This window comes from Vidua macroura, chromosome Z (assembly GCF_024509145.1).
Source record: "Vidua macroura isolate BioBank_ID:100142 chromosome Z, ASM2450914v1, whole genome shotgun sequence".
In the NCBI taxonomy this organism is placed as follows: Eukaryota; Metazoa; Chordata; class Aves; order Passeriformes; family Viduidae; genus Vidua; species Vidua macroura.
In genome coordinates this window covers 75118000-75185344 of record NC_071611.1, presented here as the reverse complement: position 1 = coordinate 75185344, position 67345 = coordinate 75118000, and the positions used below count along the sequence as shown (strand labels likewise).

The 67345-nt window shown below is 54.8% G+C and overlaps 1 protein-coding gene across 1 annotated transcript; it reads left to right on the top strand.

The window, feature by feature from the left end:
• The first annotated feature begins 30009 nt into the window (after positions 1-30009).
• Positions 30010-62943, top strand: LOC128822374 (serine/threonine-protein kinase PAK 3-like). Its single transcript, XM_054004071.1, has 5 exons — positions 30010-30071; positions 31684-31815; positions 36915-37046; positions 49120-49227; positions 62908-62943. The coding sequence occupies exons 2-5, from the start codon at positions 31684-31686 to the stop codon at positions 62941-62943; spliced, it is 408 nt and encodes a 135-aa protein (XP_053860046.1). The 5' UTR covers positions 30010-30071.
• Positions 62944-67345: the final 4402 nt, after the last annotated feature.

Here is a 67345-nt window from a genome sequence, read left to right as displayed (position 1 = left end):
GCAAAGGCCTTGCTGGCTATTTCCTACTTTTCCATTTCACAGCTTTCAAGAGCTAAAAACTCCCTTGTGCAGAGGCACTGTGCCTTGCAGATAGCAGCCATGGAGGACTATCAAATTCCTAGGCAAACAGAGTTCTCTTGAATTAGCCCATTTTAATCTGGCCGGAGTGACTTAGAATGCCATTGCTAAGAATGCTGATGATTTCTCCTTCAAAGAGGTGGTTGTAGATGCCAGGAGAAAGGAGGTGCTAAACGATAGGTAACGGCCTGTCCCTCATGTTTCTCTCTTGCCACAGATGACAGAAGCAGCAGCAGTCTCTGCCCTGGCTCCCTCTGCTCCTGGAGAAGAAGCCAAGGAGGAGCAAAAGGAGCAAGACGACCACAAGCCTGCAGCTGTGGTCACAGCAGAGCCTGATGCTTCCAAGAGAGTAAGTGCCAGTTGTGGGTGCTGCTGTCTTTAGTGCAAGGCAGAGCTGCAAGTTTCTGAGCAGCCAGCACTTGCTGTTGCTGGCTGAGGATGCTGAGTGCTGGAATCCCGCAGGACGCGGCCATTTCCTGCAGGCAGGGACAGCTAGAAATTGCCCTTTGGCCTGTCACCTTGAGGCACCCAAGAGCTGGGGGCTGCGGCTCAGCTTCTGCCTGCTTGGCTCAGTGAAGCTCTGTCTCTGGGCTTCTGCAGGGCCGTGGCCAAGGGCACAGGTGCTCGTGCTGGAGGTCACGGGGCTTTCTTTAGTTGTTTTCCCTTTGTGCAAAGGTGTGTTTGGCTTGTGGAAGTGTTCTGCAGTTTTCTGGAACAGTTCTTCGCTTGTACAGTCTCTTTTGGCTTTTGATAAGCTGCAAGGAGATGATTGCGTTGTCCATGAAGCTGGGGCAGGCCATTCTTGTGGGGTGAGGCCAAAGGAAGCAAGTGCCTTGTAGGGAAGGCTTCTTGCCTGGCAAAAAGCAGAAGGGGCAAGTTGCTGTGGGTGCGTTTTGGGATGAAGCCTGCAGCTTTGGAAATGGCATTAGTGCCTCGGGTGGGGGTGAAGCTGCAAGTCCTTGACTGCTGTCTTGTGTTGCTGAGAAGAGGAAGGACATCTTGGAATTGTGGCTGCTGTATTTGACGTCAAAGGGGCAAGTTTGTGCTGGGGGAGCTGCATGGGCCCAAAGGACCCAGGGGTGCCGGTCAAGAGCAGCTGAAGGTGGGCCAGCACGTGGCCAGGGAGCCAGGAAGGCCAAGGGCGTCCTGGCCTGTGTCAGCAAGAGTGGGGCAGCAGGAGCAGGGCAGTGAGCGTCCCCGTGGGCTGGGCAGCGCTGCAGGCACAGCTGGGAGTGCTGTGCCCAGTTGTGGGCCCCTGTGAAGCAGAAAGTCCTTGAGGGGCTGGAGCGTGTGCAGAGGAGGACACGGGAGCTGGGGAAGGCTGTGGAGCGCAAGGCCAAGGAGGAGGTGCTGAGGGAGCTTTAGCCTGGACAACGGGAGGCTCGTCAGGGCCCTTCAGGCACACTTCCATAGATCCATAGAGGACAGCGCTCACCCCAAGGCCTGCTTCCCTGCCAAACCTCCCCGCTCTGCATCCAAGTGCTTTAGCCATCTGAGGAGGTGACACTTCCAATTTGTGGTTTCTTGGCTTGCTAGGAGGAGAAGCCCTGCTGATTTTCTCTCTTCCCAGCAAGCAAAGATGCTTCTGCACAAGCTTTCCTGCCCTTTTCCTGCACCGAATGGGATTCTGATCCACTTTTAGTTTTCCATGTCTGCCGCAGCAAGAGCAAAGGCCTTGCTGGCTATTTCCTACTTTTCCATTTCACAGCTTTCAAGAGCTAAAAGCTCCCTTGTGCAGAGGCACTGTGCCTTGCAGATAGCAGCCATGGAGGACTATCAAATTCCTAGGCAAACAGAGTTCTCTTGAATTAGCCCATTTTAATCTGGCCGGAGTGACTTAGAATGCCATTGCTAAGAATGCTGATGATTTCTCCTTCAAAGAGGTGGTTGTAGATGCCAGGAGAAAGGAGGTGCTAAACCATAGGTAACGGCCTGTCCCTCATGTTTCTCTCTTGCCACAGATGACAGAAGCAGCAGCAGTCTCTGCCCTGGCTCCCTCTGCTCCTGGAGAAGAAGCCAAGGAGGAGCAAAAGGAGCAAGACGACCACAAGCCTGCAGCTGTGGTCACAGCAGAGCCTGATGCTTCCAAGAGAGTAAGTGCCAGTTGTGGGTGCTGCTGTCTTTAGTGCAAGGCAGAGCTGCAAGTTTCTGAGCAGCCAGCACTTGCTGTTGCTGGCTGAGGATGCTGAGTGCTGGAATCCCGCAGGACGCGGCCATTTCCTGCAGGCAGGGACAGCTAGAAATTGGCCTTTGGCCTGTCACCTTGAGGCACCCAAGAGCTGGGGGCTGCGGCTCAGCTTCTGCCTGCTTGGCTCAGTGAAGCTCTGTCTCTGGGCTTCTGCAGGGCCGTGGCCAAGGGCACAGGTGCTCGTGCTGGAGGTCACGGGGCTTTCTTTAGTTGTTTTCCCTTTGTGCAAAGGTGTGTTTGGCTTGTGGAAGTGTTCTGCAGTTTTCTGGAACAGTTCTTCGCTTGTACAGTCTCTTTTGGCTTTTGATAAGCTGCAAGGAGATGATTGCATTGTCCATGAAGCTGGGGCAGGCCATTCTTGTGGGGTGAGGCCAAAGGAAGCAAGTGCCTTGTAGGGAAGGCTTCTTGCCTGGCAAAAAGCAGAAGGGGCAAGTTGCTGTGGGTGCGTTTTGGGATGAAGCCTGCAGCTTTGGAAATGGCATTAGTGCCTCGGGTGGGGGTGAAGCTGCAAGTCCTTGACTGCTGTCTTGTGTTGCTGAGAAGAGGAAAGACATCTTGGAATTGTGGCTGCTGTATTTGACGTCAAAGGGGCAAGTTTGTGCTGGGGGAGCTGCATGGGCCCAAAGGACCCAGGGGTGCCGGTCAAGAGCAGCTGAAGGTGGGCCAGCACGTGGCCAGGGAGCCAGGAAGGCCAAGGGCGTCCTGGCCTGTGTCAGCAAGAGTGGGGCAGCAGGAGCAGGGCAGTGAGCGTCCCCCTGGGCTGGGCAGCGCTGCAGGCACAGCTGGGAGTGCTGTGCCCAGTTGTGGGCCCCTGTGAAGCAGAAAGTCCTTGAGGGGCTGGAGCGTGTGCAGAGGAGGACACGGGAGCTGGGGAAGGCTGTGGAGCGCAAGGCCAAGGAGGAGGTGCTGAGGGAGCTTTAGCCTGGACAACGGGAGGCTCGTCAGGGCCCTTCAGGCACACTTCCATAGATCCATAGAGGACAGCGCTCACCCCAAGGCCTGCTTCCCTGCCAAACCTCCCCGCTCTGCATCCAAGTGCTTTAGCCATCTGAGGAGGTGACACTTCCAATTTGTGGTTTCTTGGCTTGCTAGGAGGAGAAGCCCTGCTGATTTTCTCTCTTCCCAGCAAGCAAAGATGCTTCTGCACAAGCTTTCCTGCCCTTTTCCTGCACCGAATGGGATTCTGATCCACTTTTAGTTTTCCATGTCTGCCGCAGCAATAGCAAAGGCCTTGCTGGCTATTTCCTACTTTTCCATTTCACAGCTTTCAAGAGCTAAAAACTCCCTTGTGCAGAGGCACTGTGCCTTGCAGATAGCAGCCATGGAGGACTATCAAATTCCTAGGCAAACAGAGTTCTCTTGAATTAGCCCATTTTAATCTGGCCGGAGTGACTTAGAATGCCATTGCTAAGAATGCTGATGATTTCTCCTTCAAAGAGGTGGTTGTAGATGCCAGGAGAAAGGAGGTGCTAAACGATAGGTAACGGCCTGTCCCTCATGTTTCTCTCTTGCCACAGATGACAGAAGCAGCAGCAGTCTCTGCCCTGGCTCCCTCTGCTCCTGGAGAAGAAGCCAAAGAGGAGCAAAAGGAGCAAGATGACCACAAGCCTGCAGCTGTGGTCACAGCAGAGCGTGATGGTTCCAAGAGAGTAAGTGCCAGTTGTGGGTGGTGCTGTCTTTAGTGCAAGGCAGAGCTGCAAGTTTCTGAGCAGCCAGCACTTGCTGTTGCTGGCTGAGGATGCTGAGTGCTGGACTCCTGCAGGACGTGGCCATTTCCTGCAGGCAGGGACAGCTAGAAATTGGCCTTTGGCCTGTCACCTTGAGGCACCCAAGAGCTGGGGCTGCGGCTCAGCTTCTGCCTGCTTGGCTCAGTGAAGCTCTGTCTCTGGGCTTCTGCAGGGCCGTGGCCAAGGGCACAGGTGCTCGTGCTGGAGGTCACGGGGCTTTCTTTAGTTGTTTTCCCTTTGTGCAAAGGTGTGTTTGGCTTGTGGAAGTGTTCTGCAGTTTTCTGGAACAGTTCTTCGCTTGTACAGTCTCTTTTGGCTTTTGATAAGCTGCAAGGAGATGATTGCGTTGTCCATGAAGCTGGGGCAGGCCATTCTTGTGGGGTGAGGCCAAAGGAAGCAAGTGCCTTGTAGGGAAGGCTTCTTGCCTGGCAAAAAGCAGAAGGGGCAAGTTGCTATGGGTGCGTTTTGGGATGAAGCCTGCAGCTTTGGAAATGGCATTAGTGGCTCGGGTGGGGGTGAAGCTGCAAGTCCTTGACTGCTGTCTTGTGTTGCTGAGAAGAGGAAGGACATCTTGGAATTGTGGCTGCTGTCTTTGACGTCAAAGGGGCAAGTTTGTGCTGGGGGAGCTGCGTGGGCCCAAAGGACCCAGGGGTGCCGGTCAAGAGCAGCTGAAGGTGGGCCAGCGCGTGGCCAGGGAGCCAAGAAGGCCAAGGGCGTCCTGGCCTGTGTCAGCAAGAGTGGGGCAGCAGGAGCAGGGCAGGGAGCGTCCCCCTGGGCTGGGCAGCACTGCGGCCACAGCTGGGAGTGCTGTGCCCAGTTGTGGGCCCTTGTGAAGCAGAAAGTCCTTGAGGGGCTGGAGCATGTGCAGAGGAGGACACGGGAGCTGGGGAAGGCTGTGGAGTGCAAGGCCAAGGAGGAGGTGCTGAGGGAGCTTTAGCCTGGACAACGGGAGGCTCATCAGGGCCCTTCAGGCACACTTCCATAGATCCATAGAGGACAGCGCTCACCCCAAGGCCTGCTTCCCTGCCAAACCTCCCCGCTCTGCATCCAAGGGCTTTAGCCATCTGAGCAGGTGACACTTCCAATTTGTGGTTTCTTGGCTTGCTAGGAGGAGAAGCCCTGCTGATTTTCTCTCTTCCCAGCAAGCAAAGATGCTTCTGCACAAGCTTTCCTGCCCTTTTCCTGCACCGAATGGGATTCTGATCCACTTTTAGTTTTCCATGTCTGCCGCAGCAATAGCAAAGGCCTTGCTGGCTATTTCCTACTTTTCCATTTCACAGCTTTCAAGAGCTAAAAGCTCCCTTGTGCAGAGGCACTGTGCCTTGCAGATAGCAGCCATGGAGGACTATCAAATTCCTAGGCAAACAGAGTTCTCTTGAATTAGCCCATTTTAATCTGGCCGGAGTGACTTAGAATGCCATTGCTAAGAATGCTGATGATTTCTCCTTCAAAGAGGTGGTTGTAGATGCCAGGAGAAAGGAGGTGCTAAACGATAGGTAACGGCCTGTCCCTCATGTTTCTCTCTTGCCACAGATGACAGAAGCAGCAGCAGTCTCTGCCCCGGCTCCCTCTGCTCCTGGAGAAGAAGCCAAAGAGGAGCAAAAGGAGCAAGACGACCACGAGCCTGCAGCTGTGGTCACAGCAGAGCCTGATGCTTCCAAGAGAGTAAGTGCCAGTTGTGGGTGGTGCTGTCTTTAGTGCAAGGCAGAGCTGCAAGTTTCTGAGCAGCCAGCACTTGCTGTTGCTGGCTGAGGATGCTGAGTGCTGGAATCCCGCAGGACGCGGCCATTTCCTGCAGGCAGGGACAGCTAGAAATTGGCCTTTGGCCTGTCACCTTGAGGCACCCAAGAGCTGGGGGCTGCGGCTCAGCTTCTGCCTGCTTGGCTCAGTGAAGCTCTGTCTCTGGGCTTCTGCAGGGCCGTGGCCAAGGGCACAGGTGCTCGTGCTGGAGGTCACGAGGCTTTCTTTAGTTGTTTTCCCTTTGTGCAAAGGTGTGTTTGGCTTGTGGAAGTGTTCTGCAGTTTTCTGGAGCAGTTCTTCGCTTGTACAGTCTCTTTTGGCTTTTGATAAGCTGCAAGGAGATGATTGCATTGTCCATGAAGCTGGGGCAGGCCATTCTTGTAGGGTGAGGCCAAAGGAAGCAAGTGCCTTGTAGGGAAGGCTTCTTGTCAGGCAAAAAGCAGAAGGGGCAAGTTGCTGTGGGTGCGTTTTGGGATGAAGCCTGCAGCTTTGGAAATGGCATTAGTGGCTCGGGTGGGGGTGAAGCTGCAAGTCCTTGACTGCTGTCTTGTGTTGCTGAGAAGAGGAAGGACATCTTGGAATTGTGGCTGCTGTCTTTGACGTCAAAGGGGCAAGTTTGTGCTGGGGGAGCTGCGTGGGCCCAAAGGACCCAGGGGTGCCGGTCAAGAGCAGCTGAAGGTGGGCCAGCGCGTGGCCAGGGAGCCAGGAAGGCCAAGGGCGTCCTGGCCTGTGTCAGCAAGAGTGGGGCAGCAGGAGCAGGGCAGGGAGCGTCCCCCTGGGCTGGGCAGCGCTGTGGCCACAGCTGGGAGTGCTGTGCCCAGTTGTGGGCCCTTGTGAAGCAGAAAGTCCTTGAGGGGCTGGAGCGTGTGCAGAGGAGGACACGGGAGCTGGGGAAGGCTGTGGAGCGCAAGGCCAAGGAGGAGGTGCTGAGGGAGCTTTAGCCTGGACAACGGGAGGCTCGTCAGGGCCCTTCAGGCACACTTCCATAGATCCATAGAGGACAGCGCTCACCCCAAGGCCTGCTTCCCTGCCAAACATCCCCGCTCTGCATGCAAGGGCTTTAGCCACCTGAGCAGGTGACACTTCCAATTTGTGGTTTCTTGGCTTGCTAGGAGGAGAAGCCCTGCTGATTTTCTCTCTTCCCAGCAAGCAAAGATGCTTCTGCACAAGCTTTCCTGCCCTTTTCCTGCACCGAATGGGATTCTGATCCACTTTTAGTTTTCCATGTCTGCCGCAGCAATAGCAAAGGCCTTGCTGGCTATTTCCTACTTTTCCATTTCACAGCTTTCAAGAGCTAAAAACTCCCTTGTGCAGAGGCACTGTGCCTTGCAGATAGCAGCCATGGAGGACTATCAAATTCCTAGGCAAACAGAGTTCTCTTGAATTAGCCCATTTTAATCTGGCCGGAGTGACTTAGAATGCCATTGCTAAGAATGCTGATGATTTCTCCTTCAAAGAGGTGGTTGTAGATGCCAGGAGAAAGGAGGTGCTAAACGATAGGTAACGGCCTGTCCCTCATGTTTCTCTCTTGCCACAGATGACAGAAGCAGCAGCAGTCTCTGCCCTGGCTCCCTCTGCTCCTGGAGAAGAAGCCAAGGAGGAGCAAAAGGAGCAAGACGACCACAAGCCTGCAGCTGTGGTCACAGCAGAGCCTGATGCTTCCAAGAGAGTAAGTGCCAGTTGTGGGTGCTGCTGTCTTTAGTGCAAGGCAGAGCTGCAAGTTTCTGAGCAGCCAGCACTTGCTGTTGCTGGCTGAGGATGCTGAGTGCTGGAATCCCGCAGGACGCGGCCATTTCCTGCAGGCAGGGACAGCTAGAAATTGCCCTTTGGCCTGTCACCTTGAGGCACCCAAGAGCTGGGGGCTGCGGCTCAGCTTCTGCCTGCTTGGCTCAGTGAAGCTCTGTCTCTGGGCTTCTGCAGGGCCGTGGCCAAGGGCACAGGTGCTCGTGCTGGAGGTCACGGGGCTTTCTTTAGTTGTTTTCCCTTTGTGCAAAGGTGTGTTTGGCTTGTGGAAGTGTTCTGCAGTTTTCTGGAACAGTTCTTCGCTTGTACAGTCTCTTTTGGCTTTTGATAAGCTGCAAGGAGATGATTGCGTTGTCCATGAAGCTGGGGCAGGCCATTCTTGTGGGGTGAGGCCAAAGGAAGCAAGTGCCTTGTAGGGAAGGCTTCTTGCCTGGCAAAAAGCAGAAGGGGCAAGTTGCTGTGGGTGCGTTTTGGGATGAAGCCTGCAGCTTTGGAAATGGCATTAGTGCCTCGGGTGGGGGTGAAGCTGCAAGTCCTTGACTGCTGTCTTGTGTTGCTGAGAAGAGGAAGGACATCTTGGAATTGTGGCTGCTGTATTTGACGTCAAAGGGGCAAGTTTGTGCTGGGGGAGCTGCATGGGCCCAAAGGACCCAGGGGTGCCGGTCAAGAGCAGCTGAAGGTGGGCCAGCACGTGGCCAGGGAGCCAGGAAGGCCAAGGGCGTCCTGGCCTGTGTCAGCAAGAGTGGGGCAGCAGGAGCAGGGCAGTGAGCGTCCCCGTGGGCTGGGCAGCGCTGCAGGCACAGCTGGGAGTGCTGTGCCCAGTTGTGGGCCCCTGTGAAGCAGAAAGTCCTTGAGGGGCTGGAGCGTGTGCAGAGGAGGACACGGGAGCTGGGGAAGGCTGTGGAGCGCAAGGCCAAGGAGGAGGTGCTGAGGGAGCTTTAGCCTGGACAACGGGAGGCTCGTCAGGGCCCTTCAGGCACACTTCCATAGATCCATAGAGGACAGCGCTCACCCCAAGGCCTGCTTCCCTGCCAAACCTCCCCGCTCTGCATCCAAGTGCTTTAGCCATCTGAGGAGGTGACACTTCCAATTTGTGGTTTCTTGGCTTGCTAGGAGGAGAAGCCCTGCTGATTTTCTCTCTTCCCAGCAAGCAAAGATGCTTCTGCACAAGCTTTCCTGCCCTTTTCCTGCACCGAATGGGATTCTGATCCACTTTTAGTTTTCCATGTCTGCCGCAGCAAGAGCAAAGGCCTTGCTGGCTATTTCCTACTTTTCCATTTCACAGCTTTCAAGAGCTAAAAGCTCCCTTGTGCAGAGGCACTGTGCCTTGCAGATAGCAGCCATGGAGGACTATCAAATTCCTAGGCAAACAGAGTTCTCTTGAATTAGCCCATTTTAATCTGGCCGGAGTGACTTAGAATGCCATTGCTAAGAATGCTGATGATTTCTCCTTCAAAGAGGTGGTTGTAGATGCCAGGAGAAAGGAGGTGCTAAACCATAGGTAACGGCCTGTCCCTCATGTTTCTCTCTTGCCACAGATGACAGAAGCAGCAGCAGTCTCTGCCCTGGCTCCCTCTGCTCCTGGAGAAGAAGCCAAGGAGGAGCAAAAGGAGCAAGACGACCACAAGCCTGCAGCTGTGGTCACAGCAGAGCCTGATGCTTCCAAGAGAGTAAGTGCCAGTTGTGGGTGCTGCTGTCTTTAGTGCAAGGCAGAGCTGCAAGTTTCTGAGCAGCCAGCACTTGCTGTTGCTGGCTGAGGATGCTGAGTGCTGGAATCCCGCAGGACGCGGCCATTTCCTGCAGGCAGGGACAGCTAGAAATTGGCCTTTGGCCTGTCACCTTGAGGCACCCAAGAGCTGGGGGCTGCGGCTCAGCTTCTGCCTGCTTGGCTCAGTGAAGCTCTGTCTCTGGGCTTCTGCAGGGCCGTGGCCAAGGGCACAGGTGCTCGTGCTGGAGGTCACGGGGCTTTCTTTAGTTGTTTTCCCTTTGTGCAAAGGTGTGTTTGGCTTGTGGAAGTGTTCTGCAGTTTTCTGGAACAGTTCTTCGCTTGTACAGTCTCTTTTGGCTTTTGATAAGCTGCAAGGAGATGATTGCATTGTCCATGAAGCTGGGGCAGGCCATTCTTGTGGGGTGAGGCCAAAGGAAGCAAGTGCCTTGTAGGGAAGGCTTCTTGCCTGGCAAAAAGCAGAAGGGGCAAGTTGCTGTGGATGCGTTTTGGGATGAAGCCTGCAGCTTTGGAAATGGCATTAGTGCCTCGGGTGGGGGTGAAGCTGCAAGTCCTTGACTGCTGTCTTGTGTTGCTGAGAAGAGGAAGGACATCTTGGAATTGTGGCTGCTGTATTTGACGTCAAAGGGGCAAGTTTGTGGTGGGGGAGCTGCGTGGGCCCAAAGGACCCAGGGGTGCCGGTCAAGAGCAGCTGAAGGTGGGCCAGCGCGTGGCCAGGGAGCCAGGAAGGCCAAGGGCGTCCTGGCCTGTGTCAGCAAGAGTGGGGCAGCAGGAGCAGGGCAGGGAGCGTCCCCCTGGGCTGGGCAGCGCTTCGGCCACAGCTGGGAGTGCTGTGCCCAGTTGTGGGCCCCTGTGAAGCAGAAAGTCCTTGAGGGGCTGGAGCGTGTGCAGAGGAGGACACGGGAGCTGGGGAAGGCTGTGGAGCGCAAGGCCAAGGAGGAGGTGCTGAGGGAGCTTTAGCCTGGACAACGGGAGGCTCGTCAGGGCCCTTCAGGCACACTTCCATAGATCCATAGAGGACAGCGCTCACCCCAAGGCCTGCTTCCCTGCCAAACCTCCCCGCTCTGCATCCAAGGGCTTTAGCCATCTGAGCAGGTGACACTTCCAATTTGTGGTTTCTTGGCTTGCTAGGAGGAGAAGCCCTGCTGATTTTCTCTCTTCCCAGCAAGCAAAGATGCTTCTGCACAAGCTTTCCTGCCCTTTTCCTGCACCGAATGGGATTCTGATCCACTTTTAGTTTTCCATGTCTGCCGCAGCAATAGCAAAGGCCTTGCTGGCTATTTCCTACTTTTCCATTTCACAGCTTTCAAGAGCTAAAAGCTCCCTTGTGCAGAGGCACTGTGCCTTGCAGATAGCAGCCATGGAGGACTATCAAATTCCTAGGCAAACAGAGTTCTCTTGAATTAGCCCATTTTAATCTGGCCGGAGTGACTTAGAATGCCATTGCTAAGAATGCTGATGATTTCTCCTTCAAAGAGGTGGTTGTAGATGCCAGGAGAAAGGAGGTGCTAAACGATAGGTAACGGCCTGTCCCTCATGTTTCTCTCTTGCCACAGATGACAGAAGCAGCAGCAGTCTCTGCCCCGGCTCCCTCTGCTCCTGGAGAAGAAGCCAAAGAGGAGCAAAAGGAGCAAGACGACCACGAGCCTGCAGCTGTGGTCACAGCAGAGCCTGATGCTTCCAAGAGAGTAAGTGCCAGTTGTGGGTGGTGCTGTCTTTAGTGCAAGGCAGAGCTGCAAGTTTCTGAGCAGCCAGCACTTGCTGTTGCTGGCTGAGGATGCTGAGTGCTGGAATCCCGCAGGACGCGGCCATTTCCTGCAGGCAGGGACAGCTAGAAATTGGCCTTTGGCCTGTCACCTTGAGGCACCCAAGAGCTGGGGGCTGCGGCTCAGCTTCTGCCTGCTTGGCTCAGTGAAGCTCTGTCTCTGGGCTTCTGCAGGGCCGTGGCCAAGGGCACAGGTGCTCGTGCTGGCGGTCACAGGGCTTTCTTTAGTTGTTTTCCCTTTGTGCAAAGGTGTGTTTGGCTTGTGGAAGTGTTCTGCAGTTTTCTGGAACAGTTCTTCGCTTGTACAGTCTCTTTTGGCTTTTGATAAGCTGCAAGGAGATGATTGCGTTGTCCATGAAGCTGGGGCAGGCCATTCTTGTGGGGTGAGGCCAAAGGAAGCAAGTGCCTTGTAGGGAAGGCTTCTTGCCTGGCAAAAAGCAGAAGGGGCAAGTTGCTGTGGGTGCGTTTTGGGATGAAGCCTGCAGCTTTGGAAATGGCATTAGTGCCTCGGGTGGGGGTGAAGCTGCAAGTCCTTGACTGCTGTCTTGTGTTGCTGAGAAGAGGAAGGACATCTTGGAATTGTGGCTGCTGTATTTGACGTCAAAGGGGCAAGTTTGTGCTGGGGGAGCTGCGTGGGCCCAAAGGACCCAGGGGTGCCGGTCAAGAGCAGCTGAAGGTGGGCCAGCGCGTGGCCAGGGAGCCAAGAAGGCCAAGGGCGTCCTGGCCTGTGTCAGCAAGAGTGGGGCAGCAGGAGCAGGGCAGTGAGCGTCCCCCTGGGCTGGGCAGTGCTGCGGCCACAGCTGGGAGTGCTGTGCCCAGTTGTGGGCCCTTGTGAAGCAGAAAGTCCTTGAGGGGCTGGAGCATGTGCAGAGGAGGACACGGGAGCTGGGGAAGGCTGTGGAGCGCAAGGCCAAGGAGGAGGTGCTGAGGGAGCTTTAGCCTGGACAACGGGAGGCTCGTCAGGGCCCTTCAGGCACACTTCCATAGATCCATAGAGGACAGCGCTCACCCCAAGGCCTGCTTCCCTGCCATACATCCCCGCTCTGCATCCAAGTGCTTTAGCCATCTGAGGAGGTGACACTTCCAATTTGTGGTTTCTTGGCTTGCTAGGAGGAGAAGCCCTGCTGATTTTCTCTCTTCCCAGCAAGCAAAGATGCTTCTGCACAAGCTTTCCTGCCCTTTTCCTGCACCGAATGGGATTCTGATCCACTTTTAGTTTTCCATGTCTGCCGCAGCAATAGCAAAGGCCTTGCTGGCTATTTCCTACTTTTCCATTTCACAGCTTTCAAGAGCTAAAAGCTCCCTTGTGCAGAGGCACTGTGCCTTGCAGATAGCAGCCATGGAGGACTATCAAATTCCTAGGCAAACAGAGTTCTCTTGAATTAGCCCATTTTAATCTGGCCGGAGTGACTTAGAATGCCATTGCTAAGAATGCTGATGATTTCTCCTTCAAAGAGGTGGTTGTAGATGCCAGGAGAAAGGAGGTGCTAAACGATAGGTAACGGCCTGTCCCTCATGTTTCTCTCTTGCCACAGATGACAGAAGCAGCAGCAGTCTCTGCCCTGGCTCCCTCTGCTCCTGGAGAAGAAGCCAAAGAGGAGCAAAAGGAGCAAGATGACCACAAGCCTGCAGCTGTGGTCACAGCAGAGCGTGATGGTTCCAAGAGAGTAAGTGCCAGTTGTGGCTGGTGCTGTCTTTAGTGCAAGGCAGAGCTGCAAGTTTCTGAGCAGCCAGCACTTGCTGTTGCTGGCTGAGGATGCTGAGTGCTGGACTCCTGCAGGACGTGGCCATTTCCTGCAGGCAGGGACAGCTAGAAATTGGCCTTTGGCCTGTCACCTTCAGGCACCCAAGAGCTGGGGGCTGCGGCTCAGCTTCTGCCTGCTTGGCTCAGTGAAGCTCTGTCTCTGGGCTTCTGCAGGGCCGTGGCCAAGGGCACAGGTGCTCGTGCTGGAGGTCACGGGGCTTTCTTTAGTTGTTTTCCCTTTGTGCAAAGGTGTGTTTGGCTTGTGGAAGTGTTCTGCAGTTTTCTGGAACAGTTCTTCGCTTGTACAGTCTCTTTTGGCTTTTGATAAGCTGCAAGGAGATGATTGCGTTGTCCATGAAGCTGGGGCAGGCCATTCTTGTGGGGTGAGGCCAAAGGAAGCAAGTGCCTTGTAGGGAAGGCTTCTTGCCTGGCAAAAAGCAGAAGGGGCAAGTTGCTGTGGGTGCGTTTTGGGATGAAGCCTGCAGCTTTGGAAATGGCATTAGTGGCTCGGGTGGGGGTGAAGCTGCAAGTCCTTGACTGCTGTCTTGTGTTGCTGAGAAGAGGAAGGACATCTTGGAATTGTGGCTGCTGTCTTTGACGTCAAAGGGGCAAGTTTGTGGTGGGGGAGCTGCGTGGGCCCAAAGGACCCAGGGGTGCCGGTCAAGAGCAGCTGAAGGTGGGCCAGCGCGTGGCCAGGGAGCCAAGAAGGCCAAGGGCGTCCTGGCCTGTGTCAGCAAGAGTGGGGCAGCAGGAGCAGGGCAGGGAGCGTCCCCCTGGGCTGGGCAGCGCTGCGGCCACAGCTGGGAGTGCTGTGCCCAGTTGTGGGCCCTTGTGAAGCAGAAAGTCCTTGAGGGGCTGGAGCATGTGCAGAGGAGGACACGGGAGCTGGGGAAGGCTGTGGAGTGCAAGGCCAAGGAGGAGGTGCTGAGGGAGCTTTAGCCTGGACAACGGGAGGCTCATCAGGGCCCTTCAGGCACACTTCCATAGATCCATAGAGGACAGCGCTCACCCCAAGGCCTGCTTCCCTGCCAAACCTCCCCGCTCTGCATCCAAGGGCTTTAGCCATCTGAGCAGGTGACACTTCCAATTTGTGGTTTCTTGGCTTGCTAGGAGGAGAAGCCCTGCTGATTTTCTCTCTTCCCAGCAAGCAAAGATGCTTCTGCACAAGCTTTCCTGCCCTTTTCCTGCACCGAATGGGATTCTGATCCACTTTTAGTTTTCCATGTCTGCCGCAGCAATAGCAAAGGCCTTGCTGGCTATTTCCTACTTTTCCATTTCACAGCTTTCAAGAGCTAAAAGCTCCCTTGTGCAGAGGCACTGTGCCTTGCAGATAGCAGCCATGGAGGACTATCAAATTCCTAGGCAAACAGAGTTCTCTTGAATTAGCCCATTTTAATCTGGCCGGAGTGACTTAGAATGCCATTGCTAAGAATGCTGATGATTTCTCCTTCAAAGAGGTGGTTGTAGATGCCAGGAGAAAGGAGGTGCTAAACGATAGGTAACGGCCTGTCCCTCATGTTTCTCTCTTGCCACAGATGACAGAAGCAGCAGCAGTCTCTGCCCCGGCTCCCTCTGCTCCTGGAGAAGAAGCCAAAGAGGAGCAAAAGGAGCAAGACGACCACGAGCCTGCAGCTGTGGTCACAGCAGAGCCTGATGCTTCCAAGAGAGTAAGTGCCAGTTGTGGGTGGTGCTGTCTTTAGTGCAAGGCAGAGCTGCAAGTTTCTGAGCAGCCAGCACTTGCTGTTGCTGGCTGAGGATGCTGAGTGCTGGAATCCCGCAGGACGCGGCCATTTCCTGCAGGCAGGGACAGCTAGAAATTGGCCTTTGGCCTGTCACGTTGAGGCACCCAAGAGCTGGGGGCTGCGGCTCAGCTTCTGCCTGCTTGGCTCAGTGAAGCTCTGTCTCTGGGCTTCTGCAGGGCCGTGGCCAAGGGCACAGGTGCTCGTGCTGGAGGTCACGAGGCTTTCTTTAGTTGTTTTCCCTTTGTGCAAAGGTGTGTTTGGCTTGTGGAAGTGTTCTGCAGTTTTCTGGAGCAGTTCTTCGCTTGTACAGTCTCTTTTGGCTTTTGATAAGCTGCAAGGAGATGATTGCATTGTCCATGAAGCTGGGGCAGGCCATTCTTGTAGGGTGAGGCCAAAGGAAGCAAGTGCCTTGTAGGGAAGGCTTCTTGTCAGGCAAAAAGCAGAAGGGGCAAGTTGCTGTGGGTGCGTTTTGGGATGAAGCCTGCAGCTTTGGAAATGGCATTAGTGGCTCGGGTGGGGGTGAAGCTGCAAGTCCTTGACTGCTGTCTTGTGTTGCTGAGAAGAGGAAGGACATCTTGGAATTGTGGCTGCTGTCTTTGACGTCAAAGGGGCAAGTTTGTGCTGGGGGAGCTGCGTGGGCCCAAAGGACCCAGGGGTGCCGGTCAAGAGCAGCTGAAGGTGGGCCAGCGCGTGGCCAGGGAGCCAGGAAGGCCAAGGGCGTCCTGGCCTGTGTCAGCAAGAGTGGGGCAGCAGGAGCAGGGCAGGGAGCGTCCCCCTGGGCTGGGCAGCGCTGTGGCCACAGCTGGGAGTGCTGTGCCCAGTTGTGGGCCCTTGTGAAGCAGAAAGTCCTTGAGGGGCTGGAGCGTGTGCAGAGGAGGACACGGGAGCTGGGGAAGGCTGTGGAGCGCAAGGCCAAGGAGGAGGTGCTGAGGGAGCTTTAGCCTGGACAACGGGAGGCTCGTCAGGGCCCTTCAGGCACACTTCCATAGATCCATAGAGGACAGCGCTCACCCCAAGGCCTGCTTCCCTGCCAAACATCCCCGCTCTGCATGCAAGGGCTTTAGCCACCTGAGCAGGTGACACTTCCAATTTGTGGTTTCTTGGCTTGCTAGGAGGAGAAGCCCTGCTGATTTTCTCTCTTCCCAGCAAGCAAAGATGCTTCTGCACAAGCTTTCCTGCCCTTTTCCTGCACCGAATGGGATTCTGATCCACTTTTAGTTTTCCATGTCTGCCGCAGCAATAGCAAAGGCCTTGCTGGCTATTTCCTACTTTTCCATTTCACAGCTTTCAAGAGCTAAAAGCTCCCTTGTGCAGAGGCACTGTGCCTTGCAGATAGCAGCCATGGAGGACTATCAAATTCCTAGGCAAACAGAGTTCTCTTGAATTAGCCCATTTTAATCTGGCCGGAGTGACTTAGAATGCCATTGCTAAGAATGCTGATGATTTCTCCTTCAAAGAGGTGGTTGTAGATGCCAGGAGAAAGGAGGTGCTAAACGATAGGTAACGGCCTGTCCCTCATGTTTCTCTCTTGCCACAGATGACAGAAGCAGCAGCAGTCTCTGCCCTGGCTCCCTCTGCTCCTGGAGAAGAAGCCAAGGAGGAGCAAAAGGAGCAAGACGACCACAAGCCTGCAGCTGTGGTCACAGCAGAGCCTGATGCTTCCAAGAGAGTAAGTGCCAGTTGTGGGTGCTGCTGTCTTTAGTGCAAGGCAGAGCTGCAAGTTTCTGAGCAGCCAGCACTTGCTGTTGCTGGCTGAGGATGCTGAGTGCTGGAATCCCGCAGGACGCGGCCATTTCCTGCAGGCAGGGACAGCTAGAAATTGGCCTTTGGCCTGTCACCTTGAGGCACCCAAGAGCTGGGGGCTGCGGCTCAGCTTCTGCCTGCTTGGCTCAGTGAAGCTCTGTCTCTGGGCTTCTGCAGGGCCGTGGCCAAGGGCACAGGTGCTCGTGCTGGAGGTCACGGGGCTTTCTTTAGTTGTTTTCCCTTTGTGCAAAGGTGTGTTTGGCTTGTGGAAGTGTTCTGCAGTTTTCTGGAACAGTTCTTCGCTTGTACAGTCTCTTTTGGCTTTTGATAAGCTGCAAGGAGATGATTGCGTTGTCCATGAAGCTGGGGCAGGCCATTCTTGTGGGGTGAGGCCAAAGGAAGCAAGTGCCTTGTAGGGAAGGCTTCTTGCCTGGCAAAAAGCAGAAGGGGCAAGTTGCTGTGGGTGCGTTTTGGGATGAAGCCTGCAGCTTTGGAAATGGCATTAGTGCCTCGGGTGGGGGTGAAGCTGCAAGTCCTTGACTGCTGTCTTGTGTTGCTGAGAAGAGGAAGGACATCTTGGAATTGTGGCTGCTGTATTTGACGTCAAAGGGGCAAGTTTGTGCTGGGGGAGCTGCATGGGCCCAAAGGACCCAGGGGTGCCGGTCAAGAGCAGCTGAAGGTGGGCCAGCACGTGGCCAGGGAGCCAGGAAGGCCAAGGGCGTCCTGGCCTGTGTCAGCAAGAGTGGGGCAGCAGGAGCAGGGCAGTGAGCGTCCCCGTGGGCTGGGCAGCGCTGCAGGCACAGCTGGGAGTGCTGTGCCCAGTTGTGGGCCCCTGTGAAGCAGAAAGTCCTTGAGGGGCTGGAGCGTGTGCAGAGGAGGACACGGGAGCTGGGGAAGGCTGTGGAGCGCAAGGCCAAGGAGGAGGTGCTGAGGGAGCTTTAGCCTGGACAACGGGAGGCTCGTCAGGGCCCTTCAGGCACACTTCCATAGATCCATAGAGGACAGCGCTCACCCCAAGGCCTGCTTCCCTGCCAAACCTCCCCGCTCTGCATCCAAGTGCTTTAGCCATCTGAGGAGGTGACACTTCCAATTTGTGGTTTCTTGGCTTGCTAGGAGGAGAAGCCCTGCTGATTTTCTCTCTTCCCAGCAAGCAAAGATGCTTCTGCACAAGCTTTCCTGCCCTTTTCCTGCACCGAATGGGATTCTGATCCACTTTTAGTTTTCCATGTCTGCCGCAGCAAGAGCAAAGGCCTTGCTGGCTATTTCCTACTTTTCCATTTCACAGCTTTCAAGAGCTAAAAGCTCCCTTGTGCAGAGGCACTGTGCCTTGCAGATAGCAGCCATGGAGGACTATCAAATTCCTAGGCAAACAGAGTTCTCTTGAATTAGCCCATTTTAATCTGGCCGGAGTGACTTAGAATGCCATTGCTAAGAATGCTGATGATTTCTCCTTCAAAGAGGTGGTTGTAGATGCCAGGAGAAAGGAGGTGCTAAACGATAGGTAACGGCCTGTCCCTCATGTTTCTCTCTTGCCACAGATGACAGAAGCAGCAGCAGTCTCTGCCCTGGCTCCCTCTGCTCCTGGAGAAGAAGCCAAGGAGGAGCAAAAGGAGCAAGACGACCACAAGCCTGCAGCTGTGGTCACAGCAGAGCCTGATGCTTCCAAGAGAGTAAGTGCCAGTTGTGGGTGCTGCTGTCTTTAGTGCAAGGCAGAGCTGCAAGTTTCTGAGCAGCCAGCACTTGCTGTTGCTGGCTGAGGATGCTGAGTGCTGGAATCCCGCAGGACGCGGCCATTTCCTGCAGGCAGGGACAGCTAGAAATTGGCCTTTGGCCTGTCACCTTGAGGCACCCAAGAGCTGGGGGCTGCGGCTCAGCTTCTGCCTGCTTGGCTCAGTGAAGCTCTGTCTCTGGGCTTCTGCAGGGCCGTGGCCAAGGGCACAGGTGCTCGTGCTGGAGGTCACGGGGCTTTCTTTAGTTGTTTTCCCTTTGTGCAAAGGTGTGTTTGGCTTGTGGAAGTGTTCTGCAGTTTTCTGGAACAGTTCTTCGCTTGTACAGTCTCTTTTGGCTTTTGATAAGCTGCAAGGAGATGATTGCGTTGTCCATGAAGCTGGGGCAGGCCATTCTTGTGGGGTGAGGCCAAAGGAAGCAAGTGCCTTGTAGGGAAGGCTTCTTGCCTGGCAAAAAGCAGAAGGGGCAAGTTGCTGTGGGTGCGTTTTGGGATGAAGCCTGCAGCTTTGGAAATGGCATTAGTGGCTCGGGTGGGGGTGAAGCTGCAAGTCCTTGACTGCTGTCTTGTGTTGCTGAGAAGAGGAAGGACATCTTGGAATTGTGGCTGCTGTATTTGACGTCAAAGGGGCAAGTTTGTGCTGGGGGAGCTGCGTGGGCCCAAAGGACCCAGGGGTGCCGGTCAAGAGCAGCTGAAGGTGGGCCAGCGCGTGGCCAGGGAGCCAAGAAGGCCAAGGGCGTCCTGGCCTGTGTCAGCAAGAGTGGGGCAGCAGGAGCAGGGCAGTGAGCGTCCCCCTGGGCTGGGCAGCGCTGCGGCCACAGCTGGGAGTGCTGTGCCCAGTTGTGGGCCCCTGTGAGCTGAAAGTCCTTGAGGGGCTGGAGCGTGTGCAGAGGAGGACACGGGAGCTGGGGAAGGCTGTGGAGCGCAAGGCCAAGGAGGAGGTGCTGAGGGAGCTTTAGCCTGGACAACGGGAGGCTCGTCAGGGCCCTTCAGGCACACTTCCATAGATCCATAGAGGACAGCGCTCACCCCAAGGCCTGCTTCCCTGCCAAACATCCCCGCTCTGCATGCAAGGGCTTTAGCCACCTGAGCAGGTGACACTTCCAATTTGTGGTTTCTTGGCTTGCTAGGAGGAGAAGCCCTGCTGATTTTCTCTCTTCCCAGCAAGCAAAGATGCTTCTGCACAAGCTTTCCTGCCCTTTTCCTGCACCGAATGGGATTCTGATCCACTTTTACTTTTCCATGTCTGCCGCAGCAATAGCAAAGGCCTTGCTGGCTATTTCCTACTTTTCCATTTCACAGCTTTCAAGAGCTAAAAGCTCCCTTGTGCAGAGGCACTGTGCCTTGCAGATAGCAGCCATGGAGGACTATCAAATTCCTAGGCAAACAGAGTTCTCTTGAATTAGCCCATTTTAATCTGGCCGGAGTGACTTAGAATGCCATTGCTAAGAATGCTGATGATTTCTCCTTCAAAGAGGTGGTTGTAGATGCCAGGAGAAAGGAGGTGCTAAACGATAGGTAACGGCCTGTCCCTCATGTTTCTCTCTTGCCACAGATGACAGAAGCAGCAGCAGTCTCTGCCCTGGCTCCCTCTGCTCCTGGAGAAGAAGCCAAGGAGGAGCAAAAGGAGCAAGACGACCACGAGCCTGCAGCTGTGGTCACAGCAGAGCCTGATGCTTCCAAGAGAGTAAGTGCCAGTTGTGGGTGCTGCTGTCTTTAGTGCAAGGCAGAGCTGCAAGTTTCTGAGCAGCCAGCACTTGCTGTTGCTGGCTGAGGATGCTGAGTGCTGGAATCCCGCAGGACGCGGCCATTTCCTGCAGGCAGGGACAGCTAGAAATTGGCCTTTGGCCTGTCACCTTGAGGCACCCAAGAGCTGGGGGCTGCGGCTCAGCTTCTGCCTGCTTGGCTCAGTGAAGCTCTGTCTCTGGGCTTCTGCAGGGCCGTGGCCAAGGGCACAGGTGCTCGTGCTGGAGGTCACGGGGCTTTCTTTAGTTGTTTTCCCTTTGTGCAAAGGTGTGTTTGGCTTGTGGAAGTGTTCTGCAGTTTTCTGGAACAGTTCTTCGCTTGTACAGTCTCTTTTGGCTTTTGATAAGCTGCAAGGAGATGATTGCGTTGTCCATGAAGCTGGGGCAGGCCATTCTTGTGGGGTGAGGCCAAAGGAAGCAAGTGCCTTGTAGGGAAGGCTTCTTGCCTGGCAAAAAGCAGAAGGGGCAAGTTGCTGTGGGTGCGTTTTGGGATGAAGCCTGCAGCTTTGGAAATGGCATTAGTGGCTCGGGTGGGGGTGAAGCTGCAAGTCCTTGACTGCTGTCTTGTGTTGCTGAGAAGAGGAAGGACATCTTGGAATTGTGGCTGCTGTATTTGACGTCAAAGGGGCAAGTTTGTGCTGGGGGAGCTGCGTGGGCCCAAAGGACCCAGGGGTGCCGGTCAAGAGCAGCTGAAGGTGGGCCAGCGCGTGGCCAGGGAGCCAAGAAGGCCAAGGGCGTCCTGGCCTGTGTCAGCAAGAGTGGGGCAGCAGGAGCAGGGCAGTGAGCGTCCCCCTGGGCTGGGCAGCGCTGCGGCCACAGCTGGGAGTGCTGTGCCCAGTTGTGGGCCCCTGTGAGCTGAAAGTCCTTGAGGGGCTGGAGCGTGTGCAGAGGAGGACACGGGAGCTGGGGAAGGCTGTGGAGCGCAAGGCCAAGGAGGAGGTGCTGAGGGAGCTTTAGCCTGGACAACGGGAGGCTCGTCAGGGCCCTTCAGGCACACTTCCATAGATCCATAGAGGACAGCGCTCACCCCAAGGCCTGCTTCCCTGCCAAACATCCCCGCTCTGCATGCAAGGGCTTTAGCCACCTGAGCAGGTGACACTTCCAATTTGTGGTTTCTTGGCTTGCTAGGAGGAGAAGCCCTGCTGATTTTCTCTCTTCCCAGCAAGCAAAGATGCTTCTGCACAAGCTTTCCTGCCCTTTTCCTGCACCGAATGGGATTCTGATCCACTTTTACTTTTCCATGTCTGCCGCAGCAATAGCAAAGGCCTTGCTGGCTATTTCCTACTTTTCCATTTCACAGCTTTCAAGAGCTAAAAGCTCCCTTGTGCAGAGGCACTGTGCCTTGCAGATAGCAGCCATGGAGGACTATCAAATTCCTAGGCAAACAGAGTTCTCTTGAATTAGCCCATTTTAATCTGGCCGGAGTGACTTAGAATGCCATTGCTAAGAATGCTGATGATTTCTCCTTCAAAGAGGTGGTTGTAGATGCCAGGAGAAAGGAGGTGCTAAACGATAGGTAACGGCCTGTCCCTCATGTTTCTCTCTTGCCACAGATGACAGAAGCAGCAGCAGTCTCTGCCCTGGCTCCCTCTGCTCCTGGAGAAGAAGCCAAGGAGGAGCAAAAGGAGCAAGACGACCACGAGCCTGCAGCTGTGGTCACAGCAGAGCCTGATGCTTCCAAGGGAGTAAGTGCCAGTTGTGGGTGGTGCTGTCTTTAGTGCAAGGCAGAGCTGCAAGTTTCTGAGCAGCCAGCACTTGCTGTTGCTGGCTGAGGATGCTGAGTGCTGGACTCCCGCAGGACGCGGCCATTTCCTGCAGGCAGGGACAGCTAGAAATTGGCCTTTGGCCTGTCACCTTGAGGCACCCAAGAGCTGGGGGCTGCGGCTCAGCTTCTGCCTGCTTGGCTCAGTGAAGCTCTGTCTCTGGGCTTCTGCAGGGCCGTGGCCAAGGGCACAGGTGCTCGTGCTGGAGGTCACAGGGCTTTCTTTAGTTGTTTTCCCTTTGTGCAAAGGTGTGTTTGGCTTGTGGAAGTGTTCTGCAGTTTTCTGCAGCAGTTCTTCGCTTGTACAGTCTCTTTTGGCTTTTGATAAGCTGCAAGGAGATGATTGCGTTGTCCATGAAGCTGGGGCAGGCCATTCTTGTGGGGTGAGGCCAAAGGAAGCAAAAGCCTCTTTGGGAAGGCTTCTTGTCAGGCAAAAAGCAGAAGGGGCGAGTTTCTGTGGATGCGTTTTGGGATGAAGCCTGCAGCTTTGGAAATGGCATTAGTGCCTCGGGTGGGGGTGAAGCTGCAAGTCCTTGACTGCTGTCTTGTGTTGCTGAGAAGAGGAAGGACATCTTGGAATTGTGGCTGCTGTATTTGACGTCAAAGGGGCAAGTTTGTGCTGGGGGAGCTGCGTGGGCCCAAAGGACCCAGGGGTGCCGGTCAAGAGCAGCTGAAGGTGGGCCAGCGCGTGGCCAGGGAGCCAAGAAGGCCAAGGGCGTCCTGGCCTGTGTCAGCAAGAGTGGGGCAGCAGGAGCAGGGCAGTGAGCGTCCCCCTGGGCTGGGCAGCGCTGCGGCCACAGCTGGGAGTGCTGTGCCCAGTTGTGGGCCCCTGTGAGCTGAAAGTCCTTGAGGGGCTGGAGCGTGTGCAGAGGAGGACACGGGAGCTGGGGAAGGCTGTGGAGCGCAAGGCCAAGGAGGAGGTGCTGAGGGAGCTTTAGCCTGGACAACGGGAGGCTCGTCAGGGCCCTTCAGGCACACTTCCATAGATCCATAGAGGACAGCGCTCACCCCAAGGCCTGCTTCCCTGCCAAACCTCCCCGCTCTGCATCCAAGTGCTTTAGCCATCTGAGGAGGTGACACTTCCAATTTGTGGTTTCTTGGCTTGCTAGGAGGAGAAGCCCTGCTGATTTTCTCTCTTCCCAGCAAGCAAAGATGCTTCTGCACAAGCTTTCCTGCCCTTTTCCTGCACCGAATGGGATTCTGATCCACTTGTAGTTTTCCATGTCTGCCGCAGCAATAGCAAAGGCCTTGCTGGCTATTTCCTACTTTTCCATTTCACAGCTTTCAAGAGCTAAAAGCTCCCTTGTGCAGAGGCACTGTGCCTTGCAGATAGCAGCCATGGAGGACTATCAAATTCCTAGGCAAACAGAGTTCTCTTGAATTAGCCCATTTTAATCTGGCCGGAGTGACTTAGAATGCCATTGCTAAGAATGCTGATGATTTCTCCTTCAAAGAGGTGGTTGTAGATGCCAGGAGAAAGGAGGTGCTAAACGATAGGTAACGGCCTGTCCCTCATGTTTCTCTCTTGCCACAGATGACAGAAGCAGCAGCAGTCTCTGCCCTGGCTCCCTCTGCTCCTGGAGAAGAAGCCAAGGAGGAGCAAAAGGAGCAAGACGACCACAAGCCTGCAGCTGTGGTCACAGCAGAGCCTGATGCTTCCAAGAGAGTAAGTGCCAGTTGTGGGTGGTGCTGTCTTTAGTGCAAGGCAGAGCTGCAAGTTTCTGAGCAGCCAGCACTTGCTGTTGCTGGCTGAGGATGCTGAGTGCTGGAATCCCGCAGGACGCGGCCATTTCCTGCAGGCAGGGACAGCTAGAAATTGGCCTTTGGCCTGTCACCTTCAGGCACCCAAGAGCTGGGGGCTGCGGCTCAGCTTCTGCCTGCTTGGCTCAGTGAAGCTCTGTCTCTGGGCTTCTGCAGGGCCGTGGCCAAGGGCACAGGTGCTCGTGCTGGAGGTCACAGGGCTTTCTTTAGTTGTTTTCCCTTTGTGCAAAGGTGTGTTTGGCTTGTGGAAGTGTTCTGCAGTTTTCTGCAGCAGTTCTTCGCTTGTACAGTCTCTTTTGGCTTTTGATAAGCTGCAAGGAGATGATTGCGTTGTCCATGAAGCTGGGGCAGGCCATTCTTGTGGGGTGAGGCCAAAGGAAGCAAGTGCCTCTTTGGGAAGGCTTCTTGTCAGGCAAAAAGCAGAAGGGGCGAGTTTCTGTGGTTGCGTTTTGGGATGAAGCCTGCAGCTTTGGAAATGGCATTAGTGGCTCGGGTGGGGGTGAAGCTGCAAGTCCTTGACTGCTGTCTTGTGTTGCTGAGAAGAGGAAGGACATCTTGGAATTGTGGCTGCTGTATTTGACGTCAAAGGGGCAAGTTTGTGCTGGGGGAGCTGCGTGGGCCCAAAGGACCCAGGGGTGCCGGTCAAGAGCAGCTGAAGGTGGGCCAGCACGTGGCCAGGGAGCCAAGAAGGCCAAGGGCGTCCTGGTCTGTGTCAGCAAGAGTGGGGCAGCAGGAGCAGGGCAGTGAGCGTCCCCCTGGGCTGGGCAGCGCTGCGGCCACAGCTGGGAGTGCTGTGCCCAGTTGTGGGCCCTTGTGAAGCAGAAAGTCCTTGAGGGGCTGGAGCGTGTGCAGAGGAGGACACGGGAGCTGGGGAAGGCTGTGGAGCGCAAGGCCAAGGAGGAGGTGCTGAGGGAGCTTTAGCCTGGACAACGGGAGGCTCGTCAGGGCCCTTCAGGCACACTTCCATAGATCCATAGAGGACAGCGCTCACCCCAAGGCCTGCTTCCCTGCCAAACATCCCCGCTCTGCATGCAAGGGCTTTAGCCACCTGAGCAGGTGACACTTCCAATTTGTGGTTTCTTGGCTTGCTAGGAGGAGAAGCCCTGCTGATTTTCTCTCTTCCCAGCAAGCAAAGATGCTTCTGCACAAGCTTTCCTGCCCTTTTCCTGCACCGAATGGGATTCTGATCCACTTTTACTTTTCCATGTCTGCCGCAGCAATAGCAAAGGCCTTGCTGGCTATTTCCTACTTTTCCATTTCACAGCTTTCAAGAGCTAAAAGCTCCCTTGTGCAGAGGCACTGTGCCTTGCAGATAGCAGCCATGGAGGACTATCAAATTCCTAGGCAAACAGAGTTCTCTTGAATTAGCCCATTTTAATCTGGCCGGAGTGACTTAGAATGCCATTGCTAAGAATGCTGATGATTTCTCCTTCAAAGAGGTGGTTGTAGATGCCAGGAGAAAGGAGGTGCTAAACGATAGGTAACGGCCTGTCCCTCATGTTTCTCTCTTGCCACAGATGACAGAAGCAGCAGCAGTCTCTGCCCTGGCTCCCTCTGCTCCTGGAGAAGAAGCCAAAGAGGAGCAAAAGGAGCAAGACGACCACGAGCCTGCAGCTGTGGTCACAGCAGAGCCTGATGGTTCCAAGAGAGTAAGTGCCAGTTGTGGGTGGTGCTGTCTTTAGTGCAAGGCAGAGCTGCAAGTTTCTGAGCAGCCAGCACTTGCTGTTGCTGGCTGAGGATGCTGAGTGCTGGAATCCCGCAGGACGCGGCCATTTCCTGCAGGCAGGGACAGCTAGAAATTGGCCTTTGGCCTGTCACCTTGAGGCACCCAAGAGCTGGGGGCTGCGGCTCAGCTTCTGCCTGCTTGGCTCAGTGAAGCTCTGTCTCTGGGCTTCTGCAGGGCCGTGGCCAAGGGCACAGGTGCTCGTGCTGGAGGTCACAGGGCTTTCTTTAGTTGTTTTCCCTTTGTGCAAAGGTGTGTTTGGCTTGTGGGAGTGTTCTGCAGTTTTCTGGAGCAGTTCTTCGCTTGTACAGTCTTTTTTGGCTTTTGATAAGCTGCAAGGAGATGATTGCATTGTCCATGAAGCTGGGGCAGGCCATTCTTGTGGGGTGAGGCCAAAGGAAGCAAGTGCCTTGTAGGGAAGGCTTCTTGCCTGGCAAAAAGCAGAAGGGGCAAGTTGCTGTGGGTGCGTTTTGGGATGAAGCCTGCAGCTTTGGAAATGGCATTAGTGGCTCGGGTGGGGGTGAAGCTGCAAGTCCTTGACTGCTGTCTTGTGTTGCTGAGAAGAGGAAGGACATCTTGGAATTGTGGCTGCTGTATTTGACGTCAAAGGGGCAAGTTTGTGGTGGGGGAGCTGCATGGGCCCAAAGGACCCAGGGGTGCCGGTCAAGAGCAGCTGAAGGTGGGCCAGCGCGTGGCCAGGGAGCCAGGAAGGCCAAGGGCGTCCTGGCCTGTGTCAGCAAGAGTGGGGCAGCAGGAGCAGGGCAGGGAGCGTCCCCCTGGGCTGGGCAGCGCTGCGGCCACAGCTGGGAGTGCTGTGCCCAGTTGCGGGCCCTTGTGAAGCAGAAAGTCCTTGAGGGGCTGGAGCGTGTGCAGAGGAGGACACGGGAGCTGGGGAAGGCTGTGGAGCGCAAGGCCAAGGAGGAGGTGCTGAGGGAGCTTTAGCCTGGACAACGGGAGGCTCGTCAGGGCCCTTCAGGCACACTTCCATAGATCCATAGAGGACAGCGCTCACCCCAAGGCCTGCTTCCCTGCCAAACATCCCCGCTCTGCATGCAAGGGCTTTAGCCACCTGAGCAGGTGACACTTCCAATTTGTGGTTTCTTGGCTTGCTAGGAGGAGAAGCCCTGCTGATTTTCTCTCTTCCCAGCAAGCAAAGATGCTTCTGCACAAGCTTTCCTGCCCTTTTCCTGCACCGAATGGGATTCTGATCCACTTTTAGTTTTCCATGTCTGCCGCAGCAATAGCAAAGGCCTTGCTGGCTATTTCCTACTTTTCCATTTCACAGCTTTCAAGAGCTAAAAGCTCCCTTGTGCAGAGGCACTGTGCCTTGCAGATAGCAGCCATGGAGGACTATCAAATTCCTAGGCAAACAGAGTTCTCTTGAATTAGCCCATTTCAATCTGGCCGGAGTGACTTAGAATGCCATTGCTAAGAATGCTGATGATTTCTCCTTCAAAGAGGTGGTTGTAGATGCCAGGAGAAAGGAGGTGCTAAACGATAGGTAACGGCCTGTCCCTCATGTTTCTCTCTTGCCACAGATGACAGAAGCAGCAGCAGTCTCTGCCCCGGCTCCCTCTGCTCCTGGAGAAGAAGCCAAAGAGGAGCAAAAGGAGCAAGATAACCACGAGCCTGCAGCTGTGGTCAGAGCAGAGCCTGATGCTTCCAATAGACTAAGTGCCAGTTGTGGGTGGTGCTGTCTTTAGTGCAAGGCAGAGCTGCAAGTTTCTGAGCAGCCAGCACTTGCTGTTGCTGGCTGAGGATGCTGAGTGCTGGAATCCTGCAGGACGCGGCCATTTCCTGCAGGCAGGGACAGCTAGAAATTGGCCTTTGGCCTGTCACCTTGAGGCACCCAAGAGCTGGGGGCTGCGGCTCAGCTTCTGCCTGCTTGGCTCAGTGAAGCTCTGTCTCTGGGCTTCTGCAGGGCCGTGGCCAAGGGCACAGGTGCTCGTGCTGGAGGTCACGGGGCTTTCTTTAGTTGTTTTCCCTTTGTGCAAAGGTGTGTTTGGCTTGTGGAAGTGTTCTGCAGTTTTCTGGAGCAGTTCTTCGCTTGTACAGTCTCTTTTGGCTTTTGATAAGCTGCAAGGAGATGATTGCGTTGTCCATGAAGCTGGGGCAGGCCATTCTTGTGGGGTGAGGCCAAAGGAAGCAAGTGCCTTGTAGGGAAGGCTTCTTGCCAGGCAAAAAGCAGAAGGGGCAAGTTTCTGTGGATGCGTTTTGGGATGAAGCCTGCAGCTTTGGAAATGGCATTAGTGGCTCGGGTGGGGGTGAAGCTGCAAGTCCTTGACTGCTGTCTTGTGTTGCTGAGAAGAGGAAGGACATCTTGGAATTGTGGCTGCTGTATTTGACGTCAAAGGGGCAAGTTTGTGCTGGGGGAGCTGCGTGGGCCCAAAGGACCCAGGGGTGCCGGTCAAGAGCAGCTGAAGGTGGGCCAGCGCGTGGCCAGGGAGCCAGGAAGGCCAAGGGCGTCCTGGCCTGTGTCAGCAAGAGTGGGGCAGCAGGAGCAGGGCAGGGAGCGTCCCCCTGGGCTGGGCAGCGCTGCGGCCACAGCTGGGAGTGCTGTGCCCAGTTGTGGGCCCCTGTGAAGCAGAAAGTCCTTGAGGGGCTGGAGCGTGTGCAGAGGAGGACACGGGAGCTGGGGAAGGCTGTGGAGTGCAAGGCCAAGGAGGAGGTGCTGAGGGAGCTTTAGCCTGGACAACGGGAGGCTCGTCAGGGCCCTTCAGGCACACTTCCATAGATCCATAGAGGACAGCGCTCACCCCAAGACCTGCTTCCCTGCCAAACATCCCCGCTCTGCATGCAAGGGCTTTAGCCACCTGAGCAGGTGACACTTCCAATTTGTGGTTTCTTGGCTTGCTAGGAGGAGAAGCCCTGCTGATTTTCTCTCTTCCCAGCAAGCAAAGATGCTTCTGCACAAGCTTTCCTGCCCTTTTCCTGCACCGAATGGGATTCTGATCCACTTTTAGTTTTCCATGTCTGCCGCAGCAATAGCAAAGGCCTTGCTGGCTATTTCCTACTTTTCCATTTCACAGCTTTCAAGAGCTAAAAGCTCCCTTGTGCAGAGGCACTGTGCCTTGCAGATAGCAGCCATGGAGGACTATCAAATTCCTAGGCAAACAGAGTTCTCTTGAATTAGCCCATTTTAATCTGGCCGGAGTGACTTAGAATGCCATTGCTAAGAATGCTGATGATTTCTCCTTCAAAGAGGTGGTTGTAGATGCCAGGAGAAAGGAGGTGCTAAACGATAGGTAACGGCCTGTCCCTCATGTTTCTCTCTTGCCACAGATGACAGAAGCAGCAGCTGTCTCTGCCCTGGCTCCCTCTGCTCCTGGAGAAGAAGCCAAAGAGGAGCAAAAGGAGCAAGACGACCACGAGCCTGCAGCTGTGGTCACAGCAGAGCCTGATGCTTCCAAGAGAGTAAGTGCCAGTTGTGGGTGGTGCTGTCTTTAGTGCAAGGCAGAGCTGCAAGTTTCTGAGCAGCCAGCACTTGCTGTTGCTGGCTGAGGATGCTGAGTGCTGGAATCCCGCAGGACGCGGCCATTTCCTGCAGGCAGGGACAGCTAGAAATTGGCCTTTGGCCTGTCACCTTGAGGCACCCAAGAGCTGGGGGCTGCGGCTCAGCTTCTGCCTGCTTGGCTCAGTGAAGCTCTGTCTCTGGGCTTCTGCAGGGCCGTGGCCAAGGGCACAGGTGCTCGTGCTGGAGGTCACGGGGCTTTCTTTAGTTGTTTTCCCTTTGTGCAAAGGTGTGTTTGGCTTGTGGAAGTGTTCTGCAGTTTTCTGGAGCAGTTCTTCGCTTGTACAGTCTCTTTTGGCTTTTGATAAGCGGCAAGGAGATGATTGCGTTGTCCATGAAGCTGGGGCAGGCCATTCTTGTGGGGTGTGGCCAAAGGAAGCAAGTGCCTTGTAGGGAAGGCTTCTTGTCAGGCAAAAAGCAGAAGGGGCGAGTTTTTGTGGATGCGTTTTGGGATGAAGCCTGCAGCTTTGGAAATGGCATTAGTGCCTCGGGTGGGGGTGAAGCTGCAAGTCCTTGACTGCTGTCTTGTGTTGCTGAGAAGAGGAAGGACATCTTGGAATTGTGGGTGCTGTATTTGACGTCAAAGGGGCAAGTTTGTGGTGGGGGAGCTGCGTGGGCCCAAAGGACCCAGGGGTGCCGGTCAAGAGCAGCTGAAGGTGGGCCAGCGCGTGGCCAGGGAGCCAAGAAGGCCAAGGGCGTCCTGGCCTGTGTCAGCAAGAGTGGGGCAGCAGGAGCAGGGCAGGGAGCGTCCCCCTGGGCTGGGCAGCGCTGCGGCCACAGCTGGGAGTGCTGTGCCCAGTTGTGGGCCCCTGTGAAGCAGAAAGTCCTTGAGGGGCTGGAGCGTGTGCAGAGGAGGACACGGGAGCTGGGGAAGGCTGTGGAGCGCAAGGCCAAGGAGGAGGTGCTGAGGGAGCTTTAGCCTGGACAACGGGAGGCTCGTCAGGGCCCTTCAGGCACACTTCCATAGATCCAAAGAGGACAGCGCTCACCCCAAGGCCTGCTTCCCTGCCAAACCTCCCCGCTCTGCATCCAAGGGCTTTAGCCACCTGAGGAAGTGACACTTCCAATTTGTGGTTTCTTGGCTTGCTAGGAGGAGAAGCCCTGCTGATTTTCTCTCTTCCCAGCAAGCAAAGATGCTTCTGCACAAGCTTTCCTGCCCTTTTCCTGCACCGAATGGGATTCTGATCCACTTTTAGTTTTCCATGTCTGCCGCAGCAATAGCAAAGGCCTTGCTGGCTATTTCCTACTTTTCCATTTCACAGCTTTCAAGAGCTAAAAGCTCCCTTGTGCAGAGGCACTGTGCCTTGCAGATAGCAGCCATGGAGGACTATCAAATTCCTAGGCAAACAGAGTTCTCTTGAATTAGCCCATTTTAATCTGGCCGGAGTGACTTAGAATGCCATTGCTAAGAAAGCTGATGATTTCTCCTTCAAAGAGGTGGTTGTAGATGCCAGGAGAAAGGAGGTGCTAAACGATAGGTAACGGCCTGTCCCTCATGTTTCTCTCTTGCCACAGATGACAGAAGCAGCAGCAGTCTCTGCCCTGGCTCCCTCTGCTCCTGGAGAAGAAGCCAAAGAGGAGCAAAAGGAGCAAGACGACCACGAGCCTGCAGCTGTGGTCACAGCAGAGCCTGATGGTTCCAAGAGAGTAAGTGCCAGTTGTGGGTGCTGCTGTCTTTAGTGCAAGGCAGAGCTGCAAGTTTCTGAGCAGCCAGCACTTGCTGTTGCTGGCTGAGGATGCTGAGTGCTGGACTCCCGCAGGACGCGGCCATTTCCTGCAGGCAGGGACAGCTAGAAATTGGCCTTTGGCCTGTCACCTTGAGGCACCCAAGAGCTGGGGGCTGCGGCTCAGCTTCTGCCTGCTTGGCTCAGTGAAGCTCTGTCTCTGGGCTTCTGCAGGGCCGTGGCCAAGGGCACAGGTGCTCGTGCTGGAGGTCACGGGGCTTTCTTTAGTTGTTTTCCCTTTGTGCAAAGGTGTGTTTGGCTTGTGGAAGTGTTCTGCAGTTTTCTGGAGCAGTTCTTCGCTTGTACAGTCTCTTTTGGCTTTTGATAAGCTGCAAGGAGATGATTGCGTTGTCCATGAAGCTGGGGCAGGCCATTCTTGTGGGGTGTGGCCAAAGGAAGCAAGTGCCTTGTAGGGAAGGCTTCTTGTCAGGCAAAAAGCAGTAGGGGCGAGTTTTTGTGGATGCGTTTTGGGATGAAGCCTGCAGCTTTGGAAATGGCATTAGTGCCTCGCGTGGGGGTGAAGCTGCAAGTCCTTGACTGCTGTCTTGTGTTGCTGAGAAGAGGAAGGACATCTTGGAATTGTGGGTGCTGTATTTGACGTCAAAGGGGCAAGTTTGTGGTGGGGGAGCTGCGTGGGCCCAAAGGACCCAGGGGTGCCGGTCAAGAGCAGCTGAAGGTGGGCCAGCGCGTGGCCAGGGAGCCAAGAAGGCCAAGGGCGTCCTGGCCTGTGTCAGCAAGAGTGGGGCAGCAGGAGCAGGGCAGTGAGCGTCCCCCTGGGCTGGGCAGCGCTGCGGCCACAGCTGGGAGTGCTGTGCCCAGTTGTGGGCCCCTGTGAAGCAGAAAGTCCTTGAGGGGCTGGAGCGTGTGCAGAGGAGGACACGGGAGCTGGGGAAGGCTGTGGAGCGCAAGGCCAAGGAGGAGGTGCTGAGGGAGCTTTAGCCTGGACAACGGGAGGCTCGTCAGGGCCCTTCAGGCACACTTCCATAGATCCATAGAGGACAGCGCTCACCCCAAGGCCTGCTTCCCTGCCAAACATCCCCGCTCTGCATCCATGTGCTTTAGGCACCTGAGGAAGTGACACTTCCAATTTGTGGTTTCTTGGCTTGCTAGGAGGAGAAGCCCTGCTGATTTTCTCTCTTCCCAGCAAGCAAAGATGCTTCTGCACAAGCTTTCCTGCCCTTTTCCTGCACCGAATGGGATTCTGATCCACTTTTACTTTTCCATGTCTGCCGCAGCAATAGCAAAGGCCTTGCTGGCTATTTCCTACTTTTCCATTTCACAGCTTTCAAGAGCTAAAAGCTCCCTTGTGCAGAGGCACTGTGCCTTGCAGATAGCAGCCATGGAGGACTATCAAATTCCTAGGCAAACAGAGTTCTCTTGAATTAGCCCATTTTAATCTGGCCGGAGTGACTTAGAATGCCATTGCTAAGAAAGCTGATGATTTCTCCTTCAAAGAGGTGGTTGTAGATGCCAGGAGAAAGGAGGTGCTAAACGATAGGTAACGGCCTGTCCCTCATGTTTCTCTCTTGCCACAGATGACAGAAGCAGCAGCTGTCTCTGCCCTGGCTCCCTCTGCTCCTGGAGAAGAAGCCAAAGAGGAGCAAAAGGAGCAAGACAACCACGAGCCTGCAGCTGTGGTCACAGCAGAGCCTGATGGTTCCAAGAGAGTAAGTGCCAGTTGTGGGTGGTGCTGTCTTTAGTGCAAGGCAGAGCTGCAAGTTTCTGAGCAGCCAGCACTTGCTGTTGCTGGCTGAGGATGCTGAGTGCTGGAATCCCGCAGGACGCGGCCATTTCCTGCAGGCAGGGAAAGCTAGAAATTGGCCTTTGGCCTGTCACCTTGAGGCACCCAAGAGCTGGGGGCTGCGGCTCAGCTTCTGCCTGCTTGGCTCAGTGAAGCTCTGTCTCTGGGCTTCTGCAGGGCCGTGGCCAAGGGCACAGGTGCTCGTGCTGGAGGTCACGGGGCTTTCTTTAGTTGTTTTCCCTTTGTGCAAAGGTGTGTTTGGCTTGTGGAAGTGTTCTGCAGTTTTCTGGAGCAGTTCTTCGCTTGTACAGTCTCTTTTGGCTTTTGATAAGCTGCAAGTAGATGATTGCGTTGTCCATGAAGCTGGGGCAGGCCATTCTTGTGGGGTGTGGCCAAAGGAAGCAAGTGCCTTGTAGGGAAGGCTTCTTGCCTGGCAAAAAGCAGAAGGGGCGAGTTTTTGTGGATGCGTTTTGGGATGAAGCCTGCAGCTTTGGAAATGGCATTAGTGCCTCGGGTGGGGGTGAAGCTGCAAGTCCTTGACTGCTGTCTTGTGTTGCTGAGAAGAGGAAGGACATCTTGGAATTGTGGCTGCTGTATTTGACGTCAAAGGGGCAAGTTTGTGCTGGGGGAGCTGCGTGGGCCCAAAGGACCCAGGGGTGCCGGTCAAGAGCAGCTGAAGGTGGGCCAGCGCGTGGCCAGGGAGCCAAGAAGGCCAAGGGTGTCCTGGCCTGTGTCAGCAAGAGTGGGGCAGCAGGAGCAGGGCAGTGAGCGTCCCCCTGGGCTGGGCAGCTCTGCGGCCACAGCTGGGAGTGCTGTGCCCAGTTGTGGGCCCCTGTGAAGCAGAAAGTCCTTGAGGGGCTGGAGCGTGTGCAGAGGAGGACACGGGAGCTGGGGAAGGCTGTGGAGCGCAAGGCCAAGGAGGAGGTGCTGAGGGAGCTTTAGCCTGGACAACGGGAGGCTCGTCAGGGCCCTTCAGGCACACTTCCATAGATCCATAGAGGACAGCGCTCACCCCAAGGCCTGCTTCCCTGCCAAACCTCCCCACTCTGCATCCATGTGCTTTAGCCACCTGAGGAAGTGACACTTCCAATTTGTGGTTTCTTGGCTTGCTAGGAGGAGAAGCCCTGCTGATTTTCTCTCTTCCCAGCAAGCAAAGATGCTTCTGCACAAGCTTTCCTGCCCTTTTCCTGCACCGAATGGGATTCTGATCCACTTTTACTTTTCCATGTCTGCCGCAGCAATAGCAAAGGCCTTGCTGGCTATTTCCTACTTTTCCATTTCACAGCTTTCAAGAGCTAAAAGCTCCCTTGTGCAGAGGCACTGTGCCTTGCAGATAGCAGCCATGGAGGACTATCAAATTCCTAGGCAAACAGAGTTCTCTTGAATTAGCCCATTTTAATCTGGCCGGAGTGACTTAGAATGCCATTGCTAAGAAAGCTGATGATTTCTCCTTCAAAGAGGTGGTTGTAGATGCCAGGAGAAAGGAGGTGCTAAACGATAGGTAACGGCCTGTCCCTCATGTTTCTCTCTTGCCACAGATGACAGAAGCAGCAGCAGTCTCTGCCCTGGCTCCCTCTGCTCCTGGAGAAGAAGCCAAAGAGGAGCAAAAGGAGCAAGACGACCACAAGCCTGCAGCTGTGGTCAGAGCAGAGCCTGATGCTTCCAAGAGAGTAAGTGCCAGTTGTGGCTGGTGCTGTCTTTAGTGCAAGGCAGAGCTGCAAGTTTCTGAGCAGCCAGCACTTGCTGTTGCTGGCTGAGGATGCTGAGTGCTGGAATCCCGCAGGACGCGGCCATTTCCTGCAGGCAGGGACAGCTAGAAATTGGCCTTTGGCCTGTCACCTTGAGGCACCCAAGAGCTGGGGGCTGTAGCTCAGCTTCTGCCTGCTTGGCTCAGTGAAGCTCTGTCTCTGGGCTTCTGCAGGGCCGTGGCCAAGGGCACAGGTGCTCGTGCTGGAGGTCACAGGGCTTTCTTTAGTTGTTTTCCCTTTGTGCAAAGGTGTGTTTGGCTTGTGGAAGTGTTCTGCAGTTTTCTGGAGCAGTTCTTCGCTTGTACAGTCTCTTTTGGCTTTTGATAAGCTGCAAGGAGATGATTGCGTTGTCCATGAAGCTGGGGCAGGCCATTCTTGTGGGGTGAGGCCAAAGGAAGCAAGTGCCTCTTTGGGAAGGCTTCTTGTCAGGCAAAAAGCAGAAGGGGCGAGTTTCTGTGGATGCGTTTTGGGATGAAGCCTGCAGCTTTCGAAATGGCATTAGTGCCTCGGGTGGGGGTGAAGCTGCAAGTCCTTGACTGCTGTCTTGTGTTGCTGAGAAGAGGAAGGACATCTTGGAATTGTGGCTGCTGTATTTGACGTCAAAGGGGCAAGTTTGTGGTGGGGGAGCTGCGTGGGCCCAAAGGACCCAGGGGTGCCGGTCAAGAGCAGCTGAAGGTGGGCCAGCGCGTGGCCAGGGAGCCAAGAATGCCAAGGGCGTCCTGGCCTGTGTCAGCAAGAGTGGGGCAGCAGGAGCAGGGCAGTGAGCGTCCCCCTGGGCTGGGCAGCGCTGCGGCCACAGCTGGGAGTGCTGTGCCCAGTTGTGGGCCCCTGTGAGCTGAAAGTCCTTAAGGGGCTGGAGCGTGTGCAGAGGAGGACACGGGAGCTGGGGAAGGCTGTGGAGCGCAAGGCCAAGGAGGAGGTGCTGAGGGAGCTTTAGCCTGGACAACGGGAGGCTCGTCAGGGCCCTTCAGGCACACTTCCATAGATCCATAGAGGACAGCGCTCACCCCAAGGCCTGCTTCCCTGCCAAACCTCCCCGCTCTGCATGCAAGGGCTTTAGCCACCTGAGCAGGTGACACTTCCAATTTGTGGTTTCTTGGCTTGCTAGGAGGAGAAGCCCTGCTGATTTTCTCTCTTCCCAGCAAGCAAAGATGCTTCTGCACAAGCTTTCCTGCCCTTTTCCTGCACCGAATGGGATTCTGATCCACTTTTAGTTTTCCATGTCTGCCGCAGCAATAGCAAAGGCCTTGCTGGCTATTTCCTACTTTTCCATTTCACAGCTTTCAAGAGCTAAAAGCTCCCTTGTGCAGAGGCACTGTGCCTTGCAGATAGCAGCCATGGAGGACTATCAAATTCCTAGGCAAACAGAGTTCTCTTGAATTAGCCCATTTCAATCTGGCCGGAGTGACTTAGAATGCCATTGCTAAGAATGCTGATGATTTCTCCTTCAAAGAGGTGGTTGTAGATGCCAGGAGAAAGGAGGTGCTAAACGATAGGTAACGGCCTGTCCCTCATGTTTCTCTCTTGCCACAGATGACAGAAGCAGCAGCAGTCTCTGCCCCGGCTCCCTCTGCTCCTGGAGAAGAAGCCAAAGAGGAGCAAAAGGAGCAAGATAACCACGAGCCTGCAGCTGTGGTCACAGCAGAGCCTGATGCTTCCAATAGAGTAAGTGCCAGTTGTGGGTGGTGCTGTCTTTAGTGCAAGGCAGAGCTGCAAGTTTCTGAGCAGCCAGCACTTGCTGTTGCTGGCTGAGGATGCTGAGTGCTGGAATCCCGCAGGACGCGGCCATTTCCTGCAGGCAGGGACAGCTAGAAATTGGCCTTTGGCCTGTCACCTTGAGGCACCCAAGAGCTGGGGGCTGCGGCTCAGCTTCTGCCTGCTTGGCTCAGTGAAGCTCTGTCTCTGGGCTTCTGCAGGGCCATGGCCAAGGGCACAGGTGCTCGTGCTGGAGGTCACGGGGCTTTCTTTAGTTGTTTTCCCTTTGTGCAAAGGTGTGTTTGGCTTGTGGAAGTGTTCTGCAGTTTTCTGGAGCAGTTCTTCGCTTGTACAGTCTCTTTTGGCTTTTGATAAGCTGCAAGGAGATGATTGCATTGTCCATGAAGCTGGGGCAGGCTATTCTTGTGGGGTGAGGCCAAAGGAAGCAAGTGCCTTGTAGAGAAGGCTTCTTGCCTGGCAAAAAGCAGAAGGGGCGAGTTTCTGTGGTTGCGTTTTGGGATGAAGCCTGCAGCTTTGGAAATGGCATTAGTGGCTCGGGTGGGGGTGAAGCTGCAAGTCCTTGACTGCTGTCTTGTGTTGCTGAGAAGAGGAAGGACATCTTGGAATTGTGGCTGCTGTATTTGACGTCAAAGGGGCAAGTTTGTGGTGGGGGAGCTGCGTGGGCCCAAAGGACCCAGGGGTGCCGGTCAAGAGCAGCTGAAGGTGGGCCAGCGCGTGGCCAGGGAGCCAAGAAGGCCAAGGGCGTCCTGGCCTGTGTCAGCAAGAGTGGGGCAGCAGGAGCAGGGCAGGGAGCGTCCCCCTGGGCTGGGCAGCGCTGTGGCCACAGCTGGGAGTGCTGTGCCCAGTTGTGGGCCCCTGTGAAGCAGAAAGTCCTTGAGGGACTGGAGCGTGTGCAGAGGAGGACACAAGAGCTGGGGAAGGCTGTGGAGTGCAAGGCCAAGGAGGAGGTGCTGAGGGAGCTTTAGCCTGGACAACGGGAGGCTCGTCAGGGCCCTTCAGGCACACTTCCATAGATCCATAGAGGACAGCGCTCACCCCAAGGCCTGCTTCCCTGCCAAACCTCCCCGCTCTGCATCCATGTGCTTTAGGCACCTGAGGAAGTGACACTTCCAATTTGTGGTTTCTTGGCTTGCTAGGAGGAGAAGCCCTGCTGATTTTCTCTCTTCCCAGCAAGCAAAAATGCTTCTGCACAAGCTTTCCTGCCCTTTTCCTGCACCGAATGGGATTCTGATCCACTTGTAGTTTTCCATGTCTGCCGCAGCAATAGCAAAGGCCTTGCTGGCTATTTCCTACTTTTCCATTTCACAGCTTTCAAGAGCTAAAAGCTCCCTTGTGCAGAGGCACTGTGCCTTGCAGATAGCAGCCATGGAGGACTATCAAATTCCTAGGCAAACAGAGTTCTCTTGAATTAGCCCATTTTAATCTGGCCGGAGTGACTTAGAATGCCATTGCTAAGAAAGCTGATGATTTCTCCTTCAAAGAGGTGGTTGTAGATGCCAGGAGAAAGGAGGTGCTAAACGATAGGTAACGGCCTGTCCCTCATGTTTCTCTCTTGCCACAGATGACAGAAGCAGCAGCTGTCTCTGCCCTGGCTCCCTCTGCTCCTGGAGAAGAAGCCAAAGAGGAGCAAAAGGAGCAAGACAACCACGAGCCTGCAGCTGTGGTCACAGCAGAGCCTGATGGTTCCAAGAGAGTAAGTGCCAGTTGTGGGTGGTGCTGTCTTTAGTGCAAGGCAGAGCTGCAAGTTTCTGAGCAGCCAGCACTTGCTGTTGCTGGCTGAGGATGCTGAGTGCTGGAATCCCGCAGGACGCGGCCATTTCCTGCAGGCAGGGAAAGCTAGAAATTGGCCTTTGGCCTGTCACCTTGAGGCACCCAAGAGCTGGGGGCTGCGGCTCAGCTTCTGCCTGCTTGGCTCAGTGAAGCTCTGTCTCTGGGCTTCTGCAGGGCCGTGGCCAAGGGCACAGGTGCTCGTGCTGGAGGTCACGGGGCTTTCTTTAGTTGTTTTCCCTTTGTGCAAAGGTGTGTTTGGCTTGTGGAAGTGTTCTGCAGTTTTCTGGAGCAGTTCTTCGCTTGTACAGTCTCTTTTGGCTTTTGATAAGCTGCAAGTAGATGATTGCGTTGTCCATGAAGCTGGGGCAGGCCATTCTTGTGGGGTGTGGCCAAAGGAAGCAAGTGCCTTGTAGGGAAGGCTTCTTGTCAGGCAAAAAGCAGAAGGGGCGAGTTTTTGTGGATGCGTTTTGGGATGAAGCCTGCAGCTTTGGAAATGGCATTAGTGCCTCGGGTGGGGGTGAAGCTGCAAGTCCTTGACTGCTGTCTTGTGTTGCTGAGAAGAGGAAGGACATCTTGGAATTGTGGCTGCTGTATTTGACGTCAAAGGGGCAAGTTTGTGGTGGGGGAGCTGCGTGGGCCCAAAGGACCCAGGGGTGCCGGTCAAGAGCAGCTGAAGGTGGGCCAGCGCGTGGCCAGGGAGCCAAGAAGGCCAAGGGTGTCCTGGCCTGTGTCAGCAAGAGTGGGGCAGCAGGAGCAGGGCAGTGAGCGTCCCCCTGGGCTGGGCAGCTCTGCGGCCACAGCTGGGAGTGCTGTGCCCAGTTGTGGGCCCCTGTGAAGCAGAAAGTCCTTGAGGGGCTGGAGCGTGTGCAGAGGAGGACACGGGAGCTGGGGAAGGCTGTGGAGCGCAAGGCCAAGGAGGAGGTGCTGAGGGAGCTTTAGCCTGGACAACGGGAGGCTCGTCAGGGCCCTTCAGGCACACTTCCATAGATCCATAGAGGACAGCGCTCACCCCAAGGCCTGCTTCCCTGCCAAACCTCCCCACTCTGCATCCATGTGCTTTAGCCACCTGAGGAAGTGACACTTCCAATTTGTGGTTTCTTGGCTTGCTAGGAGGAGAAGCCCTGCTGATTTTCTCTCTTCCCAGCAAGCAAAGATGCTTCTGCACAAGCTTTCCTGCCCTTTTCCTGCACCGAATGGGATTCTGATCCACTTTTAGTTTTCCATGTCTGCCGCAGCAATAGCAAAGGCCTTGCTGGCTATTTCCTACTTTTCCATTTCACAGCTTTCAAGAGCTAAAAGCTCCCTTGTGCAGAGGCACTGTGCCTTGCAGATAGCAGCCATGGAGGACTATCAAATTCCTAGGCAAACAGAGTTCTCTTGAATTAGCCCATTTCAATCTGGCCGGAGTGACTTAGAATGCCATTGCTAAGAATGCTGATGATTTCTCCTTCAAAGAGGTGGTTGTAGATGCCAGGAGAAAGGAGGTGCTAAACGATAGGTAACGGCCTGTCCCTCATGTTTCTCTCTTGCCACAGATGACAGAAGCAGCAGCAGTCTCTGCCCCGGCTCCCTCTGCTCCTGGAGAAGAAGCCAAAGAGGAGCAAAAGGAGCAAGATAACCACGAGCCTGCAGCTGTGGTCACAGCAGAGCCTGATGCTTCCAATAGAGTAAGTGCCAGTTGTGGGTGGTGCTGTCTTTAGTGCAAGGCAGAGCTGCAAGTTTCTGAGCAGCCAGCACTTGCTGTTGCTGGCTGAGGATGCTGAGTGCTGGAATCCCGCAGGACGCGGCCATTTCCTGCAGGCAGGGACAGCTAGAAATTGGCCTTTGGCCTGTCACCTTGAGGCACCCAAGAGCTGGGGGCTGCGGCTCAGCTTCTGCCTGCTTGGCTCAGTGAAGCTCTGTCTCTGGGCTTCTGCAGGGCCATGGCCAAGGGCACAGGTGCTCGTGCTGGAGGTCACGGGGCTTTCTTTAGTTGTTTTCCCTTTGTGCAAAGGTGTGTTTGGCTTGTGGAAGTGTTCTGCAGTTTTCTGGAGCAGTTCTTCGCTTGTACAGTCTCTTTTGGCTTTTGATAAGCTGCAAGGAGATGATTGCATTGTCCATGAAGCTGGGGCAGGCTATTCTTGTGGGGTGAGGCCAAAGGAAGCAAGTGCCTTGTAGAGAAGGCTTCTTGCCTGGCAAAAAGCAGAAGGGGCGAGTTTCTGTGGTTGCGTTTTGGGATGAAGCCTGCAGCTTTGGAAATGGCATTAGTGCCTCGGGTGGGGGTGAAGCTGCAAGTCCTTGACTGCTGTCTTGTGTTGCTGAGAAGAGGAAGGACATCTTGGAATTGTGGCTGCTGTATTTGACGTCAAAGGGGCAAGTTTGTGGTGGGGGAGCTGCGTGGGCCCAAAGGACCCAGGGGTGCCGGTCAAGAGCAGCTGAAGGTGGGCCAGCGCGTGGCCAGGGAGCCAAGAAGGCCAAGGGCGTCCTGGCCTGTGTCAGCAAGAGTGGGGCAGCAGGAGCAGGGCAGGGAGCGTCCCCCTGGGCTGGGCAGCGCTGTGGCCACAGCTGGGAGTGCTGTGCCCAGTTGTGGGCCCCTGTGAAGCAGAAAGTCCTTGAGGGACTGGAGCGTGTGCAGAGGAGGACACAAGAGCTGGGGAAGGCTGTGGAGTGCAAGGCCAAGGAGGAGGTGCTGAGGGAGCTTTAGCCTGGACAACGGGAGGCTCGTCAGGGCCCTTCAGGCACACTTCCATAGATCCATAGAGGACAGCGCTCACCCCAAGGCCTGCTTCCCTGCCAAACCTCCCCGCTCTGCATCCATGTGCTTTAGGCACCTGAGGAAGTGACACTTCCAATTTGTGGTTTCTTGGCTTGCTAGGAGGAGAAGCCCTGCTGATTTTCTCTCTTCCCAGCAAGCAAAGATGCTTCTGCACAAGCTTTCCTGCCCTTTTCCTGCACCGAATGGGATTCTGATCCACTTGTAGTTTTCCATGTCTGCCGCAGCAATAGCAAAGGCCTTGCTGGCTATTTCCTACTTTTCCATTTCACAGCTTTCAAGAGCTAAAAGCTCCCTTGTGCAGAGGCACTGTGCCTTGCAGATAGCAGCCATGGAGGACTATCAAATTCCTAGGCAAACAGAGTTCTCTTGAATTAGCCCATTGTAATCTGGCCGGAGTGACTTAGAATGCCATTGCTAAGAAAGCTGATGATTTCTCCTTCAAAGAGGTGGTTGTAGATGCCAGGAGAAAGGAGGTGCTAAACGATAGGTAACGGCCTGTCCCTCATGTTTCTCTCTTGCCACAGATGACAGAAGCAGCAGCAGTCTCTGCCCTGGCTCCCTCTGCTCCTGGAGAAGAAGCCAAAGAGGAGCAAAAGGAGCAAGACGACCACGAGCCTGCAGCTGTGGTCACAGCAGAGCCTGATGCTTCCAAGAGAGTAAGTGCCAGTTGTGAGTGGTGCTGTCTTTAGTGCAAGGCAGAGCTGCAAGTTTCTGAGCAGCCAGCACTTGCTGTTGCTGGCTGAGGATGCTGAGTGCTGGACTCCCGCAGGACGCGGCCATTTCCTGCAGGCAGGGACAGCTAGAAATTGGCCTTTGGCCTGTCACCTTGAGGCACCCAAGAGCTGGGGGCTGCGGCTCAGCTTCTGCCTGCTTGGCTCAGTGAAGCTCTGTCTCTGGGCTTCTGCAGGGCCGTGGCCAAGGGCACAGGTGCTCGTGCTGGAGGTCACGGGGCTTTCTTTAGTTGTTTTCCCTTTGTGCAAAGGTGTGTTTGGCTTGTGGAAGTGTTCTGCAGTTTTCTGGAGCAGTTCTTCGCTTGTACAGTCTCTTTTGGCTTTTGATAAGCTGCAAGGAGATGATTGCGTTGTCCATGAAGCTGGGGCAGGCCATTCTTGTGGGGTGTGGCCAAAGGAAGCAAGTGCCTTGTAGGGAAGGCTTCTTGTCAGGCAAAAAGCAGTAGGGGCGAGTTTTTGTGGATGCGTTTTGGGATGAAGCCTACAGCTTTGGAAATGGCATTAGTGCCTCGCGTGGGGGTGAAGCTGCAAGTCCTTGACTGCTGTCTTGTGTTGCTGAGAAGAGGAAGGACATCTTGGAATTGTGGGTGCTGTATTTGACGTCAAAGGGGCAAGTTTGTGCTGGGGGAGCTGCGTGGGCCCAAAGGACCCAGGGGTGCCGGTCAAGAGCAGCTGAAGGTGGGCCAGCGCGTGGCCAGGGAGCCAAGAAGGCCAAGGGCGTCCTGGCCTGTGTCAGCAAGAGTGGGGCAGCAGGAGCAGGGCAGTGAGCGTCCCCCTGGGCTGGGCAGCGCTGCGGCCACAGCTGGGAGTGCTGTGCCCAGTTGTGGCCCTTGTGAAGCAGAAAGTCCTTGAGGGGCTGGAGCGTGTGCAGAGGAGGACACGGGAGCTGGGGAAGGCTGTGGAGCGCAAGGCCAAGGAGGAGGTGCTGAGGGAGCTTTAGCCTGGACAACGGGAGGCTCGTCAGGGCCCTTCAGGCACACTTCCATAGATCCATAGAGGACAGCGCTCACCCCAAGGCCTGCTTCCCTGCCAAACCTCCCCGCTCTGCATCCATGTGCTTTAGCCACCTGAGGAAGTGACACTTCCAATTTGTGGTTTCTTGGCTTGCTAGGAGGAGAAGCCCTGCTGATTTTCTCTCTTCCCAGCAAGCAAAGATGCTTCTGCACAAGCTTTCCTGCCCTTTTCCTGCACCGAATGGGATTCTGATCCACTTTTACTTTTCCATGTCTGCCGCAGCAATAGCAAAGGCCTTGCTGGCTATTTCCTACTTTTCCATTTCACAGCTTTCAAGAGCTAAAAGCTCCCTTGTGCAGAGGCACTGTGCCTTGCAGATAGCAGCCATGGAGGACTATCAAATTCCTAGGCAAACAGAGTTCTCTTGAATTAGCCCATTTTAATCTGGCCGGAGTGACTTAGAATGCCATTGCTAAGAATGCTGATGATTTCTCCTTCAAAGAGGTGGTTGTAGATGCCAGGAGAAAGAAGATGCCAAACGATAGGTAACGGCCTGTCCCTCATGTTTCTCTCTTGCCACAGATGACAGAAGCAGCAGCAGTCTCTGCCCCGGCTCCCTCTGCTCCTGGAGAAGAAGCCAAAGAGGAGCAAAAGGAGCAAGACGACCACGAGCCTGCAGCTGTGGTCACAGCAGAGCCTGATGCTTCCAAGAGAGTAAGTGCCAGTTGTGGGTGGTGCTGTCTTTAGTGCAAGGCAGAGCTGCAAGTTTCTGAGCAGCCAGCACTTGCTGTTGCTGGCTGAGGATGCTGAGTGCTGGAATCCCGCAGGACGCGGCCATTTCCTGCAGGCAGGGACAGCTAGAAATTGGCCTTTGGCCTGTCACCTTGAGGCACCCAAGAGCTGGGGGCTGCGGCTCAGCTTCTGCCTGCTTGGCTCAGTGAAGCTCTGTCTCTGGGCTTCTGCAGGGCCGTGGCCAAGGGCACAGGTGCTCGTGCTCGAGGTCACAGGGCTTTCTTTAGTTGTTTTCCCTTTGTGCAAAGGTGTGTTTGGCTTGTGGGAGTGTTCTGCAGTTTTCTGGAGCAGTTCTTCGCTTGTACAGTCTCTTTTGGCTTTTGATAAGCTGCAAGGAGATGATTGCATTGTCCATGAAGCTGGGGCAGGCCATTCTTGTGGGGTGAGGCCAAAGGAAGCAAGTGCCTTGTAGGGAAGGCTTCTTGCCTGGCAAAAAGCACAAGGGGCAAGTTGCTGTGGGTGCGTTTTGGGATGAAGCCTGCAGCTTTGGAAATGGCATTAGTGCCTCGGGTGGGGGTGAAGCTGCAAGTCCTTGACTGCTGTCTTGTGTTGCTGAGAAGAGGAAGGACATCTTGGAATTGTGGGTGCTGTCTTTGACGTCAAAGGGGCAAGTTTGTGGTGGGGGAGCTGCATGGGCCCAAAGGACCCAGGGGTGCCGGTCAAGAGCAGCTGAAGGTGGGCCAGCGCGTGGCCAGGGAGCCAGGAAGGCCAAGGGCGTCCTGGCCTGTGTCAGCAAGAGTGGGGCAGCAGGAGCAGGGCAGGGAGTGTCCCCCTGGGCTGGGCAGCGCTGCGGCCACAGCTGGGAGTGCTGTGCCCAGTTGCGGGCCCTTGTGAAGCAGAAAGTCCTTGAGGGGCTGGAGCGTGTGCAGAGGAGGACACGGGAGCTGGGGAAGGCTGTGGAGCGCAAGGCCAAGGAGGAGGTGCTGAGGGAGCTTTAGCCTGGACAACGGGAGGCTCGTCAGGGCCCTTCAGGCACACTTCCATAGATCCATAGAGGACAGCGCTCACCCCAAGGCCTGCTTCCCTGCCAAACCTCCCCGCTCTGCATCCAAGGGCTTTAGCCACCTGAGCAGGTGACACTTCCAATTTGTGGTTTCTTGGCTTGCTAGGAGGAGAAGCCCTGCTGATTTTCTCTCTTCCCAGCAAGCAAAGATGCTTCTGCACAAGCTTTCCTGCCCTTTTCCTGCACCGAATGGGATTCTGATCCACTTTTACTTTTCCATGTCTGCCGCAGCAATAGCAAAGGCCTTGCTGGCTATTTCCTACTTTTCCATTTCACAGCTTTCAAGAGCTAAAAGCTCCCTTGTGCAGAGGCACTGTGCCTTGCAGATAGCAGCCATGGAGGACTATCAAATTCCTAGGCAAACAGAGTTCTCTTGAATTAGCCCATTTTAATCTGGCCGGAGTGACTTAGAATGCCATTGCTAAGAATGCTGATGATTTCTCCTTCAAAGAGGTGGTTGTAGATGCCAGGAGAAAGAAGATGCCAAACGATAGGTAACGGCCTGTCCCTCATGTTTCTCTCTTGCCACAGATGACAGAAGCAGCAGCAGTCTCTGCCCCGGCTCCCTCTGCTCCTGGAGAAGAAGCCAAAGAGGAGCAAAAGGAGCAAGACGACCACGAGCCTGCAGCTGTGGTCACAGCAGAGCCTGATGCTTCCAAGAGAGTAAGTGCCAGTTGTGGGTGGTGCTGTCTTTAGTGCAAGGCAGAGCTGCAAGTTTCTGAGCAGCCAGCACTTGCTGTTGCTGGCTGAGGATGCTGAGTGCTGGAATCCCGCAGGACGCGGCCATTTCCTGCAGGCAGGGACAGCTAGAAATTGGCCTTTGGCCTGTCACCTTGAGGCACCCAAGAGCTGGGGGCTGCGGCTCAGCTTCTGCCTGCTTGGCTCAGTGAAGCTCTGTCTCTGGGCTTCTGCAGGGCCGTGGCCAAGGGCACAGGTGCTCGTGCTCGAGGTCACAGGGCTTTCTTTAGTTGTTTTCCCTTTGTGCAAAGGTGTGTTTGGCTTGTGGGAGTGTTCTGCAGTTTTCTGGAGCAGTTCTTCGCTTGTACAGTCTCTTTTGGCTTTTGATAAGCTGCAAGGAGATGATTGCATTGTCCATGAAGCTGGGGCAGGCCATTCTTGTGGGGTGAGGCCAAAGGAAGCAAGTGCCTTGTAGGGAAGGCTTCTTGCCTGGCAAAAAGCACAAGGGGCAAGTTGCTGTGGGTGCGTTTTGGGATGAAGCCTGCAGCTTTGGAAATGGCATTAGTGCCTCGGGTGGGGGTGAAGCTGCAAGTCCTTGACTGCTGTCTTGTGTTGCTGAGAAGAGGAAGGACATCTTGGAATTGTGGGTGCTGTATTTGACGTCAAAGGGGCAAGTTTGTGGTGGGGGAGCTGCGTGGGCCCAAAGGACCCAGGGGTGCCGGTCAAGAGCAGCTGAAGGTGGGCCAGCGCGTGGCCAGGGAGCCAGGAAGGCCAAGGGCGTCCTGGCCTGTGTCAGCAAGAGTGGGGCAGCAGGAGCAGGGCAGGGAGCGTCCCCCTGGGCTGGGCAGCGCTGTGGCCACAGCTGGGAGTGCTGTGCCCAGTTGTGGGCCCCTGTGAAGCAGAAAGTCCTTGAGGGGCTGGAGCGTGTGCAGAGGAGGACACGGGAGCTGGGGAAGGCTGTGGAGCGCAAGGCCAAGGAGGAGGTGCTGAGGGAGCTTTAGCCTGGACAACGGGAGGCTCGTCAGGGCCCTTCAGGCACACTTCCATAGATCCATAGAGGACAGCGCTCACCCCAAGGCCTGCTTCCCTGCCAAACATCCCCGCTCTGCATCCAAGTGCTTTAGCCATCTGAGGAGGTGACACTTCCAATTTGTGGTTTCTTGGCTTGCTAGGAGGAGAAGCCCTGCTGATTTTCTCTCTTCCCAGCAAGCAAAGATGCTTCTGCACAAGCTTTCCTGCCCTTTTCCTGCACCGAATGGGATTCTGATCCACTTGTAGTTTTCCATGTCTGCCGCAGCAGTAGCAAAGGCCTTGCTGGCTATTTCCTACTTTTCCATTTCACAGCTTTCAAGAGCTAAAAGCTCCCTTGTGCAGAGGCACTGTGCCTTGCAGATAGCAGCCATGGAGGACTATCAAATTCCTAGGCAAACAGAGTTCTCTTGAATTAGCCCATTTTAATCTGGCCGGAGTGACTTAGAATGCCATTGCTAAGAATGCTGATGATTTCTCCTTCAAAGAGGTGGTTGTAGATGCCAGGAGAAAGGAGGTGCTAAACGATAGGTAACGGCCTGTCCCTCATGTTTCTCTCTTGCCACAGCTGACAGAAGCAGCAGCAGTCTCTGCCCCGGCTCCCTCTGCTCCTGGAGAAGAAGCCAAAGAGGAGCAAAAGGAGCAAGACGACCACGAGCCTGCAGCTGTGGTCACAGCAGAGCCTGATGCTTCCAAGAGAGTAAGTGCCAGTTGTGGGTGGTGCTGTCTTTAGTGCAAGGCAGAGCTGCAAGTTTCTGAGCAGCCAGCACTTGCTGTTGCTGGCTGAGGATGCTGAGTGCTGGAATCCCGCAGGACGCGGCCATTTCCTGCAGGCAGGGACAGCTAGAAATTGGCCTTTGGCCTGTCACCTTGAGGCACCCAAGAGCTGGGGGCTGCGGCTCAGCTTCTGCCTGCTTGGCTCAGTGAAGCTCTGTCTCTGGGCTTCTGCAGGGCCGTGGCCAAGGGCACAGGTGCTCGTGCTCGAGGTCACGGGGCTTTCTTTAGTTGTTTTCCCTTTGTGCAAAGGTGTGTTTGGCTTGTGGAAGTGTTCTGCAGTTTTCTGGAGCAGTTCTTCGCTTGTACAGTCTCTTTTGGCTTTTGATAAGCTGCAAGGAGATGATTGCATTGTCCATGAAGCTGGGGCAGGCCATTCTTGTGGGGTGTGGCCAAAGGAAGCAAGTGCCTTGTAGGGAAGGCTTCTTGCCAGGCAAAAGCAGAAGGGGCGAGTTTCTGTGGTTGTGTTTTGGGATGAAGCCTGCAGCTTTGGAAATGGCATTAGTGCCTCGGGTGGGGGTGAAGCTGCAAGTCCTTGACTGCTGTCTTGTGTTGCTGAGAAGAGGAAGGACATCTTGGAATTGTGGCTGCTGTCTTTGACGTCAAAGGGGCAAGTTTGTGGTGGGGGAGCTGCGTGGGCCCAAAGGACCCAGGGGTGCCGGTCAAGAGCAGCTGAAGGTGGGCCAGCGCGTGGCCAGGGAGCCAAGAAGGCCAAGGGTGTCCTGGCCTGTGTCAGCAAGAGTGGGGCAGCAGGAGAAGGGCAGTGAGCGTCCCCCTGGGCTGGGCAGCGCTGCGGCCACAGCTGGGAGTGCTGTGCCCAGTTGTGGGCCCCTGTGAAGCAGAAAGTCCTTGAGGGGCTGGAGCGTGTGCAGAGGAGGACACGGGAGCTGGGGAAGGCTGTGGAGTGCAAGGCCAAGGAGGAGGTGCTGAGGGAGCTTTAGCCTGGACAACGGGAGGCTCGTCAGGGCCCTTCAGGCACACTTCCATAGATCCATAGAGGACAGCGCTCACCCCAAGGCCTGCTTCCCTGCCAAACATCCCCGCTCTGCATGCAAGGGCTTTAGCCACCTGAGGAAGTGACACTTCCAATTTGTGGTTTCTTGGCTTGCTAGGAGGAGAAGCCCTGCTGATTTTCTCTCTTCCCAGCAAGCAAAGATGCTTCTGCACAAGCTTTCCTGCCCTTTTCCTGCACCGAAAGGGATTCTGATCCACTTTTAGTTTTCCATGTCTGCCGCAGCAATAGCAAAGGCCTTGCTGGCTATTTCCTACTTTTCCATTTCACACTTTCAAGAGCTAAAAGCTCCCTTGTGCAGAGGCACTGTGCCTTGCAGATAGCAGCCAGGGAGGACTATCAAATTCCTAGGCAAACAGAGTTCTCTTGAATTAGCCCATTTTAATCTGGCCGGAGTGACTTAGAATGCCATTGCTAAGAATGCTGATGATTTCTCCTTCAAAGAGGTGGTTGTAGATGCCAGGAGAAAGGAGGTGCTAAACGATAGGTAACGGCCTGTCCCTCATGTTTCTCTCTTGCCACAGATGACAGAAGCAGCAGCAGTCTCCGCCCCGGCTCCCTCTGCTCCTGGAGAAGAAGCCAAAGAGGAGCAAAAGGAGCAAGACGACCACAAGCCTGCAGCTGTGGTCACAGCAGAGCCTGATGCTTCCAAGGGAGTAAGTGCCAGTTGTGGGTGGTGCTGTCTTTAGTGCAAGGCAGAGCTGCAAGTTTCTGAGCAGCCAGCACTTGCTGTTGCTGGCTGAGGATGCTGAGTGCTGGAATCCCGCAGGACGCGGCCATTTCCTGCAGGCAGGGACAGCTAGAAATTGGCCTTTGGCCTGTCACCTTCAGGCACCCAAGAGCTGGGGGCTGTAGCTCAGCTTCTGCCTGCTTGGCTCAGTGAAGCTCTGTCTCTGGGCTTCTGCAGGGCCCTGGCCAAGGGCACAGGTGCTCGTGCTGGAGGTCACGGGGCTTTCTTTAGTTGTTTTCCCTTTGTGCAAAGGTGTGTTTGGCTTGTGGAAGTGTTCTGCAGTTTTCTGGAGCAGTTCTTCGCTTGTACAGTCTCTTTTGGCTTTTGATAAGCTGCAAGGAGATGATTGCATTGTCCATGAAGCTGGGGCAGGCCATTCTTGTGGGGTGAGGCCAAAGGAAGCAAGTGCCTTGTAGGGAAGGCTTCTTGCCTGGCAAAAAGCACAAGGGGCAAGTTGCTGTGGGTGCGTTTTGGGATGAAGCCTGCAGCTTTGGAAATGGCATTAGTGCCTCGCGTGGTGGTGAAGCTGCAAGTCCTTGACTGCTGTCTTGTGTTGCTGAGAAGAGGAAGGACATCTTGGAATTGTGGCTGCTGTCTTTGACGTCAAAGGGGCAAGTTTGTGGTGGGGCAGCTGCGTGGGCCCAAAGGACCCAGGGGTGCCGGTCAAGAGCAGCTGAAGGTGGGCCAGCGCGTGGCCAGGGAGCCAGGAAGGCCAAGGGCGTCCTGGCCTGTGTCAGCAAGAGTGGGGCAGCAGGAGCAGGGCAGGGAGTGTCCCCCTGGGCTGGGCAGCGCTGTGGCCACAGCTGGGAGTGCTGTGCCCAGTTGTGGGCCCTTGTGAAGCAGAAAGTCCTTGAGGGGCTGGAGCGTGTGCAGAGGAGGACACGGCAGCTGGGGAAGGCTGTGGAGCGCAAGGCCAAGGAGGAGGTGCTGAGGGAGCTTTAGCCTGGACAACGGGAGGCTCGTCAGGGCCCTTCAGGCACACTTCCATAGATCCATAGAGGACAGCGCTCACCCCAAGGCCTGCTTCCCTGCCAAACATCCCCGCTCTGCATGCAAGGGCTTTAGCCACCTGAGCAGGTGACACTTCCAATTTGTGGTTTCTTGGCTTGCTAGGAGGAGAAGCCCTGCTGATTTTCTCTCTTCCCAGCAAGCAAAGATGCTTCTGCACAAGCTTTCCTGCCCTTTTCCTGCACCGAATGGGATTCTGATCCACTTGTAGTTTTCCATGTCTGCCGCAGCAATAGCAAAGGCCTTGCTGGCTATTTCCTACTTTTCCATTTCACAGCTTTCAAGAGCTAAAAGCTCCCTTGTGCAGAGGCACTGTGCCTTGCAGATAGCAGCCATGGAGGACTATCAAATTCCTAGGCAAACAGAGTTCTCTTGAATTAGCCCATTTTAATCTGGCCGGAGTGACTTAGAATGCCATTGCTAAGAATGCTGATGATTTCTCCTTCAAAGAGGTGGTTGTAGATGCCAGGAGAAAGGAGGTGCTAAACGATAGGTAACGGCCTGTCCCTCATGTTTCTCTCTTGCCACAGATAACAGAAGCAGCAGCAGTCTCTGCCCCGGCTCCCTCTGCTCCTGGAGAAGAAGCCAAAGAGGAGCAAAAGGAGCAAGATGACCACGAGCCTGCAGCTGTGGTCACAGCAGAGCCTGATGCTTCCAAGAGAGTAAGTGCCAGTTGTGGGTGGTGCTGTCTTTAGTGCAAGGCAGAGCTGCAAGTTTCTGAGCAGCCAGCACTTGCTGTTGCTGGCTGAGGATGCTGTGTGCTGGAATCCCGCAGGACGCGGCCATTTCCTGCAGGCAGGGACAGCTAGAAATTGGCCTTTGGCCGGTCACCTTGAGGCACCCAAGAGCTGGGGGCTGCGGCTCAGCTTCTGCCTGCTTGGCTCAGTGAAGCTCTGTCTCTGGGCTTCTGCAGGGCCGTGGCCAAGGGCACAGGTGCTCGTGCTGGAGGTCACAGGGCTTTCTTTAGTTGTTTTCCCTTTGTGCAAAGGTGTGTTTGGCTTGTGGAAGTGTTCTGCAGTTTTCTGGAGCAGTTCTTCGCTTGTACAGTCTTTTTTGGCTTTTGATAAGCTGCAAGGAGATGATTGCATTGTCCATGAAGCTGGGGCAGGCCATTCTTGTGGGGTGAGGCCAAAAGAAGCAAGTGCCTTGTAGGGAAGGCTTCTTGCCTGGCAAAAAGCACAAGGGGCAAGTTGCTGTGGGTGCGTTTTGGGATGAAGCCTGCAGCTTTGGAAATGGCATTAGTGCCTCGCGTGGGGGTGAAGCTGCAAGTCCTTGACTGCTGTCTTGTGTTGCTGAGAAGAGGAAGGACATCTTGGAATTGTGGCTGCTGTCTTTGACGTCAAAGGGGCAAGTTTGTGGTGGGGGAGCTGCGTGGGCCCAAAGGACCCAGGGGTGCCGGTCAAGAGCAGCTGAAGGTGGGCCAGCGCGTGGCCAGGGAGCCAAGAAGGCCAAGGGCGTCCTGGCCTGTGTCAGCAAGGGTGGGGCAGCAGGAGCAGGGCAGGGAGCGTCCCCCTGGGCTGGGCAGCGCTGCGGCCACAGCTGGGAGTGCTGTGCCCAGTTGTGGGCCCTTGTGAAGCAGAAAGTCCTTGAGGGGCTGGAGCGTGTGCAGAGGAGGACACGGGAGCTGGGGAAGGCTGTGGAGTGCAAGGCCAAGGAGGAGGTGCTGAGGGAGCTTTAGCCTGGACAACGGGAGGCTCGTCAGGGCCCTTCAGGCACACTTCCATAGATCCATAGAGGACAGCGCTCACCCCAAGGCCTGCTTCCCTGCCAAACATCCCCGCTCTGCATGCAAGGGCTTTAGCCACCTGAGCAGGTGACACTTCCAATTTGTGGTTTCTTGGCTTGCTAGGAGGAGAAGCCCTGCTGATTTTCTCTCTTCCCAGCAAGCAAAGATGCTTCTGCACAAGCTTTCCTGCCCTTTTCCTGCACCGAATGGGATTCTGATCCACTTTTACTTTTCCATGTCTGCCGCAGCAATAGCAAAGGCCTTGCTGGCTATTTCCTACTTTTCCATTTCACAGCTTTCAAGAGCTAAAAGCTCCCTTGTGCAGAGGCACTGTGCCTTGCAGATAGCAGCCATGGAGGACTATCAAATTCCTAGGCAAACAGAGTTCTCTTGAATTAGCCCATTTTAATCTGGCCGGAGTGACTTAGAATGCCATTGCTAAGAATGCTGATGATTTCTCCTTCAAAGAGGTGGTTGTAGATGCCAGGAGAAAGAAGATGCCAAACGATAGGTAACGGCCTGTCCCTCATGTTTCTCTCTTGCCACAGATGACAGAAGCAGCAGCAGTCTCTGCCCCGGCTCCCTCTGCTCCTGGAGAAGAAGCCAAAGAGGAGCAAAAGGAGCAAGACGACCACGAGCCTGCAGCTGTGGTCACAGCAGAGCCTGATGCTTCCAAGAGAGTAAGTGCCAGTTGTGGGTGGTGCTGTCTTTAGTGCAAGGCAGAGCTGCAAGTTTCTGAGCAGCCAGCACTTGCTGTTGCTGGCTGAGGATGCTGAGTGCTGGAATCCCGCAGGACGCGGCCATTTCCTGCAGGCAGGGACAGCTAGAAATTGGCCTTTGGCCTGTCACCTTGAGGCACCCAAGAGCTGGGGGCTGCGGCTCAGCTTCTGCCTGCTTGGCTCAGTGAAGCTCTGTCTCTGGGCTTCTGCAGGGCCGTGGCCAAGGGCACAGGTGCTCGTGCTGGAGGTCACGGGGCTTTCTTTAGTTGTTTTCCCTTTGTGCAAAGGTGTGTTTGGCTTGTGGAAGTGTTCTGCAGTTTTCTGGAGCAGTTCTTCGCTTGTACAGTCTCTTTTGGCTTTTGATAAGCGGCAAGGAGATGATTGCGTTGTCCATGAAGTTGGGGCAGGCCATTCTTGTGGGGTGAGGCCAAAGGAAGCAAGCGCCTTGTAGGGAAGGCTTCTTGCCAGGCAAAAAGCAGAAGGGGCAAGTTTCTGTGGTTGCGTTTTGGGATGAAGCCTGCAGCTTTGGAAATGGCATTAGTGGCTCGGGTGGGGGTGAAGCTGCAAGTCCTTGACTGCTGTCTTGTGTTGCTGAGAAGAGGAAGGACATCTTGGAATTGTGGCTGCTGTCTTTGACGTCAAAGGGGCAAGTTTGTGGTGGGGGAGCTGCGTGGGCCCAAAGGACCCAGGGGTGCCGGTCAAGAGCAGCTGAAGGTGGGCCAGCGCGTGGCCAGGGAGCCAAGAAGGCCAAGGGCGTCCTGGCCTGTGTCAGCAAGGGTGGGGCAGCAGGAGCAGGGCAGTGAGCGTCCCCCTGGGCTGGGCAGCGCTGCGGCCACAGCTGGGAGTGCTGTGCCCAGTTGTGGGCCCTTGTGAAGCAGAAAGTCCTTGAGGGGCTGGAGCGTGTGCAGAGGAGGACACGGGAGCTGGGGAAGGCTGTGGAGCGCAAGGCCAAGGAGGAGGTGCTGAGGGAGCTTTAGCCTGGACAACGGGAGGCCCGTCAGGGCCCTTCAGGCACACTTCCATAGATCCATAGAGGACAGCGCTCACCCCAAGGCCTGCTTCCCTGCCAAACCTCCCCGCTCTGCATCCATGTGCTTTAGCCACCTGAGGAAGTGACACTTCCAATTTGTGGTTTCTTGGCTTGCTAGGAGGAGAAGCCCTGCTGATTTTCTCTCTTCCCAGCAAGCAAAGATGCTTCTGCACAAGCTTTCCTGCCCTTTTCCTGCACCGAATGGGATTCTGATCCACTTTTACTTTTCCATATCTGCCGCAGCAATAGCAAAGGCCTTGCTGGCTATTTCCTACTTTTCCATTTCACAGCTTTCAAGAGCTAAAAGCTCCCTTGTGCAGAGGCACTGTGCCTTGCAGATAGCAGCCAGGGAGGACTATCAAATTCCTAGGCAAACAGAGTTCTCTTGAATTAGCCCATTTTAATCTGGCCGGAGTGACTTAGAATGCCATTGCTAAGAATGCTGATGATTTCTCCTTCAAAGAGGTGGTTGTAGATGCCAGGAGAAAGGAGGTGCTAAACGATAGGTAACGGCCTGTCCCTCATGTTTCTCTCTTGCCACAGATGACAGAAGCAGCAGCTGTCTCTGCCCTGGCTCCCTCTGCTCCTGGAGAAGAAGCCAAAGAGGAGCAAAAGGAGCAAGACGACCACGAGCCTGCAGCTGTGGTCACAGCAGAGCCTGATGCTTCCAAGGGAGTAAGTGCCAGTTGTGGGTGCTGCTGTCTTTAGTGCAAGGCAGAGCTGCAAGTTTCTGAGCAGCCAGCACTTGCTGTTGCTGGCTGAGGATGCTGAGTGCTGGAATCCCGCAGGACGCGGCCATTTCCTGCAGGCAGGGACAGCTAGAAATTGGCCTTTGGCCTGTCACCTTGAGGCACCCAAGAGCTGGGGGCTGCGGCTCAGCTTCTGCCTGCTTGGCTCAGTGAAGCTCTGTCTCTGGGCTTCTGCAGGGCCGTGGCCAAGGGCACAGGTGCTCGTGCTGGAGGTCACGGGGCTTTCTTTAGTTGTTTTCCCTTTGTGCAAAGGTGTGTTTGGCTTGTGGAAGTGTTCTGCAGTTTTCTGGAGCAGTTCTTCGCTTGTACAGTCTCTTTTGGCTTTTGATAAGCTGCAAGGAGATGATTGCGTTGTCCATGAAGCTGGGGCAGGCCATTCTTGTGGGGTGAGGCCAAAGGAAGCAAGTGCCTTGTAGGGAAGGCTTCTTGCCAGGCAAAAAGCAGAAGGGGCGAGTTTCTGTGGTTGTGTTTTGGGATGAAGCCTGCAGCTTTGGAAATGGCATTAGTGCCTCGGGTGGGGGTGAAGCTGCAAGTCCTTGACTGCTGTCTTGTGTTGCTGAGAAGAGGAAGGACATCTTGGAATTGTGGCTGCTGTCTTTGACGTCAAAGGGGCAAGTTTGTGGTGGGGGAGCTGCGTGGGCCCAAAGGACCCAGGGGTGCCGGTCAAGAGCAGCTGAAGGTGGGCCAGCGCGTGGCCAGGGAGCCAAGAAGGCCAAGGGCGTCCTGGCCTGTGTCAGCAAGAGTGGGGCAGCAGGAGTAGGGCAGTGAGCGTCCCCCTGGGCTGGGCAGCGCTGCGGCCACAGCTGGGAGTGCTGTGCCCAGTTGTGGGCCCCTGTGAAGCAGAAAGTCCTTGAGGGGCTGGAGCGTGTGCAGAGGAGGACACGGGAGCTGGGGAAGGCTGTGGAGTGCAAGGCCAAGGAGGAGGTGCTGAGGGAGCTTTAGCCTGGACAACGGGAGGCTCGTCAGGGCCCTTCAGGCACACTTCCATAGATCCATAGAGGACAGCGCTCACCCCAAGGCCTGCTTCCCTGCCAAACATCCCCGCTCTGCATGCAAGGGCTTTAGCCACCTGAGGAAGTGACACTTCCAATTTGTGGTTTCTTGGCTTGCTAGGAGGAGAAGCCCTGCTGATTTTCTCTCTTCCCAGCAAGCAAAGATGCTTCTGCACAAGCTTTCCTGCCCTTTTCCTGCACCGAATGGGATTCTGATCCACTTGTAGTTTTCCATGTCTGCCGCAGCAATAGCAAAGGCCTTGCTGGCTATTTCCTACTTTTCCATTTCACAGCTTTCAAGAGCTAAAAGCTCCCTTGTGCAGAGGCACTGTGCCTTGCAGATAGCAGCCATGGAGGACTATCAAATTCCTAGGCAAACAGAGTTCTCTTGAATTAGCCCATTTTAATCTGGCCGGAGTGACTTAGAATGCCATTGCTAAGAATGCTGATGATTTCTCCTTCAAAGAGGTGGTTGTAGATGCCAGGAGAAAGGAGGTGCTAAACGATAGGTAACGGCCTGTCCCTCATGTTTCTCTCTTGCCACAGATGACAGAAGCAGCAGCAGTCTCTGCCCTGGCTCCCTCTGCTCCTGGAGAAGAAGCCAAGGAGGAGGAAAAGGAGCAAGATGACCACGAGCCTGCAGCTGTGGTCACAGCAGAGCCTGATGCTTCCAAGAGAGTAAGTGCCAGTTGTGGGTGGTGCTGTCTTTAGTGCAAGGCAGAGCTGCAAGTTTCTGAGCAGCCAGCACTTGCTGTTGCTGGCTGAGGATGCTGAGTGCTGGAATCCCGCAGGACGCGGCCATTTCCTGCAGGCAGGGACAGCTAGAAATTGGCCTTTGGCCTGTCACCTTGAGGCACCCAAGAGCTGGGGGCTGCGGCTCAGCTTCTGCCTGCTTGGCTCAGTGAAGCTCTGTCTCTGGGCTTCTGCAGGGCCGTGGCCAAGGGCACAGGTGCTCGTGCTGGAGGTCACGGGGCTTTCTTTAGTTGTTTTCCCTTTGTGGAAAGGTGTGTTTGGCTTGTGGAAGTGTTCTGCAGTTTTCTGCAGCAGTTTTTCGCTTGTACAGTCTCTTTTGGCTTTTGATAAGCTGCAAGGAGATGATTGCGTTGTCCATGAAGCTGGGGCAGGCCATTCTTGTGGGGTGTGGCCAAAGGAAGCAAGTGCCTTGTAGGGAAGGCTTCTTGTCAGGCAAAAAGCAGAAGGGGCGAGTTTTTGTGGTTGTGTTTTGGGATGAAGCCTGCAGCTTTGGAAATGGCATTAGTGGCTCGGGTGGGGGTGAAGCTGCAAGTCCTTGACTGCTGTCTTGTGTTGCTGAGAAGAGGAAGGACATCTTGGAATTGTGGCTGCTGTCTTTGACGTCAAAGGGGCAAGTTTGTGGTGGGGGAGCTGCGTGGGCCCAAAGGACCCAGGGGTGCCGGTCAAGAGCAGCTGAAGGTGGGCCAGCGCGTGGCCAGGGAGCCACGAAGGCCAAGGGCGTCCTGGCCTGTGTCAGCAAGAGTGGGGCAGCAGGAGCAGGGCAGGGAGCGTCCCCCTGGGCTGGGCAGCGCTGCGGCCACAGCTGGGAGTGCTGTGCCCAGTTGTGGGCCCCTGTGAAGCAGAAAGTCCTTGAGGGGCTGGAGCGTGTGCAGAGGAGGACACGGGAGCTGGGGAAGGCTGTGGAGCGCAAGGCCAAGGAGGAGGTGCTGAGGGAGCTTTAGCCTGGACAACGGGAGGCTCGTCAGGGCCCTTCAGGCACACTTCCATAGATCCATAGAGGACAGCGCTCACCCCAAGGCCTGCTTCCCTGCCAAACATCCCCGCTCTGCATGCAAGGGCTTTAGCCACCTGAGGAAGTGACACTTCCAATTTGTGGTTTCTTGGCTTGCTAGGAGGAGAAGCCCTGCTGATTTTCTCTCTTCCCAGCAAGCAAAGATGCTTCTGCACAAGCTTTCCTGCCCTTTTCCTGCACCGAAAGGGATTCTGATCCACTTTTAGTTTTCCATGTCTGCCGCAGCAATAGCAAAGGCCTTGCTGGCTATTTCCTACTTTTCCATTTCACACTTTCAAGAGCTAAAAGCTCCCTTGTGCAGAGGCACTGTGCCTTGCAGATAGCAGCCATGGAGGACTATCAAATTCCTAGGCAAACAGAGTTCTCTTGAATTAGCCCATTTTAATCTGGCCGGAGTGACTTAGAATGCCATTGCTAAGAATGCTGATGATTTCTCCTTCAAAGAGGTGGTTGTAGATGCCAGGAGAAAGGAGGTGCTAAACGATAGGTAACGGCCTGTCCCTCATGTTTCTCTCTTGCCACAGATGACAGAAGCAGCAGCAGTCTCCGCCCCGGCTCCCTCTGCTCCTGGAGAAGAAGCCAAAGAGGAGCAAAAGGAGCAAGACGACCACGAGCCTGCAGCTGTGGTCACAGCAGAGCCTGATGCTTCCAAGGGAGTAAGTGCCAGTTGTGGGTGGTGCTGTCTTTAGTGCAAGGCAGAGCTGCAAGTTTCTGAGCAGCCAGCACTTGCTGTTGCTGGCTGAGGATGCTGAGTGCTGGAATCCCGCAGGACGCGGCCATTTCCTGCAGGCAGGGACAGCTAGAAATTGGCCTTTGGCCTGTCACCTTCAGGCACCCAAGAGCTGGGGGCTGTAGCTCAGCTTCTGCCTGCTTGGCTCAGTGAAGCTCTGTCTCTGGGCTTCTGCAGGGCCGTGGCCAAGGGCACAGGTGCTCGTGCTGGAGGTCACGGGGCTTTCTTTAGTTGTTTTCCCTTTGTGCAAAGGTGTGTTTGGCTTGTGGAAGTGTTCTGCAGTTTTCTGGAGCAGTTCTTCACTTGTACAGTCTCTTTTGGCTTTTGATAAGCGGCAAGGAGATGATTGCATTGTCCATGAAGCTGGGGCAGGCCATTCTTGTGGGGTGAGGCCAAAGGAAGCAAGTGCCTTGTAGGGAAGGCTTCTTGCCTGGCAAAAAGCAGAAGGGGCGAGTTTCTGTGGTTGCGTTTTGGGATGAAGCCTGCAGCTTTGGAAATGGCATTAGTGGCTCGGGTGGGGGTGAAGCTGCAAGTCCTTGACTGCTGTCTTGTGTTGCTGAGAAGAGGAAGGACATCTTGGAATTGTGGCTGCTGTATTTGACATCAAAGGGGCAAGTTTGTGGTGGGGGAGCTGCGTGGGCCCAAAGGACCCAGGGGTGCCGGTCAAGAGCAGCTGAAGGTGGGCCAGCGCGTGGCCAGGGAGCCAAGAAGGCCAAGGGCGTCCTGGCCTGTGTCAGCAAGAGTGGGGCAGCAGGAGCAGGGCAGTGAGCGTCCCCCTGGGCTGGGCAGCGCTGCGGCCACACCTGGGAGTGCTGTGCCCAGTTGTGGGCCCCTGTGAAGCAGAAAGTCCTTGAGGGGCTGGAGCGTGTGCAGAGGAGGACACGGGAGCTGGGGAAGGCTGTGGAGTGCAAGGCCAAGGAGGAGGTGCTGAGGGAGCTTTAGCCTGGACAACGGGAGGCTCGTCAGGGCCCTTCAGGCACACTTCCATAGATCCATAGAGGACAGCGCTCACCCCAAGGCCTGCTTCCCTGCCAAACATCCCCGCTCTGCATGCAAGGGCTTTAGCCACCTGAGGAAGTGACACTTCCAATTTGTGGTTTCTTGGCTTGCTAGGAGGAGAAGCCCTGCTGATTTTCTCTCTTCCCAGCAAGCAAAGATGCTTCTGCACAAGCTTTCCTGCCCTTTTCCTGCACCGAAAGGGATTCTGATCCACTTTTACTTTTCCATGTCTGCCGCAGCAATAGCAAAGGCCTTGCTGGCTATTTCCTACTTTTCCATTTCACACTTTCAAGAGCTAAAAGCTCCCTTGTGCAGAGGCACTGTGCCTTGCAGATAGCAGCCATGGAGGACTATCAAATTCCTAGGCAAACAGAGTTCTCTTGAATTAGCCCATTTTAATCTGGCCGGAGTGACTTAGAATGCCGTTGCTAAGAATGCTGATGATTTCTCCTTCAAAGAGGTGGTTGTAGATGCCAGGAGAAAGGAGGTGCTAAACGATAGCTAACGGCCTGTCCCTCATGTTTCTCTCTTGCCACAGATGACAGAAGCAGCAGCAGTCTCTGCCCCGGCTCCCTCTGCTCCTGGAGAAGAAGCCAAAGAGGAGCAAAAGGAGCAAGACGACCACGAGCCTGCAGCTGTGGTCACAGCAGAGCCTGATGCTTCCAAGAGAGTAAGTGCCAGTTGTGGGTGGTGCTGTCTTTAGTGCAAGGCAGAGCTGCAAGTTTCTGAGCAGCCAGCACTTGCTGTTGCTGGCTGAGGATGCTGAGTGCTGGAATCCCGCAGGACGCGGCCATTTCCTGCAGGCAGGGACAGCTAGAAATTGGCCTTTGGCCTGTCACCTTGAGGCACCCAAGAGCTGGGGGCTGCGGCTCAGCTTCTGCCTGCTTGGCTCAGTGAAGCTCTGTCTCTGGGCTTCTGCAGGGCCGTGGCCAAGGGCACAGGTGCTCGTGCTGGAGGTCACGGGGCTTTCTTTAGTTGTTTTCCCTTTGTGCAAAGGTGTGTTTGGCTTGTGGAAGTGTTCTGCAGTTTTCTGGAGCAGTTCTTCGCTTGTACAGTCTCTTTTGGCTTTTGATAAGCTGCAAGGAGATGATTGTGTTGTCCATGAAGCTGGGGCAGGCCATTCTTGTGGGGTGTGGCCCAAGAAAGCAAGTGCCTTGTAGGGAAGGCTTCTTGTCAGGCAAAAAGCAGAAGGGGCGAGTTTTTGTGGTTGTGTTTTGGGATGAAGCCTGCAGCTTTGGAAATGGCATTAGTGCCTCACGTGGGGGTGAAGCTGCAAGTCCTTGACTGCTGTCTTGTGTTGCTGAGAAGAGGAAGGACATCTTGGAATTGTGGCTGCTGTATTTGACATCAAAGGGGCAAGTTTGTGGTGGGGGAGCTGCGTGGGCCCAAAGGACCCAGGGGTGCCGGTCAAGAGCAGCTGAAGGTGGGCCAGCGCGTGGCCAGGGAGCCAAGAAGGCCAAGGGCGTCCTGGCCTGTGTCAGCAAGAGTGGGACAGCAGGAGCAGGGCAGTGAGCGTCCCCCTGGGCTGGGCAGCGCTGCGGCCACAGCTGGGAGTGCTGTGCCCAGTTGTGGGCCCCTGTGAAGCAGAAAGTCCTTGAGGGGCTGGAGCGTGTGCAGAGGAGGACACGGGAGCTGGGGAACGCTGTGGAGTGCAAGGCCAAGGAGGAGGTGCTGAGGGAGCTTTAGCCTGGACAACGGGAGGCCCGTCAGGGCCCTTCAGGCACACTTCCATAGATCCATAGAGGACAGCGCTCACCCCAAGGCCTGCTTCCCTGCCAAACCTCCCCGCTCTGCATCCATGTGCTTTAGCCACCTGAGGAAGTGACACTTCCAATTTGTGGTTTCTTGGCTTGCTAGGAGGAGAAGCCCTGCTGATTTTCTCTCTTCCCAGCAAGCAAAGATGCTTCTGCACAAGCTTTCCTGCCCTTTTCCTGCACCAAATGGGATTCTGATCCACTTTTACTTTTCCATATCTGCCGCAGCAATAGCAAAGGCCTTGCTGGCTATTTCCTACTTTTCCATTTCACAGCTTTCAAGAGCTAAAAGCTCCCTTGTGCAGAGGCACTGTGCCTTGCAGATAGCAGCCAGGGAGGACTATCAAATTCCTAGGCAAACAGAGTTCTCTTGAATTAGCCCATTTTAATCTGGCCGGAGTGACTTAGAATGCCATTGCTAAGAATGCTGATGATTTCTCCTTCAAAGAGGTGGTTGTAGATGCCAGGAGAAAGGAGGTGCTAAACGATAGGTAACGGCCTGTCCCTCATGTTTCTCTCTTGCCACAGATGACAGAAGCAGCAGCAGTCTCTGCCCCGGCTCCCTCTGCTCCTGGAGAAGAAGCCAAAGAGGAGCAAAAGGAGCAAGACGACCACGAGCCTGCAGCTGTGGTCACAGCAGAGCCTGATGCTTCCAAGAGAGTAAGTGCCAGTTGTGGGTGGTGCTGTCTTTAGTGCAAGGCAGAGCTGCAAGTTTCTGAGCAGCCAGCACTTGCTGTTGCTGGCTGAGGATGCTGAGTGCTGGAATCCCGCAGGACGCGGCCATTTCCTGCAGGCAGGGACAGCTAGAAATTGGCCTTTGGCCTGTCACCTTGAGGCACCCAAGAGCTGGGGGCTGCGGCTCAGCTTCTGCCTGCTTGGCTCAGTGAAGCTCTGTCTCTGGGCTTCTGCAGGGCCGTGGCCAAGGGCACAGGTGCTCGTGCTGGAGGTCACGGGGCTTTCTTTAGTTGTTTTCCCTTTGTGCAAAGGTGTGTTTGGCTTGTGGAAGTGTTCTGCAGTTTTCTGGAGCAGTTCTTCGCTTGTACAGTCTCTTTTGGCTTTTGATAAGCGGCAAGGAGATGATTGCATTGTCCATGAAGCTGGGGTAGGCCATTCTTGTGGGGTGAGGCCAAAGGAAGCAAGTGCCTTGTAGGGAAGGCTTCTTGCCAGGCAAAAAGCAGAAGGGGCAAGTTGCTGTGGATGCGTTTTGGGATGAAGCCTGCAGCTTTGGAAATGGCATTAGTGGCTCGGGTGGGGGTGAAGCTGCAAGTCCTTGACTGCTGTCTTGTGTTGCTGAGAAGAGGAAGGACATCTTGGAATTGTGGCTGCTGTATTTGACGTCAAAGGGGCAAGTTTGTGGTGGGGGAGCTGCGTGGGCCCAAAGGACCCAGGGGTGCCGGTCAAGAGCAGCTGAAGGTGGGCCAGCGCGTGGTCAGGGAGCCAAGAATGCCAAGGGTGTCCTGGCCTGTGTCAGCAAGAGTGGGGCAGCAGGAGCAGGGCAGTGAGCGTCCCCCTGGGCTGGGCAGCGCTGCAGGCACAGCTGGGAGTGCTGTGCCCAGTTGTGGGCCCTTGTGAAGCAGAAAGTCCTTGAGGGGCTGGAGCGTGTGCAGAGGAGGACACGGGAGCTGGGGAAGGCTGTGGAGCGCAAGGCCAAGGAGGAGGTGCTGAGGGAGCTTTAGCCTGGACAACGGGAGGCTCGTCAGGGCCCTTCAGGCACACTTCCATAGATCCATAGAGGACAGCGCTCACCCCAAGGCCTGCTTCCCTGCCAAACCTCCCTGCTCTGCATCCAAGTGCTTTAGCCATCTGAGGAGGTGACACTTCCAATTTGTGGTTTCTTGGCTTGCTAGGAGGAGAAGCCCTGCTGATTTTCTCTCTTCCCAGCAAGCAAAGATGCTTCTGCACAAGCTTTCCTGCCCTTTTCCTGCACAGAATGGGATTCTGATCCACTTTTAGTTTTCCATGTCTGCCGCAGCAGTAGCAAAGGCCTTGCTGGCTATTTCCTACTTTTCCATTTCACAGCTTTCAAGAGCTAAAAGCTCCCTTGTGCAGAGGCACTGTGCCTTGCAGATAGCAGCCATGGAGGACTATCAAATTCCTAGGCAAACAGAGTTCTCTTGAATTAGCCCATTTTAATCTGGCCGGAGTGATTTAGAATGCCATTGCTAAGAATGCTGATGACTTCTCCTTCAAAGAGGTGGTTGTAGATGCCAGGAGAAAGAAGGTGCTAAACGATAGGTAACGGCCTGTCCCTCATGTTTCTCTCTTGCCACAGATGACAGAAGCAGCAGCAGTCTCTGCCCTGGCTCCCTCTGCTCCTGGAGAAGAAGCCAAAGAGGAGCAAAAGGAGCAAGACGACCACGAGCCTGCAGCTGTGCTCACAGCAGAGCCTGATGCTTCCAAGGGAGTAAGTGCCAGTTGTGGGTGGTGCTGTCTTTAGTGCAAGGCAGAGCTGCAAGTTTCTGAGCAGCCAGCACTTGCTGTTGCTGGCTGAGGATGCTGAGTGCTGGAATCCCGCAGGACGCGGCCATTTCCTGCAGGCAGGGACAGCTAGAAATTGGCCTTTGGCCTGTCACCTTGAGGCACCCAAGAGCTGGGGGCTGCGGCTCAGCTTCTGCCTGCTTGGCTCAGTGAAGCTCTGTCTCTGGGCTTCTGCAGGGCCGTGGCCAAGGGCACAGATGCTCGTGCTGGAGGTCACGGGCCTTTCTTTAGTTGTTTTCCCTTTGTGCAAAGGTGTGTTTGGCTTGTGGAAGTGTTCTGCAGTTTTCTGGAGCAGTTCTTCGCTTGTACAGTCTCTTTTGGCTTTTGATAAGCTGCAAGGAGATGATTGCGTTGTCCATGAAGCTGGGCCGGCCATTCTTGTGGGGTGTGGCCAAAGAAAGCAAGTGCCTTGTAGGGAAGGCTTCTTGTCAGGCAAAAAGCAGAAGGGGCAAGTTGCTGTGGATGCGTTTTGGGATGAAGCCTGCAGCTTTGGAAATGGCATTATTGCCTCGCGTGGGGGTGAAGCTGCAAGTCCTTGACTGCTGTCTTGTGTTGCTGAGAAGAGGAAGGACATCTTGGATTTGTGGCTGCTGTATATGACGTCAAAGGGGCAAGTTTGTGGTGGGGGAGCTGCGTGGGCCCAAAGGACCCAGGGGTGCCGGTCAAGAGCAGCTGAAGGTGGGCCAGCGCGTGGCCAGGGAGCCACGAAGGCCAAGGGCGTCCTGGCCTGTGTCAGCAAGAGTGGGGCAGCAGGAGCAGGGCAGGGAGCGTCCCCCTGGGCTGGGCAGCGCTGCGGCCACAGCTGGGAGTGCTGTGCCCAGTTGTGGGCCCCTGTGAAGCAGAAAGTCCTTGAGGGGCTGGAGCGTGTGCAGAGGAGGACACGGGAGCTGGGGAAGGCTGTGGAGCGCAAGGCCAAAGAGGAGGTGCTGAGGGAGCTTTAGCCTGGACAACGGGAGGCTCGTCAGGGCCCTTCAGGCACACTTCCATAGATCAATATGGGACAGTGCTCACTACGAATGCTATTTCTTCTGCAAATATCCTCTCACAGCATCCAAGTGCTTTTGACACTTTTTTTGGTGACTCTTTCATCTTGTGGTTTCTTCCTTTTTTAGGAGGAGATTTCCTGTTCAGGTTCCCATTTTTCAGCAAGGCCAGGTGGTTTTCCTCCGTCTTTTCTGCCCTTTTCCATCACTTGTCAAGATTCTGCTAGGTTTTTCTTTTGTAAGGTGACATTTCTGGAGAATGCATTATATTTGCATGAGAACACATTGTTTGGGGCTGCGAGCTCGGTGCAGAAGGAGCTGTTCTGGTGCCAGGCCAGTCAATAGGGCCTTTCACTTCGCGTTCATATTGACAGTACCTCTGCCTTTTTGCAGCCCAGGGAATCAGTAAATGTGGTGTTTGGGAATTGAGCGGGAAATCAATGCTCTTGCATTCCAGCTGGTCCTCAGAGATCAGAGGAGCTGGGAGGGGCTGGGCTTTATTTCTGATTACAGCCCCTTTAGCACTCTCAGTGTTGTCAAGTCCAAGAGAAGCACTTGGCCAAGCACAGATGCTGCAAGAATGCCATTCCCAGTGCAATGCTCTGGATCTGGTTGCATTCCATAAGGATCTAAATGCTCCAGATTCCCCGGGAGTGTGGTTTATTGAAGCAACAGGAGAGCAATCTCAGGATTGCTGCTGATCAGGGCAATGGCTACCAAGTGTGTGTAGCAACAGAAACTATAGTTAAGAGAGATTATAAGAGTGAGTTCTATCTTTCTATCTATCTATCTATCTATCTATCTATCTATCTATCTATCTATCTATCATTTGCATAATTGAATCTTCTTGGCTCTGGTCCAAAGTAGTTGGAGGTGCAAACTTCACCTAAAGCATCCCTTTCAGGAGAGGATTAGAGACACGTTCTGTTGACCGATTCTGAGCAGGCAGAGCTGTTTCCCCCTCCAGATATGGTGGTTTTTTTCCCCTCAGAGCTGTTTTCCTCCTCTGGCCTCTTCTTCCTGAAGCCCCCAGTTAATTCTTTGATTTTCTGCCTGTCCCAGAGAGGTGGAAGTATTCCATGTTTTAGGTGGTGAAGAGAACATGAACTCCAGAAGTGTCTCTCATAAAGGGTGAGCTCACCCAGGAAGCCACCTGCAGAGGCAGGATGGAGCTGTGGGACTGGGCTGGGTGTCAGTCACTACTGAAAGACAAACAGGACATGGCAGGAGCAGAGGGAGGCCCTCACCAGACCCCTGAGAAATGCCACACCTTCCCTGTCAGCTGCCTGAGAGGCTGTTGGAGCTTCAGCCCCAGATGGCCCCTGATTGTAGTGCCAGGGTCACTTTGGAATCTGTGCCTCCCCACGGGCAGAGAATGACCCAGGAGAGCAGCAGCACAGTGCTCTGGGAACGTGTGAGCCCATCAGTCCTTGAGTCTTAGCCCACAAATGTCCTATGGAAAGTTGAAACCCATCTTCTCTTGCTTTCTGTGCAGATCCTTCCAGAGAAAGAGCAGGAGCAGATTGTGTTATCAGAGATGCCATGCCAGACTCAGGGAGAGCTGAGAGCCCGAGAGCAGGAAGAGCAGCTCAGGCAGCAGGTGGAAGAGCCACAGGAGAATGGCCAGGTAAGCCTGACTCGCCAGGTGTCAGGGAAAGGGCAGGAAGAGGGGCATAAAACAGAGCTCTTGGGAGTGAGGAGGCCAGGAGTCCCAGAGGCACTGAAAGCACAGAGCCTTGGAATCTGCAGGGATCAGCACTGAGACAAGAGGGTTCCATTAGAAGCAGGTGTGGGTAGGGAAGCAGAAAGAAGGGGCTGAATAAATGTGATTTTGAGGCTGCAAGAGGAAAAAGCTGAGCCTTATGGCAGCTCCCAGTCACTTGCTCTGCATTTGTGTGTACAGAACATCAAGGCAGAGCCACAAGCAGAGCTGCCCGAAGCTCAGAGTGCCATCATGGAAGTAAAGAAGAGAAACCAGGAAGAGACAAGAAGAATTCAAAAGGAGATGAATCTCCAGCAGCAGAGGGGTGATCAACAAAACCAGGTGACTGAAAGAGTGGCAGTCACTCCACTTGTGAAAGATCCTCTCTCTTGTATTTTAGAGAAATTGAAGGAACAGCTGGACACAGACTTTCAGAAAGCTCACGCTAAGATCATGGCAAGGGAGAAGAGGCAGGAGGAAGAAATGAAAATCATCAGAGAAAAACTTAATCCCCTCCCTCAGGCTCTACAAAAGCAAGTGAGTGAAAGAGGGATAGCCACTGCAGTCACCAAACTGGTGGTTTCTGCCCTTCTGGCCTTCCCAGTGCAGAGCAGCAGGGAGCGGGGTGATGCCTCTGAGTGCCATCCTGCTCTAGTGTGTATCACAGTCACTCGGAAGGACATTTCCTGGTGTGCTGAATCTCAGCTGCTGCCCTGGACAGTGGGACTTGTCCTTTGGCCTTTTGGCCAGCAGTCATCCAAATTGATTCCTGCTGGCCTGTTCCTGCTCTCCTTGTTTCTTGAGGTGTTTTTACAGGGGAATATGGTGACCCAGATGGAGGATTGAAACAAGCTGTCTGTATCCCTTGTAAATCTGTTCTTTCCTCACAGTCAGTGACTCCTGACTGACAGGGACAAGCTGTAGTCTCTGACTGCTTTGTTCTGTTTGACTCGAGGTGCAAGTGTTGACATCTCACCGGGCAGCCGGCAAAGACTTCCGGCAAATGAGTGGCAATGAAGAGCCCCGAGGCGTGTGTGAGGCACAGGAACTGTCCCCACCTAAGGTGCTACAGGTTGGGCATGACCTGAAGATGGTGCAGGAAAAGAGGACAGAGTGGGGGGAGGCCGAACACTTGAACAAGGAGCTGCAAGTGTATCTGAAGCCCTTGGAGGGGGAAAGGAATCCTTGAGAGGAAGTAGAATGGTCATTGTGGCAGTGATCCTTCAGAAAATCCATGAAAATGGACCATGAATCTGGCTATCCACTCGAGTAGAACTAGCCTTTGGTTTTGACCCATCCAGTCTGAGAAGTGGACATCAGAAAAAACCCACTTAAGAGCGCTTCATGTTGCTGACAGCACCTTCCTAAGGGCTTGCATTTGAAATGGAATCTCAGGCTAATCTCTGCCAGCCACCTTTCTGAACATAAACTCATTTCTTGTCCCAGATCTACAAGGGCTTTGTCACCAAACCTGCTGCAGCAGCAGCATGGTCTAAAGGAGCCTTTGCTCCCCAACCTGAGAAGCGGAGCCGGGGCGGTTTGTTCATCTCCAGTGCTGACCCAGCTGCTGCTCAGCAACAGGAGATCAAGGATGACTCCCTGGAGCTACGGAGTACGTCTGCTGTATTTCTTGTCTGAGGGACAGTCTATTGTGTGCAGGTGTCAGCATAGCTGTACCAAATGTTTTTCCTGAGTTTGGTGTCCCAGGGACATTTAGAGACATTTCCCCACAGGAACTGCTGTAGAAAAGCAGTCTCTGTGCTGGCCACCTGTGCTGCAGAGCTGTCTGCCTGGTTGTTGTTGTTACCCAGCCGAACACAAAGGGTTCAAAGCTTCAGGCTCTGGGTCTGTCTTTTGAATCTCCTGGAAGCTGGGATCTCTGCTTTAAAGTGAGCATCTTGCATTTTGTTTCCCTCAGGGAAAATAGTGAACATGGAAAATCCTGTGATGAAATACACGGAACTGGAACATATTGGCAGAGGGTGAGTCCAACCACAGTTACTTCTATATAACCATGGGCCAGGTGTTTTTCTGGTGGAATATCTATGCAGTGTGAAGTCAGAACAGCTGCAAACAGACATCTATCCCCATGTTCAGACACTGGGGATAGATTGTCCCATCTCTCAGTGCTGCTCCGAATTCGTGAGTGTGCCCAGAAGGCATTGGCAGAGACACCTCCATGCTGCCAAGTTCCTGCCTGCAGCAAGGAACAGGACCTGGAAGATCTCCTTGTCTCACAAGTGTGGGACAGTTCTGTGTTAATTTCCTGAGCATTTTTGTATATCTCCAAATCATACAGCCACACTAATAAAAGGGGAAGAAACGTGCTTGCCTGAAACAGCAACCTACTCCCTGATAGCTGTCAGATAACAGTTCTCAGGAACATTTCTTTCCAAAAGATTGCTGAAGGAAATACTCCATGGTCAGGATAAAAACTGCACAGTTTAGAACCTGAAACCCAAGATGAAAGAAGGAGCTCTCCTTAGGAGCTGAGGCAGAAAACAGCAACACTTCAGGGACAGGCCCAGTGCCCATGCACTTGAGAGGAAAATGCATCATCTGCCTTTGGGCAGAGCCCGCCTGCATCCAGCAGGTTTTAGGCATTTGCAGCAGAGATCTCCTCTGTGGACTGGCTTTCAATGCAAGATCTAAATGTCTTCTCCTTTCTTTGCTGCTTTTTTGTTTCTAGGACTTTTGGAGATGTTTGCATAGCACTTGACAATGCCACAGGAGAAGAGGTAAATGTCAACATCTCCCGCAGGTCCTCTGGTGTGAGCAGCTGTGGCTGGAGCTTTGAGTAGAGCTGTGCTGAAAAGGCACAAGAAGCACAGACTGCTACCAGCCTGCAAAATACATTTGGGACAGTCTTTATCCTTCTCAGCTGCCAGAAGGAAGGCAAGGAGGGCAGCAGTTCCTTTCAGAGAAGGATGTGCTCATTCGCTCTCCATTGCTAAAACAAAGGTGGTGCCTTTGAGCATCTCACTGCTCTTTGGGGCTACAGCTTCAGAGTCCTGAATTCTCACTTCTGGCTGCCAGGAAATGCATCTGAAAGTTACTGGTAGTTCCTTAGCCACCTGCAGTGCCGCACTTGGCAACTGCACGTAGGGAGAGATCTGCACGGCGTCCCTA

Bases quoted from the DNA above. Each gene is read 5' to 3' on its own strand.
- LOC128822374 (XM_054004071.1), top strand. From the start codon at position 31,684: ATGACAGAAGCAGCAGCTGTCTCTGCCCTGGCTCCCTCTGCTCCTGGA. The intron at 37,047-49,119 runs GTAAGTGCCAGT...CTCTTGCCACAG, and splicing joins AGCCTGATGGTTCCAAGAGA to ATAACAGAAGCAGCAGCAGT. The intron at 49,228-62,907 runs GCAGAGCCTGAT...GCCTTTTTGCAG, and splicing joins AGCCTGCAGCTGTGGTCACA to CCCAGGGAATCAGTAAATGT.